The 71,347-nt window shown below is 44.5% G+C and overlaps 2 protein-coding genes across 3 annotated transcripts in view; one reads left to right on the top strand and one right to left on the bottom strand.

The window, feature by feature from the left end:
- The window catches only part of LOC118856729 (galectin-9-like), a 22,698-nt gene extending 19,466 nt beyond the window's left edge, over positions 1-3,232 (top strand). For both annotated transcript variants that reach the window (XM_036767173.1, XM_036767172.1), the window contains 3 exons: positions 572-660; positions 2,075-2,237; positions 2,697-3,232. In XM_036767173.1, coding sequence (XP_036623068.1) covers positions 572-660; positions 2,075-2,237; positions 2,697-2,846 — 402 coding nt within the window. In that variant the 3' untranslated portion in view covers positions 2,847-3,232. The remainder of the gene's footprint in view (positions 1-571; positions 661-2,074; positions 2,238-2,696) is intronic.
- A 13,409-nt stretch (positions 3,233-16,641) lies between these two features.
- Positions 16,642-62,125, bottom strand: NOS2 (nitric oxide synthase 2). The gene is made up of 27 exons (XM_036768151.1): positions 62,016-62,125; positions 59,294-59,560; positions 53,699-53,780; positions 52,867-52,989; positions 51,176-51,324; positions 47,295-47,457; positions 46,365-46,456; positions 43,708-43,849; positions 43,416-43,555; positions 41,428-41,602; positions 40,748-40,849; positions 35,428-35,622; positions 33,538-33,620; positions 32,981-33,125; positions 30,702-30,806; positions 29,453-29,502; positions 29,163-29,337; positions 27,815-27,947; positions 27,127-27,205; positions 26,285-26,466; positions 23,356-23,519; positions 21,879-22,086; positions 21,207-21,294; positions 20,509-20,630; positions 19,348-19,496; positions 17,430-17,624; positions 16,642-16,834 (listed from the first exon to the last, which is right to left on the bottom strand). Exons 1-27 carry the CDS (start codon positions 62,123-62,125, stop codon positions 16,718-16,720), a joined length of 3,735 nt encoding a protein of 1,244 aa, XP_036624046.1. The 3' UTR covers positions 16,642-16,717.
- Positions 62,126-71,347: the final 9,222 nt, after the last annotated feature.

The raw sequence follows: 71,347 nt of genomic DNA, 5'->3' as shown, positions 1-71,347 counted from the left end.
GGGCCTGAGAAAACTCAGAGAGCTGAAGGCAGCTGCGCACTTGGAAATGACTAATAGCTCTCACCTGGGGCCATGTTCCCGCTCCCCTGGGATGGTCCTCAAACCCTACCTTATGCCCTGCCTCAATTCTTCTTGTGGTACATGTGACCAGCTTCCTCTGACTTCTCTTTTCTTTTTATGGAGGTTGTCTTTGTCATCCTTTTCTCTAAAATGAGAAACAGCATGGTGTAGGGGATAGAGAGCTGGCCTTGGAGTCAGGAAGACCTGGTTCAAGTTCAGCCTCTGATATATACTGGTTGTGTGACCCTGGGCAAGTCACGACCCCTTTGGTCTCTTTAAGACTGGTTACAGAAAAGGTACTCACCTGCATTGGTAGAGGGAGTGTCCTCACCTGGGAGTTCCCTATATCAACGAAATTACAGGTTTAGTCCCCATCCTTAGCATTTCTCAAAGGCAACAAACTGTTTCCCAAACCCTCTGTCAATTGCGCATTACACATTTTCAGACTCACCCTTCTTGCCAAACATTTCTGAACATATTTTTTAACCCCTTCTCTGTCATTTCACTGCAGCCCTTACCTTTCCACACATCGATCTTTGGAGGACTCTATCCATCCAGGCAAATCGTTGTATCTGGCACCATCCTTCCTACTGCTAACAAGTGAGCATCAGTCCTAAGTTCACAGGCACAGCAGTTCTCTTTATCTAGCATTCCTCCCCTCTCTGGGCAGCCTCGTCCCTTCCAGCCAATCAATAAGCATTTATTAAACACCTGCAATGTGTCACGCACTGGGCTAAGTGCTGGGTATACAAAGAAAGGCAAAAGACAGTTCCTGCCTTCAAGGAGCTCATAGTCTAATAGGGGAGACAACTGGCAAACCAACAAACAGTATATAGGATAAATTGGAAATGATCACAAGAAGGAAGCCTCTAATGTTAAGGGGGATCTGGAAAAGCTTCCTGTAGAAGGTGGGACTTTAGCCCGCACTTGAAGGAAGCCAGGAAGATGAGGAGGGAGGGCATTCCAGAAGGAGGACCAGGAGATGGTGGTATCACAAAAACCTAGAGAGAAGAGAGTACCAAGGACAAAAGGGCGATTGACAGTGCCAAAGGCTGCAGAGAGCTCGAGAAGGATGAGGATCAGGGAAAAATTGATAGATGGAGCCTTTAAGGGACCATTGGGTTTTACATGATTGCACATGTCTAACCTATATGTGATTACTCACCATCTCAGGGAGAGGGGAAGGATAGAATTTGGAACTAAAAACTTCAAATAAACCCCAAATGTTAAAAAAAATTGTTTTAACATGTAATTGGGGAAAAGTAAAATATTATGTATTTTAAAAAGAGATTGTAGCTTTGGAGAGAGCAGTTTTGTTTGAATGGGGACAGAAGGGAATGACAGAATGATTTTCCAGCTAGATGTCAGGGAAAAAGAAATGGCTTCATCACCCAGGATCACCAACAGAAATAATTAGATAAGACTTAATTTGCTAATTATGCAAAAGGTGTCTGGAACTGGGAAGTACAAAGATAGATATGACCTTTTCTCAGAGAGTGGACAATCTAACGGGGAGAAAAATTTGGGTGCACATAATACTGTTACAAGGGAAAGTGAAAAATGGTGGTTGCATATATTCAAATGTACAGATTTGAAGTTACGGTTATATAAACTGTGGTCATTGACACCAGCTCAATAGAAATATGCATTAGGAATTTGAATAATGTAACTACATAGGATTCCTTATTCCAACTAATCAGGACCTAGCTGTAAGCACAAAGGAGAGATGCAGGCGAAGTGAGAAGTAGGAAGGAGAGGTCACTTTCACCTGGGTTGGGTGGGGGTATATGGAAGGCTTCCTGGAGAAGGGGGTAGCTGAAGAGGGTCTTGAAGGAAAAGGAGCATTTCAATAAACAGAGGTAGGGTGGATGAGAGAGAGAAAAGTTGACTGAATAAATCACTACACAAGTACCAGGCACTGTCCTTGGTGGTAGGGGCACAAAGATAAAAATGAGACAGTGCTTGCCCTCCAGAAGCTTGCACTCTGTCAAAGGAGCTTGTCCCTCTCCTTCAGGTTCACAATCAACCTGAGATGTGGGAATGACATTGCCTTCCATCTGAACCCTCGATTTCAAGAGAATGCTGTGGTCCGGAACACCCAGATTAACCACTCATGGGGATCTGAGGAGCGTGGTCTGCCCAGTTTTATGCCCTTCACCCGAGGCCAGCCCTTCCTGGTAAAGCATGGGGAGGGAGAGAGGGCTTGGTGGGTGGGGAGTAGGTAAACCTTGAACTCCAGAGGTTTCTTCAGAGCACAGTGAACTAGGAAGGAGTTTGATGATCCAAGACACTAGGTAATTAATTTCCCAATCAAAATATAAAATGAAAGAAGCCCTGCCCTCAGGGAGTTTACAGTCTAGCAGGGGAGACTTTATATATCTGTCTAGGTCCATACAAAGTGCATGTGAAGGAGATGTGAGGCACCATCCTTTACAATGCTGCTGCTCATTCATATGGAGGCATTCGTTGCTTCCTTAAGTCTGCTCAGGCCTCAAGGGAAAAAGTTTCTCTGACACAGGGTTCTGAGAGAGTCATTACTAGATTATGACTTTGGATCCCCAGCACTTAATATGGTCCTTGGAACACAGTAGGTGCTTAATAAATGCTTGTTGATTGATTGTCCCCTTGTCTTCCAGGTGCAAATCAAGTGTGAAGTCCACTGCCTCAAGGTGGCTGTCAATGGGAAGCACCAGTTTGACTACAATCACCGCATGAAAAACCTAAGCTCTATCAACCAGCTGGAGGTGTCAGGAGACATCCAGCTGACCCACTTCCAGATATTTTGAAGGGCCTCCATCCCAGGTGTCTCAGCTGGAGGTGTCTGGAGACATTCAGCTGTTAGTGAAGGGCCTCCCACCCGGGTGTCTCAGCCTGAATCTTTTTTCTCTCCCTCCCATCCTCACTTGTCCCTGGCTGATTGGACTCCAAGCACCAAGTTTACCCTCCACCCCCAATCAGGAAGGAGTTGGAGAAAGCTGCTCTCCTCTCTGGGGGAATGTGAAACAGTACCTGCTTATTTTTTTGTACATGCTAACTCTTCATATTTGGATTGTATTTCCTTGTGGCAGGGGCCATGTCTTACCTATACTTGATATCTTTCCACTGCCCAACCCAGTCATACGCACACAGCAGGCACTTAATAAAAGTCTGTTATGTGGTATTGAGCTCAGAACACTTGTGATTTATTAAACTTGTGTTTGGGGGTCAGAGGTTGGTGAGATTCTTGGCTTAGAGTATGAAATAGGGGTAGGTGAGGCGGGGGAAGAATTGGGGCTGTATTTGTTTAGTACTTTAGGTGAAATACTTTATATACATTATCTCCTTTGAGCCTCATCACAGTGCTGGGAGGTAGGTACTATTGCCCTCACCCCGTTTTACAGATGGACAAACTCAGCAAAGTAAAATGACTTACTCTAGGTCTCACAGCTAGTATATGTTTGAAGGAGCATTTGAACCCAGGACTTCCTGACTTTGGTCCTAGCTCTCTAATTTACACCTGTGCTGGAAAAGACCGGAGACATTTGTATTAGTCTCCCAATGCCTTTGTCAGTTGGCAAAGTGATGACATGGATGCTTCATAGATGGAATCAAATCTAGAGAGGCCTTGAGAAAAAGTAGTCACCTGCAGAGCTGAAACTAAGGTATGGTGCCTGGGCCTCCTCAAGAGCCTTACAACATTTATGATTTAGGTAGAAACAACAGAGCTTAGAATAATGAGTTCAAATAGGAAGCTACTTCCCTTGACTGTTGTGCCCCAGGTAAGTTCTTCCTGATCCCTCTTCTTCTTATCTCTGGAAGTACACCCTTCAATTGAATTTGTCTTGGATAACATGCCCTGGAGCATTTTGTGAAACCAGCCTGAGGTGTACAAATATTATTTATGCCAGCTCAACATTAAGGAGGTTAAGGATGAGGGTAAGCACATTCTTGGGCAAGGGCTTCTTGGAAGCGAGGGCCCAAAGCCCAGGGATCACTTCTGTACATCACACAGTAGGGCAGGGGGAACAGAGTTTTTGGGGATAGGAGGAATCAGGAGTGAAACTGGAAAGTTAGATGATGGATAGAGTGACGAACTTGGAGTTTGGAAGAGCTGAGTTCAAATGCTGCCCCTGATACTTTTTAGCTGTGCAACCCTGAGCAAACCATTAACCGCTGTCTGCCTCAGTTTCCTTATCTGTAAAATGGGGATCATGATAATAGCAACTACCTCCCAGGGTTGTTTTGAGGATCAAATGAGAGAATATTCACAAAGGATTTCACAAACTTTAAAGCACTATACAAATCTTAGCCATTATAAGAATGTTATTATTATTAATTATCTCATCTGTAGACAGTCCCTGTTGTGCTACCCTTTTGTTCTTTTCTCCCCACCCCAGACATAGGCTTTTACAAATGAGTCTGAATCCTGGGTTCGAGGTACACTGTGCTTATAATCAGTATAGGCTCAGAAGATATGGCTCGAGCCCCCATCGATGTGTTTCTTTTACCAGAAGTCAATAATTATTAGTTCAAAGTAAAGGACTCTTAAGTAGCACAGTGTGGGTAGCTGAGAAAACTGAAGCAATTCCATTTTGTCTGCAGTTCTTCTATCTTGTCTCTGACTGTGTCTGTATTGCAGCTCCTGCCCCCATCTGCAGTCTTTCTGCTGAAACAGCGAGTTTCCAGAGCAGTCCTGTCTACTAGGGCAGGGTTAGAGAAACAGATAACCCAGACAATTTCCTTTACTGTTACATATCCCCAGACCCCAGTAACAAGCCCTGTCCAATGAAAAATCACCCTGTACTCAACTTACCTCCCACTTAACAGAAATCTGTATAAATCTTACCTGTCTTGGTGGGAAGAGACCCCCTTGCTGGCAAACTCAATATACCATCATCGATTCCTAAACTTGGTTCTGGTTCTGGTTTGTTCTGGCACTGATAATTTTACCCACAAAGCAAGGTAGTGGCAAGAAGACTCCCCCATATACCCAGGGGTACATTCTCCCACAGGTTACCACATCACTGGGGGAGGAGACACACACATGTGACCAGGGAACATATATGGAAGGCCACATACATAAGGAATGCACGTGCCCAAGGCATTTGTGCGGCCAGGAATACTCATTTCTCTGACACTACAGAGCCACTGATGTCTCTGGTGATGTCACTGAGGTAGCTGCTGTCTCTGCCCAGCCGGAGTCCTTTCTTTGGGCTCTTCTGCCACACTTTTCTCTGCTGGGCATCTCCATGGCTGCTGCTACTGATTTTCAGTTAATGTTTGGCCCCTTCCCCCATTGGAAGAAGGGGAGCTACTCTGAATGGGATAGCCCCAAGGATCATCTTTAGTTCTTCTGGGATACAAAAGCTTACCCAATGATCCTCAGCCACATTGTCAGAAGAGCTCTAGGAATTTTTAAATGTGTCTTTTTGCTTTTATTCTCTTGCTTGTTCTGGGTCCCTTTATTTAAACTCTTTGTTTGAGTGATAGTCCATGACTTCTCTTCGATCCTAAGTCTTTCCTTTCTTACTAGTCCAGTTGCTTTTCAAGTTCTCCTTGGGACACTACATGGCAAACTTGCAAAAGAGGGAAGAGATTCTTTCTCTCTTTCTCTCTCTCTCTTTCTCTCTCTCTCTCTCTCTCTCTGCCTCTGTCTCTGTCTCTCTATTTCTGTCTCTGTCTGTCTCTGTCTGTCTCTCTGTCTGTCTGTCTCTCTCTGTCTCTGTCTCTCTGTCTCTCTCTCTCTCTCTCTCTCTCTCTGTCTCTTTCTCTCTGTCTCTCTCTCTCTCTCTCTCTCTCTCCCTCCTCCATAATGCCTAGGGTTGTTATACAAATTGACTTGGGAACGAGATTGAAAAAGCCCAAGATGGAACTGGTGACCTTTGCTAGCAACAACCCAATTTACTAAATTCCCCAATTACTATACCTGGGACTTGTGAGGTCACACTATAGAGATTTCTCTTTTCCCCCCTTTCTCCCCTTGCCCCCAGTTAGGACACTTTCTACCAATAAAGGTCTGCACCTAAATGGGGGGACTTGAACCCATATCTCCTTGACTTCCACCCCAGCACCACGGCCACTGCTGGGTCACACTGACCCACGTGGATTTGGAGTCAGGAAGACCTGGGTTCAAGTCCCTTCTCTGACATCTAGTGGCCATGTGACCCCAAGCAAATCTTTTAACCTCTTTAGGGCTAATTCCTCATCTGTAAAATGAGTGAGTTGGACTCACTGATCTCTAGGGTTTCTTCCAACACTAAATTTGCAATCACACCTTTTACATTTATTGATTTATGTCCATATCATACCCCATGTCTCCATGAATAGGAGGTAAAGTCTTGTGTCCTCCACTGTTCCGTATTCCTCTCCCCAGCTCACAGACAGGTCCCCCATATTTTCTTCCCCTTGAACCACTGCCAGGTTGTGCCTTGATCAGTTCCCAAGGTTTCTGTCTCAGTTTCTGTCTTTCAGTTGAAGCTTCCCTTTGCACAGCTCAGGCTGTTGTGACTGAAGACCTCCAGCAGCAGCAGCAGCAGTAGTAGTAGCAGCAGCAGCAGTAGCATGAACTCTAGGGGTGGTCAGCTCCTCTACCTGAACCCTGTGATTCTACCTGGAGTGAGCACCTTGACGGAGGGGGGCGGGGAGGGCTATTTCCGTGACCCAGGAAGGAGCCAGCTCTGGGGACATGGATCTAGGGATATTAGAATAAACAGCCAGGGGAGAATGCCTTATTTTGTTTGCACTTTGGAGGAAGGGGCAGTCAGTGAAACAGGTAGGATATGGGTACTGGGTCCCATATTTGCTCTCCGTGGTCTACATTCTGACCCCATCCCTGAAACTGTGGCTGCTTGATACCAAAGTTCTTGGAAGCTGAGGGAGGACAGTGGGACAACAGGGATCCTTTGAGCCTTTGGGTCACAGCCTTGGGGTACAAAGAGGTCAAGAAACTTGCTCAAGGTCACACAGGTAATAAGGGACAGAGCTGCCATAGGAGTGAACCCAGGTCCTCTGACTCCCTGTCCATCCTTCTGTCCTTTGCACTACTCTGTATGCAGTGATAAGGGTGCTAGACTTGGGATCCAAAAGATCTGGGTTCAAATTCCACCCCTGACTGTATGTATATTTTGATGTACGTTGACTGTGTGACCCAGGACAAATCCCTTCGCTCACACAGCTCCCCAGAACCTATCTTCTAAGACTTAGGACCTAAGTCATAGATGGGTGACACAAATGGAAAGAGTTCTCATGGATTCTTCCCGTATCCATTTCCCCAAATCAAACCTGTGAGATGGGCAGCATAGAACATAGGATCCTCGTTTCTGAGCTGAAAGGAGTATTTCAAGTTGTCTAGAAAAATGCCATCATTTACTTCTGGAAAAAGAAGCCCAGAGCAGAGACTTGTTCAGGGTCACCTGGCTAATAAGGGTTGGAGCCATTATTGAACGCCAGATCTTCCTTAACCAAGTTCCAGCTTGTTTTTCTCCCCATCATCTCTCTACTCTGGTCCTCCCTTGTCACTCCCCTCTGTGTGTACTCAAGTATGGGAAGAACCCTGATATCAGCTCAGCTTAGGGTAGATCTGTTCACAGCCCTGGGAGGTGGGTGAGATGGATCTCATCACTTGTTTGCAAATGTAGAAACTGAAGGTCTGAAGAAATATGATTTGTCTAAAGCTGTCTAAGTAGAAATGGTAGAATAGGGACTGGAATTCATCTGCAGCAAAAATTCTCCCCTTCCCCTTAAGAGTAACCCTATCTGGATGCCAGGAGTAACTGTAGTATCCATCATTCAAGTCCTTGGCTTCCTTCCATCCCAGCTAAACTCCTACCTTCTATAGGAAACCGTTCCCAATCCCTCTTCATTCTAGAGTCTTTCCTCTCTCAGTTCTTTCCTGTCTGTCCAGTATATACTTTGCTCTGTATATATTTACATGTTGTCTCCCCATTACAGTTGTAAGCTCCTTGAGCGCAGGGACCGTCTTTTACCTTTTTGTATCCTGAATTCTTAGCATAGTGCCTGACACGTCGTAGACACTTCATAAATGCTTATGAACTGACTGATATTAGGCTTTAGAAATGCTGATGCTGAGACTATGATAAGATGAGATGGAACTTACCATTTCTTGGCTGCTATGGTCAGAAGGTCTGGATGTGTGATGCTAGGGGAGGGTATTTATGTGAAGAAATAGTAGATATCTTTTTTTTTCTACTGGGAGGGCAGGGGTTAAATTAAAACATGAAAAGTTTGAAGGGGAAAGAGTGAAATGATTTGGGGTAGACTGCTGAGCTGACTGGCAGTCTTCAGAGAGACTAATCTGCTTCTCATTTAGCATTCATCCTAATTGACCAGAAGCCAATTAGCAACTAAAAAAAAACCAGCTGACTTTCTAGCAGGAAATAGCTGCTTATGAGAATTTCATCCCAGTGGGGGAGAGAGAGTGGAGTTTGCAGAAGGGAGAAGTGATGAACATATGCCCTTTGATCCAGCAACAAGGGCCGCCTGGCGGTTGCAAGAACAAAACTTTCCATCTCTCAGCTCTGGGCATTCTTCGTGGCTGTCCCTCTCGCCATTTGTCTTTTCACTGATTTCTCTTTGTGTCTTTCTGTGTCTGCTCTTTTCTGAATGTTAAATTTTTTTTTGGAATGTTAAACGTAATGAGGTAGTGCCAGCATTGCCCTGTTTGGGGGCTTCTGTTTTGTGTTCTATTGCATTCTGTGAAAATATTTCACTGAACCTTTTTTTTGCATCATTATGATCCCGTACACTTCCCCTTACGTGGCTCTCCTAAATGAAAGCCGTTGTGTAACAAGCAAGAATAGATAAGCAAAATACATTTGTCTTGTCTTAGTTGTGCCTGAAATTGTGCGTCTCATTCTGCACGCACAGTCCATCTCTTCTTCCACGATCAAGATCTTTGTATTGAGAAGAGTTCTTAAGTCTTTCAAAGCTGTTTTCCTTTGTGATGCTGAGTTTATTGTCTATATAGTTCTCTTGTTTCTACTCTGCTCTGCAGCAGTTCATAGGAGCCTTAATGTACCGGACTCCGCTCCAGGCTCCCTACAGTTCAGCTGCACTGGCCTTGTGGCACTTCTACAACTGGATGCCCATCCATCTGTCATTTTGTGCTTCTGTACTTGCTGTCTTGGAATATTGTGTCTGGAATATTCTGTCCCTTCCCTCTACCTCTTTGTGTCCTTACCTTCCTTCAGGCCTCATCTTCTGCACAGGGCCTTTCTGGGTCTCCCTAGTCAGTAGTGCCTTCCTCATTGAGAGTACCTTACTTGTACTCTGTATTTATTGTACGTACCTAATTATTTGCATGTCTCCCCTACTAGAATGCTACTGGGTCCCTATGGGCAAGGACTGTTTTTGTCTCTCTTTGTATCTCTAGTGCTTTAACACCAGGCCTGGCACAAAGTAGTAATGAATGCCTGTTGATTGACTGACCATCAGATTTACATACACCAATTTGTTCAGTCATATCCCCATCAGTGGGTACCCTTTTGACTTCCGGTTTCTACCCACCACAGAAAAATTCTGATATAAATATTTCTATTCTTGGGCTAAGAGGTACATATTGTTTACTAACATTTTTAGGATAATTTCAAATTCTTTTCCAGGGAGCTTTGTTTCTTATTTACTTACATATTGCCACACCCCTAGTTTAAGAAAAAAGGCCAGAGTCTCCCACTGCATCCCAGGCCATCTCCAGTCATCTTGATCTATATCTTGCCCTGTATCTTTCAGTGCTGAGTTTGGGGCTCTAGTCTGGCTAGAGAGAGGTCCCTACCAAGTTTTGTTATTCCAACTCCATCAATTGGCACCATAGCAAACACCGATAGTTTCACTGATGGTTTCATATGCCAGATCTTTTCACAGGCTCATTTCGCTTAACAAATACCTCTAGTCAAAGGAGGAGGGGTTGACACAGCGGGTCATTAACCCAGAGCTGGAGATCACACAGAGGGTTTCCTTTCTGGTTCTTGCTTCATACAGGATTTCTCCTAACATAGTTTATGCCTAAACCAATTCGATTCTACAAGCATTAAACACCTACTGAGTATAGGACACCATTCTGGGCACTGTGGACATAAAGGCAAAACCAAACCATTCTCAGCCCTCCAGGAACTTCTACTGGGAGATACAACATATTCACAGAGAAGTAAATACAAAACAGCTTAGAAAGACAGAAAGTACAAGTAACTGGGAGGGCCAAAGGAGGCTTCCTGTAGAAAATTGCATCTGAATTGAGCTGTTAAGGAAGTTAAGGATTCTAAGGGACAAAAGTGAAGAGAGAACACATTCTAGGCACACAGTCCACATGCCTGTGGGCAAGGGCATAGAGGCCAGTCACTTTAGAAAGGATTGATATAAAATAAGGTTGGAAAGCTATATTAAAGCCAGACTGTGCAGGGCTATAAACAACAGGCTAAGGAATTTACATTTAATCCTAGAAGTGATAAGGAATCACCAATGTTTCTTGAGCGCGATAGTGACAGGCTGAGACCTATGACTTAAGAAAATTATTCTGGTAGCTGTGTGGAGGATGGTTTGAAAAGGGGAGAGGCTGGATGTAGGGAGATTGATCAATTAGTAGAGATAGTCCAAATGCAGGGTGGGTGAAGACAAGGGGACCCATCAGAGAGATATAAAGATAGTACCAACAAGGCTTGCGTAGCAGGTTTTTAGAGATGATTATTACCGCATGTGCAGTCTGTGTGGGGGCTGAATAGCTTGCGTGGTGTGTGACACAGAACCCATTCCCCTTAGCCTGCCATTTGACTCATTACATTGTTAATTTTCGTTCTGCTTTCTAATGTAATCCAAGGCTTATAGCCTTATATTTCCTCTTAAATGAATAGAAATTCCTCATTAGTCAATTAAATTTGAGCTTCCACCCTGGTTTATTGTGTAAACTGGATATTTTTCACTCAGTCTCCAAATTTTAAACTCCCGAGGCTTAAAGGATTAAGTAAACACCAATATTGTTGGCTATACAACTTATTAACAATGTAACACAAAATATATATTTAACAATTTCGACAATGTGAGAAGGATCACAGCCAGGATGTTATCTCTAACTGTCCACTGCAACTGTTGACTTCTCAGTTATGAAAGCACAGTCCCACCGTTCAGCTCTCGTAGGACAGCAAAGTTTCTTAAAAATTCTCTTCAAGAATCTTCTTCACAGGATGAGTTAAATTCACTGTTTCTGAAGAGAAGCTCTCTGAGACTCTTCTTAGACCCTTCTCTCAAATAATCTTTCTCTAACCATGACAGTTAACAGTCTATAAGGATAATGGTTAAGCTGTCTCTCCCAAGATTCTGTTGTTGTTTAGTTGTTTTCGACTCTTCATGTCCCCCTTTGGGGTTTTCTTGGCAAAGATACTGGAGTGGTTTGCCATTTCCTTCTTCAATTCATTTTACAGATGAGGAAACTGAGGCAAACTGGGCTGTCACTTGCCCCAGGTCACCCAACTAGTAAGTGTGTGAGGCTGGATTTAAATGCAGGAAGATGAGTTTTCCTGACTCCAGGCCTGGCACTTAATTCACTGCACCACTCAGCTGCCCAAGATTCTATCCCAGCTGAAAGGTACAGTAACATCATCCATGCCAATTTGGTGAGTAAGAACAGTAAGTCAGATAGGTCTGTTAGAATAAAGAAGTCACTGAGCTGAAGAGAGAGGGCATAGTCAATTGGTTATGTCCTACCTCCAGGGTCTACCTGTGTGACCCTAGACAAGTCATTTTACAGATGAAGACCCTGATGCCCAGGGAAGAGAAGTAATTTGCCAAAAGTCGCTTAGCTTATTGTCAGAGGTGGGATCTGAACCCAGGTCCCTGACTCACATTCTCTGTTCTCTTTGACAGGGATCCTCTTTTCCATCTGAATCATTCCCAGGACAGAGATACATAAGTTATTTCCAGGCATAAGTGTGTGTGTGTGTGTGTGTGTGTGTGTGTGTGTGTGTCTAGGGTAGAGTCTCTGATGACTGGGAGTGTAAACACTCAGAAAGTCAATGACAGGTCCAGAGTTGGAAATGATACAGAGAATTCACAGGGTGGGAGTGGGGTGGGAGTGGGGGTGTGAAGAGTGGGGAGAGCAGCAACCTCCTGCTTCCACTTTCCTGGCCCTAAAGCCCTCCCTCGAGCCCACCATGTGACCATTTTCCTCTGGTCTTTCTTGTTTGGGTCATTTCTCTTTCTGTCATCCTTTCCTGAAAAGTACTGATCTGTTTCCCACCCCCTGGCCTATATCCTGGGCTGCACCTTTTCAAACTGATTTCTCCAGGCAGCAGGAGTTTTCCTTACCACTGCTTAATATTTGGTACCTTTTGTTTTCTTGCAGACCTGACCTTTCCGTGCCTTGATTTGCAGGGGACTCTGTCTAGCCCGATCCATGCTTGGTTTGGTTCTGTCTTGCCTTCTGCTGACTGGTAACTCACAGGTAGACAGAGCCACTGTCCTGAATTCACAGGCTTATAAAGGTCCCACCCCCTTTACGAATCCTAGGCAGAAGGGAACTTCAGGGTTGGCCTTCCAGAGGGATAGCAAAGGGGAAGACAGTCTTGAGTCATCCTGAATTATTCAGCAAAAATCATTCAACACATATTAAACGCCAACTAAGCCCAGGGTGGCGTAATATGATAGAGAGAGCACTGGCCTTGGGATCAGGAAGTCCTGGGTTCGGCTCCTTCTGATACATATTGGCTGTGTGACCCTGAGGGAATCACTACAACGCTCAGCTTCCCAGACATCTCTAAGACAGCAAGTTGCAGAGAAGCTGCTGATCTCCATTTGCAGAGGGACAATGTCTTACTGTCACTGTCCTTCAGGTTTGTAATCAACCTGTGAAATGGGAATGACATCGCCTTCCACCTGAACCCACGATTTCAAGAGAATGTCATAATCCGGAACAGTCAGATCGCTGGCTCACGGGGACCCGAGGAGCGTGGTCTGCTCAGTGGGATGCCCTTCATCAGAGGCCAGACCTTCATGGTAAGGCATGAGAAGGGGGAGGGAGATGGACCTCGAACTTCAGTGGTATCACTGCTGAGCACAGTGAGCCGTGAAAGGGTGATCAATAAGTCAGGGGTTCTTCATTTTCTAGTCCTTCCCTGGAGAGACCCTTTGAGGGATGAGGAAAATTCCCTCCAGGGCCTCTGTGAAAGCGATGGGAAAGTGATGATTTCATTAAGATCAGGCCTTGGTTTGTGGAGAAAATACTGAGAAGTGATCTAATTTATACCCAGAGTGACATAGAATGACCCTAGCATGACTTCAATACTACAATGTTCAGGGATTTCGTCTGCTTGGACTCCTCTCCACCGACACAGATCATCTAATCAGTGGTCTCTAATTGGTGCTGAAGTATTGTTATCCTGAGCTCATGTTTACAGAGCATTTTAAAGTTAAGAATGTGCTCTCCTGTCCCCATCTGTGGGAGGCAGGCCTTGAAACATTACTGAAGAGAGCCATTGTGGCCAAGGGGGAAGGGCGCTGTACTCCAAACCAGGGAAAGTTCTATTCAGATCCTATCTCTGCCATTTACCAGCTGCATCACTGTAGGTAAATCATGTGATATCTCTGAACTTCAAGAACTCTCTCTATAAAAAGGAGCTGATAATCATGCCTGTGTTGCCCTCTTATAAGGAGTCAAGGGAAACTCAGATGGGAGAATGTATCTAGGAACTTCACCCACTTTAAAGCATGGTTTGCCAGTTAGCTATTATTATCTGGAGAGGAGGTGTGTCCATAGTGGGTAGGGGGCCAGCCTCAGAGTCGGGAAGAGCTGGGTTCAAGTCCTGCTGGGAAGCCCTGGGGAAGTCATTCAGCCTCACAGTGGTGCCCCTGGCAAGTGTCCCTGACTTCATAGCAGAACAGCACTGGTACAAAGGAGTTCCCTTTATAAGTGAAATCACAGGTTCATTTTCCATCTCCTCTTTTCAAAAGTATTAGTCCATTTGATGGACGAGGAGACTGAAGATCAGAAAAGTGAGCCCACGCCAATCTCCATCTCTCTTTTTCTGAGCCCTGCCCAGAGGGTGGCTTCAATGGCTTGTCTCCTTGTCTTCCAGGTGTGGATCGCCTGTGAAGCCCACTGCTTCGAGGTGACTGCCAGCGGGCAGCACCTGTTCAGTTACAACTACTGAGTGAATAACCTGCCATCTATCAATGAGCTGGAGGTGGCTGGAGACATCCATCTGATCCACATCCAGATCCAATGAAGCATCTTCCACCCACTGAGTCCAAATCTGTCCATTTTCCCCACCACCCTTCACTCCCCCAGGCACATGCCCATGTACCCTAAGGATCAGGGGTTCTTGCACTGGCATCTTTCCCACTGGATGCTCATGAAGGAGTTGTAGTAAAGTGCACCCCTTGTTCTAAGGGAAAGTGGGTCAGGGACATATCTTTATTTCTCCCCAAAGGCTTAGTAAAGGACCTGGTACATAGTAAGTGCTTAATAAATGCTTAATAAATTCTGGTAGAATGGAAGTTCTATGAGGACAGGGGTAGCTTAATTTTTCTTTGTATCTCCAATGCCTAGCACAGTGCCTAACATGTAGTAGTGCTTAATAAGTGCTTGTTGATTGAGGGTTGCTCCCATTCAAGTAGACAGGGGAACACATTGCCTAGTATGTAGTAGGTGCTTAGTAAGTGCTTGTTGATTGATTGAGGGTTGCTCCCATTCAGGTAGACAGGGGAACACATTGCCTAGTATGCAGTAGGTGTTTGATAAATGCTTGTTGATTGAAGATTGCTCCCATTCAAATAGATAGGGGAACACATTGCATGAGATGCAGTAGGTGCTTAATAAATGCTTATCAATGGTTAGATGTATGGATATGCCTTCCTCACAGGTAGGCTAGTGTATATAAATTGCTTTTCAAACTTTCATTAACTTTCATTCATTTCAAACAAGCGTTAATATAAAGAAAACTCAGTTATTATTGGGAGATGAAGGCCCACCCACCCACCTCCAGGACATCACCACACAGACCTTTGGCTCTTTTTCTAAGTGCAAAGTCATTTATTGGTAAATGTGGAATCCAATGGAATCCAAGCTGACTCCTAAAGAAAGTGCACAGCTGAGAGCCCAGTCCATTTTGTTCCAGCCTCCAACTTTAGTGTTGGTATCATAACAGAAAAGAAACCCCACTCTTAAAAAATAATAGAAGACACTGTCCATTGAGAGATGAAGCCCATTTCCCAACCACACCCCAAAGGAAAGCTTATGCTTCTTCTGTCCCACCCATCCCCCTCCTGCATCATCTTGTTCCCATTACACAGACGCTTTGTCTTCTGTCTCATTTCTGCTTCCATATGTAGATATGTAGTAGCTGCTTCTGCATTCTAGACAGGACATTGGCCCTGAAGTCAGAGGACCTGTGTTCAAAGGCTCATTCTGTCCATGTGATCTTTGGTTCTCGAGTCTCAAAATCCTCTTCTCTAAAATGAGGGGGTTGCACCGGATGACCTTCAAGCTTCCTTCCCACTCTAAATAGACAATCCCATGATGCCAAGCAGCACAGGCTTCAAGAATGAGATCTCTGTCATCAGTGAACCTGGTGGGGTTGTGCCTCCACCCAGCATCAGCTATCAGTTCATTCATTGCCTCCAGATGTGTTTGTCACTCCCGGGTCTGAATATCCACACAGATCATAATTATCTGGGGCTTGAAGTTAAGTGACTTACTTTTCCCAGGGCCACACAGCTGGAAGTGTCAGAGATGGGATTTGAACTCAGGTCTAACAGCCTCCAAGTCCCCTGTGCCTCCCTTGCTTCTCTATATGTGTCTGAGGGACAGTGATAGGGAATGAACCTAGGATTTCATTGATAGAGACAGCTTTTGGTGAGTAAGCTCCATCCACCAATGCAGGCTAGCACCTTCTCTACAGCTCAGTCTGAGAGAGTTGCCCAGAGCAGCGAGAGGTTAAGTTACCTGTCTGGTATCACACAGCCCATGTGGGTCAGAGATGGGACTTGTCTGAGTATCCAAAATTCATTTTTTAAAAATCATCTTTAGGGACCATTCTGGGTAAGTCCAAAGGTACTTGGGAGCAGAGTTTCTCCCAGGTGGGGTTAGGGGGGTTTAAATAAAGACAATATAAATAACTGTACATACTAAACAGCCTGCCCTCAGTCCCTTACAATAGCACGACTCTTGGCAAGCCTGAGAATTACAGTACGACACACCCATTGTAAACAGAATAACCATATGTTGGCCCTTGCCACAATTACAGAAAAAAAGTCTACCTCCCTTTTTCATCTTCTGACCTATGTGGTCACTTAGTCTAAAAGGATCCAAATGTGCCTGCCCGGTCTTTGCCCAAAGGTACAATTGGGTCCTTTTGGGATGAGTACAGCCACGTGTCCATTATCTGGGGTTGGGGGAGGAGGTGAGTAGTGGACCTGGTTTGGGGGATGGTGTTGTGAGATCCCAGCACAGCTCTTTCTCCTCTCCATTCCCACCTTCACTGGCAAGTTAGTAGCGACCACAGGTGGCAGGTGGGGCAGGAAGAGGAGATGGAGAGGGAGCCAATCTCACTTTGTTCCCAGGCAGAGGTCAGTGGGGGCAGAAGTCAGGGGTGGGGGAAAGGTGGGGGAGGAGGTCTTCTCCTTCCTTCTGTGGCCACAGATAATGAAGAAGTGGCTTCATCCTTCTGAAGCAGCTCTAGCTGAATCCTGCCTTAGGGATCTTGGCTTCCTCAGGTTTTGATGCTGTTGGGTCCGTTTTCACCTCATAGGGAAAGACAGCCCCAAAGATGTCTTCATGGTATCGCTTCTGGCTCTTAAAGAAAGAGAGACCAAGAGTAAATGAACCCCATGGGTCAGCTGCATTAATAGGGGTGGTATTGGTAGGGACAGCAAAAGTACCATAAACCCCAATAATAAGAGAGCCTTTTGATATAACAAATTTCAGTTTATAGAACAAGGGCCCAAGAAGGAGGAAGCACAAGGCTTTTTATGGCAAGACCTGGGTGAGAGTCAGAGGACCTGGGTTCAGATCCAGCCTCTGCCATTTACTAACACTATGGCTTTGGGCCTCTCCAATGACAAGGGAGCTGGATGAGAAGGCCTCCAAGGTTCCTTCCAGTTTGAAATCTATGATCTATCCCATTCCCTTGTATTTCTATAGCAGTTCTCTTTGAGGGAGCCCTCAAAACATTTTGTTTCCTCTCTGAAATGAGGGAGGGGCGGGATGGTAGAGGATGGAAATTTCTCTTCCTGTTTTATAGCTGAGGAAGTAAAAGTGCTTCATCGCAGGTCACAAAGTGAGCTAGTAACACAGTTAATCTAAGCCCTTCCTCGTATCTCTTTCTACCCTTCTTCCCAAGTTGCTGGGGACAGCATCATTTGCCCTGCATTCTTGGCACAGGCCCTACCTTGAGTTGGAAGAAATAGTTCTCAGTTTGCTCTTCATTCATCTTCAGTCTGGTGGCAAAGAGATCCTTCAGAGTTTGGGCTACATCCCGGGCCATCCTCACATCTCCACAGACATACAAGTGCCCCTTGTCTTCATGCAGTACCCGGATCACCTCATCTGCCAATCGCTGCCTCAGGATATCCTGAACATAGACCTGGGAAGGAATAGTAATATAGAGAATGCTTTACTGCCAGGAGAGGTCCCACCTGGATTTGACCTTGCCCTTCCTAGACACCCTTTCAGCTAGAGTCTGTTTCCCTAGTGTGGCTTCCACATCTCCAAACAGATGCTGCAGAAGGACGTAGTGCCAATCTTGGACTTGATGGTAAGCTCCCTAGGGGTAAGGACTGAGTGTTGACTCTTCTTATATACAGGGTATTCCAAAAGTCTTGGTGCAGTTTCAAGCTTACTACAACTTAAGCTTTAACGAATTAAAGTTTAAGCTTTAATAAACTTGGGACAGCTAGGTGGCGTAGTGGATAGAGCACTGGACTTGGAATCAGGAAGACTGATCTTCATGAGTTCAAGTATAGACAGACATTTACTAGCCATGTGACTCTGGGCAAGTCACTTCACCCTGTTTGCCTCAGTTTCCATATCTGTAAAAGCTAGAAAAGAAAATGGCAAACTGCTTCAGTATAGGTTTTGCCAAGAAAGCTCCCAATGCAGTCATGAAGAGTCAGACCTGTCTGAAACTGAGCAGCCACAACCACAAACTTAAACCTACACCAAGATCTTTTTGGGAGGATGCCTTGTGTTTCCAGCTTCTGTTATCTACAGGGTTCAGTTTGTGGTCTGAGATAGTGGAAACGGCACTAAGCTCATACAGAAAGCTTGTATTTGAGTCCTGGCTAGGATACTTCCCAGCCTTGTGACTGAGTAAGTCATGTTAATCTTTTTGAGCCCCTTCCCTCATCTGTAAAATGGGGACACCCACTGCCTCCCTCAAGGTTTATTGTGAGGGAAGTATCATATGCATCTTTTTCAAGGGAATTCAGATAGAAACAATTCTGAGATAAGCTTTTAAACTGCTATTATGCTTTTATATTTACTTGAACCCAATCCTCCAGATGTATCCCGGTTCTCTTGACCACGCCTGGTCAGATCATCATTTTCAAAGAGCTTTCCCGGAAGACTGATAAGGCATGAATGTCCATGCCCATTTTACAGAGAGGGAAACTAGGGCCCCAAGAGGGGAAGGGAGGTGACTTGTCCAACTTTACTCAACCGATCAGAGTCGAAGTCAGAACCTGAACCGTGTCTCCTGACCACATTTCCTTGGAGGGGAGGGTTGGAAGAACTCCCTCCTGTTTTTCCTTTATCCAGCTCTCCAGCACAGGTGTTCTGAATCTGGGCTCTGTGAACTTGGCTTTTAAAAAGATTTTAATGACTATATTTCAATATGATTAACCTCCTCTGTATCCCATGTATTTTATTTGATCGATTTAAAAACATGATTCTGAGGAGGGGTCCCTAGGCTTCACCAGACTGCTGTCCAGGAAGTACAGGACACAGAAAAGATGAAGCCCCTTGGGCTAGTGGCCAATGCACCTTTGCTCACAGACACATGGATGACTGGAACTTTGAGGTCAGGTTCATGCCAGGCTAAGGAAGCCTGTCTAATAGCAGCAGGGCTGGAGGGGGTGGGGATGAAGTGAGAGTGTTGCTGGTCTGCAAGCTCAGAGATCTGGCATGGGAAGGGATCTCAGAGGCCATCTAATGCAACCTTTCATTTTAAAGAGGAGAAAACAGAGGCTCAGGGACATTGAGTGGATCTCCCAGAGTCACAGAAGCAGGTTCTCTGGCTATTTCTTCCGGCGTATCATGCCCTGGGATGTAAGGGCAACCCTTGGACATTCATAGAAAACCCAGCTTACTTTGGGCTGGCCAGGTTGGCGGGAGTAGGCTGTGTAGACATCCCGGAGCACCCCCTTCTGTGTCATCTCCCCCGTCTCCTCTCGATACAGGTGGTCCATGTCGGGATGTCGGCATCCAAACACCAAAGTCATGCTAGCCGTCTTGATACCTAGGGGAGGCAACAGGCTGCAGTTACCAAGGCAGGCACAAGAGGGTGCTGTGCCCTAAGAAAGACTGTCTGAGGTCTAGAGGTCTAGAAGTTTGGATATAGAGAAATAATAAAAGTCTGGTAGAGGGAGAGGAGGGAGTGTGGGGAGGGTTGCAATGTTGAAATACAGTTTTATACATTCTCTCTCTCTCTCTCTCTCTCTCTCTTTCTCTCTCTCTCTCTCTTTTCCTCTGTCTCCTCTGGAGGGGGTCTCAGAGGCATTCTAGTCATAGATAAGGGACCTTGAAGACCATCTAATCCCCTTTCTCTCATTCTACAAGTGAGGAAACGGAGGCACAGAGAGGGTCAGTGATTTGCCCAAGGTCACACAGGTATTACATAGTAGAAGTAGGATTTGAATCCAGCTCCTTTCAGCTTAGTCTAATGCCATTGTTCTTAGGAGTCTAGGAGGTAGAGAAGGAAGTGGTGATGTGTGTGTGTGTGTGGTGGGGGGGGGGGGGCTGGGCATGAGCAAGGCCAGGAGTCATAACTCTGAAAGGGGGACAGAAGGAGATGGGAGCTAAATGGTACGGCTAATGGAAATCCCTGGGAGTATTCAGATTCCAGAGTGTTTATCTCCACATGGGCCTGACCCAACGCCCTGAACACAGCAGGTGTATCATGATTGCTGCCACCCTGGTTGATGGCGATAACCTAATTCTGCTTCTTCTCTCAAGGGCTCCTTGGAAATTGGTATAGTGGAGAGAACCAGAGAGGAAGTGTGGCATAGGGGTTAGAGAGCTGTCTTTAGGATCGGGAAACTCCTCTTCTAGTCCTGGTTCTGACTCTTAGAAGCTGTGCTGCCATGGACAAATCAGCTCACCTCTCTGGGCCTCAATCGTCTCCTCTGTGAAATGGGGATGATCATCCTCCCTCTTCCCCCGCAGGGCTGCTGTGAGGAGAGCCCTTTGTCTTCTGTAGAGCACCCAATAAATGGGAGCTGCCACTAGGAAAAGGGGCTTGGGACGTTTACCTTTCTTCTCTCTGTCCACCAGTCGCTGTTGCCAGAAACTCCTGAAGGGGGCGATCCCGGTACCTGGCCCCACCAGAATGCAGGGGTGGCTGGGGTTCTCTGGCAGCTGGAAGCCACTGGCACTAAAGTGCAGGAAAATAAACTAGAGATTATGAGCCTCTCAAGGTCCATGTGCCCCAGCCCCATCCCTGCTATCCTTCCCTCCATGCCTGGTTCTCCACCTCATTAAAGTAAGAGAAGGGTGAAGAAACTTGAGCTAATGGCATTGTTCTGTGACAGACAGGGGCCAAGGTCTGTCCTATAAAAAATCCTAGCAAAAGGGACTAAGAAGGAGGGAGGGAGAGAGTAAGGGAGGGAGGGGGAGAGCAAGACAGAGACAGAGATAGACACAGAGAGGTACAGAGAGACAGAGAGAGAGAAAGAGACAGAGAAACAGAGACAGAGACAGACAGACAGAGATAGAGACAGAGACAGACAGACAGAGACAGAGGTAGACAGAGACAGAGAGAGACAGAGATAGAGACAGAGACAGACAGAGAGAGAGAGACAGAGAGACAGAGATAGAGACAGAAAGACAGAGACAGAGAGCAAGCGCACTGTGTCCATTCTTCCAGACCTGACTTCTTTGGAGGCCCTGGAGAGCTAGCACCAACCCAGATATCCTTCATCATGTCCTCAGCCCATGTCAGGGGCCTCACCTTCGTACAAAACAGGGCACAGTCTCCTGAGGGTTCAGGTTGTTGAGCCATGTGCTGCAGACCCCATGGTGGAGAGGGCCCTGACCATCTAGGAGAAAAGGGAGAAAATGACCAGTGAGGCGGTGCAGTCCTTTAGCCCTTCCCACAAGGTCCAGGAGTCCAGAAGGGACTAATGGGTGCTTACACACTGTTTCTGACCCTTCAAAGACCACCTCTTTTATTTGCAAGCCTTCCTACTCAGAGTGATGTTGCTGACTTGCCAGAGGGAGAGTGCATCACATAGTGCAAAGAACACTTGACTGCCCAGGAAGTCAGGAGAACTGGATCTAAGTCCTGCTGCTGCTACTTGAGCAAATCCTTCCCCATTTCCAGCCTCAGTTTCCTTGTCTATACTATGAGGGAGTTGGACAAGATGATCTCCAGAAGTTCCTTCTAGCTCTAACATTCTCTGTTCTAACATTCTAAGTTCCAAGGTCATTTCTAGCTCTAACATTCTGTTCTAGGTCCCCTCTCTCTTTGGCATTCTCCATTCTAACATTCTGTGTTCTAGGTCTCTTCTTGCTTTGGCATTCTCCACTCTGCCTCTGGATCCGATAAAATCCCCCCATGACCCTCAGTGCTTATTTTTGTCTCTACTTGGGCTGCCTTTGTCTCAGTCCTTGGGGCCCTTACCCCTGGTTCGGTAAGAGACCACTGCCACAGTCAGGTGGATCTCCTTGGGGGTGAGGTCCCGAGATGAGCTTATGGAATAGTAGCGGGGCTTCAGCAGCGGCAATTGTGTGAGCAGGAAAGTAGCTGAGATCTGGATGGAGGGAAACTCTTCCAGCACCTCCAGGAAGGTGGGACTGTTGGTGAACTTCCATTTGTTGTACTCAGAAGTCTGAAATCCAAACGTGGTGTTAGAGACTCATTGGAATTCCCCTTGGTATTGAGCAACTATTGGTCCGGGGTCATTTGGAACTTTAACTAAGCCAGATGAGAGCTTTACCTCAGGGTGCTGAAATTTAGAGGGTGCTAACAGCACCCAGATTCCACTAGTCTAGGAGGCCTACGTCTTACCCTAAACTTTACATCTCTCCTAGGACACAACTCTGCATACAGTGGGCATTTAATAAATTCTCAATAGTTGAATTAAAATACTCCATTCTCCTCCCGTGATTCCTGTTAACATCACAAATCCAGAAGCATTTATTATGAGTCTACTGTGTGCCAAGCGCTTGTGCTAGGTGCTGGAGATAAATACAGAGGCAAAGGGCTTATGTTTTGCCAACACCTGTTTCAAAAATCCCCCTGTCCTCATCCCCACCCCCTTAAGCACTACATAAATTCAGGCCAGGCATGAAACCACTTTTGTTCCTTTTCTTCCCCTAAGAATATCAGTATTCCCCATAGAATGTTTTAACTTCCTTCCTTCCTGTCCTTTCCACAAAAAACAGGACTATAGTCCACCCAGGTTTTGTTTCCTGTATCTGTCTTGTCTGCAGTCTCGAACTGGATCGCTCCTGGTAAGCAGGAACTGGGTCCTCGTACCGCAGCTTTACATAAAGCCTTGTGCTCAGGCAGACACTGTAGTGCCCTGAGCTCCTTGGTCATCTTCAAAAGACAAAACCGTGGAACAGTGAGTCCCCCTTGGTCTCAGACCATGACTTCTCCCTCTTGTCCCCTTGGCAAAATGGTCAAGCAGGAGAGCATTCTGGGTAGTTGGACCTTTGCCTTGTGTCCAGTTGCTCCCTGCAGGGAACCCCACGATATTTACCTCCTATCGATACAGAGCCCAGGTCGACATTAATTGAGGAATCCAAAAATTATGGGTAAGAAAATACACTTAATTTTCCACAGCCTCTCTACCAAGCTTCCCTCTTCTAAAGACATTTAAGGGGTACCCTAGTGCAGGGGTCTGCACTTGAATTGGAAAAAAAAAACCATTGCATCTTTATTTTCACAAATCCCTAACTGAAATTAAACATTTCCTTCCGTTATTTAAAACCATTATTCTGAGAAGGGTTCACCAGCCTGCCAAAGGGTCCAGAACCCAAAGAAGGTTAAGTATTTATGCCCTGGTGGAACTAAAGCCTTAAAGACCAGCCCTGGGGGGTCGGGGTTATTCTTTCCCCCTTGCTATCATTCCTGTCCCCAATCGCATCAGCACCTGGCACAGTGCCTCCAGCCGCCTCTTCTCTTCCTCTGAAGTGGTCAGCTGAGCCAACTTTCGGAGCAGCAGCTGGGTTGGGGGGGTAGTGACATCCAGGAAATACGTCAGGGCCTGGCTGATCGAGCAGGGGGGAAGCTTCTTATCTCTTATCCAGTAATCACCTGAGCAGGGGAGGAAGGAAACCTTCAGAGATGGCCAATATATGACTCACCAGAGAGCTTCTGGAGACCCCACAGAGAGGGATGGGGTTGCTGTGGTGGGGCCATCCTGAGAGGTGGGAACTAACCCACACACTTATTAAGAGCAAGGGAAGGAAAGCTGTTTTCTGCCAGAGCTTAAGCCCATCACCCGGATGGATCTGGCTTATTTCAGTTGATCGTTGTTGAGTTGTTCGTCATGTCCAACGCTCCACGACCCCATTTGGGGTTTTCTTGGCAAACATATGGGAGTGGTTTGCATTTCCTTCCCCAGCTCGTTCAACAGATGAGGAAACTGAAGCAAACAGGTTTGAGTGACTTAACCAGGGTCATACAGTTAGTAAATGTCTGGGGCTGGATTTGAACTTAGGTCTTCCTAACTCCAGGCCTGGCACTCTATCCACTATGTCATGAAGCAGGTCCAATGTCATAAGCCTCCAGCATATCCCCATGGTGTTAGGAACCTTATTTAATACTAGTTTGAAAAGAAGGAATTTGCCAGCCTGTACTCCTATAAGGGTTTTCTATAAAGAAAGATTGTCCTTTGGATGACAAGGGGATGCTACCGACCCATCACAGAATATTGTGTTCAAGCTGGTTTTTTCCCTTAGTGGGCGAATCATAGGGCAATTGATGTAGAACCGGGAGGGACCTCAGAGGGTATCTCAGTCAACACTTTCATTTTATAGATGAAGATCTGGAGGTCTGGGGAAGTTGGGTGGCTTAGCTTAGGTCATGCAGGTTGCAGGCACTGGAAGCAAGATTCAAACCCAGGTCATCCTCTCTCTTCTCCTACACTATGCTGTATCCCGGTTGGGGGTGAACTAGCCACACTCTAATTCAGTCTTCCTTTTGACAAATGGCCCACGTTTATAGGACCAGGGTCGGGGTGAAGCCCCAGACTTAAATAAAACAAAATGGTTTCCCCCTCTGTAAAGGGGAAGAATTGTCCCTTCTCTTACCTATGTCATATGCAAGGTAAGAAGATAACATGAGATGATATGTTGGGAAAGCAATTGAAACCTCAAGTACTATATTAAAGACGTGTATAAACCCATAATTTTATCACTGTAAGGAGCCTGCAGTAAGGAAAGCCCCTCTATTGATGCAGTTTAAATTAAAAATAAAATAAATATTTATTAAAATAAAACAAAATTTAAAAAACCAAATATAATGAAATGCTATAAATTACAAATTCAAAAAAGGAGAAAGAAATGGCTCTGCAATTTAGCCTTAGAAAGTTGTCTGGGTCCTGACAGGTTACTTGACCTGTCCAGGGTCATACAGGCAGCAGATTGAACACAAACCCTGGACTTCCTAATGCCAAAGCCAGCTCTCTATCCACTAGGTCAGATAGCCTCTCTTTGTTAGATATCATAACCAGTTGAACGGAAAAGGAATTTAATCTTTGTGCTCCCTCCAAAAATCCTCGTGAGGACCCCAGTGACTACTGAGATATGGGGCTTTGTAACTATGAAGTATTGGATGAGTATAATCTACTTGGAAAATTATGTGGTTGGTTCAATTTAAGAGACACAGGGTCTAGTGGATGGAGTACTGGATTTAGAGCCAAGAATACTTGGGTGCCAATTGCATTTCTGGTAGTTATTACCTGTATGCCTGTGGGTAAGTCATTTAACATCTATATACCTTGGACAACTTCCTAGCCCTAGATGAGTTGCCCTGACAGAGAGAGATCGCACATCAGGAGTACCCCCATGCTCAAAGATCCTTTCCATAATTGCATTCAATCAGTCCATTCCTCTACTTCTCCCTGAGTCTGTTTTAAAAGCAACATGGCACCATGGAAAGAGAGTTGAATTTGGGGTCAGGATCTAGGTTCAAATTGTGGCTCTGTGTGACCTTGAAATAATGAATTTTAAGTTGCTTTCCCATTTAACATCTCATGCTATCTATCCCCCAAGAGGCAGGGGAAGGCAAGATTCCTTCCATTCTACAGATGGGGAAACCATTTTGTTTAATTCCACAGTTATAGGCTACACCTCTAAGCCCTGGACAAATGTGTTACAAATGTAGAATGCCAGTCAGCAGGCTCACAGAGTAGGAGTGTGTGACTAGCTCAGTCCAAAATGGGACCCATCATGGTGCAGTGCAAAGGCTGAGGATTCTGGACTGAAAAGCACCCCTGCACAGACCCCACCTCTGATGCTTTCTATATTTAAGATACCTTATTACCTTTAGCCCTTAGCTTCATCCTATATGAAATGAGGGAGTTGGACCCCATGACCTATAAGGTCATGAGCTCTATATCTATGATCTATGGTCTCTATAGCTATGAGTTTATAGATCTATATCTATATCTATGATCTCTAGATCTATGATCTATATCTTATGATCTTATAGAGATCTTATGATCTCTATAGCTAAGATCTATGATCTTTAACTCTGTATCTATGATACCAGAGAGACAGGTATCTCTTCCCCAGCTCTCCCTGCCAAGGCAGGGTGGTTCAAAAGGGATACTCTTTCTTGTTGGCCTTCTAGGCATTTTTGCTAGAATTTTACTAGGTGGTTATTTCCAGGGCTGGTCTACCTGCCCCAGCCTGGGGAAGAGTTGCTCCTTAACTCACCTATGGCAAATGCCCAATGAAGCCTTTGGGCTGAAGAACCAGTTTAGATATCAGAGTGACAGCCTAGAACTCTTGGACAGGGAAGGGAGCTTAGGAAGGGGCTGGTGTCTTAGATTTACTCTTTGGGAAAGAACTTACCATTTTCATCGCGGGTTTCAAGGCGGATGGATTGGTGAGGTGATGGGCCATCCTTAATTCGATCTATAATACCCTGAACGAGAGTAGGCTGGTTGCCAGGAAAAACCCCAAGATGCTCTCCTGGTATATAATTCAGATGCTCGTTTCCTTCACAGGAAAGTTTAATGAGGAGGGTTGCCCGACTAGGAGAGAAACAAGAAAGCCACAGTGACATCAGTAGGATTTCCTTTATGGCCTGGGGATGGGTGGACCCCCCTGGTTCCAGTTTCCCCAGGAAACGTGCCTATCCTTTCACCCATCAACCTGACCCCCCTAGTCTAGTAAAGTCAAGGAGCTACTTCCAAATGCCTGGTAGTTAAAGGAGTGGCTGAGTCTTGGGGGTTCAGGGGGTTGCTTCCAGAAGGTGGGTGCTGCTTGGGCAGGTTTTGGGATTCCCAGAAAGAGCCCAAGTCCATTTACTGGACATTTTTCCCAAATGAGTAGCCCTGGCTCACAAGTTCTAGGAACAGATTACCCCATCCCTACCCAGTAGAGATCTCTTCCTGCTTCTTGATTGATCCTATTTATTAATATCTATTCTCTTTATATTTATTCTGTATATATTCCTATATGTACCTGTTGCCTTTAAAGTATAAGCTTCCTGAGAGTAAGGATTGTTTTGTTAATTTTCTTTATAGCCCTAGGACCTAGCCCGGTGCCTTCCACATAGCAGGCTCTTAATAAATGCCTGTTGATTGATCAACTAGCTTCATTTCTCTTTGCTTTTGTTCATTAAAAAGTTAAAGTCCTTGAACATCCCTTTGGAAATCCTGTTCTGTATCGGAGAGTGCTGTTCACCGTACCTGGATTTGAGACTCTGCAGATTCTGTCTTGATTTGAGCCGCATAGAAAACACATTCTTGGCGTGCATACTACTAAGGGCTGTGGTGGAAAATAGAATGAATCAGGATTTGCTTACATGTTGCATGGGAGGAAGGACAGGGGCTTCATTGTGTTTTGCCTGACTCTATTTTCTAAGGCTACTCTCAAATGAGGGATCTTGGTGGTCCCTGGGAGAAAAAGGCAGGGGAGAGAGAAGCTCATTAATCAACCCGGCTCAAGAGCTGATTGTTAAAATTTTCAGTGCGAGCATTTACACCTCAGAAACCAATAGATGCTACAAATTTGGGTTCAACTGTTTTGTTGATTGTCTTGACCTAAGAAAGTGATGGAGAAAATGCCAGTGATGCAGGTTAAACTTCAAAGTGTGTCATGTGAATATTCCCCCCCCCCCCCGCCCCGAGCCGATTGTTACACATTTATCAGAATACCTATGGTATGGTTCTCTCCTTTCATGCCAACTCCATCACTTTTCTCCTAGCCTCACTTAGGGATGAACAGTGAAAGTGTCTTGAAATATTACTTAATATGCTCCTCTGGACCATTGGCTCTTCTCACCAACATTATGCCAGGTAACCTCAAAGCTGACTGGCACACCTTGGGTAGTACAGGGAAGGATGGGAACTCCTTGGATACAGAGAAGCCAGATACCTTTGTTGAGATCCAGGGGCTGGAGATCCTGTACAAGGCGATAATTTTCAGGGTTCCAGGTTTCATTGGTAGTATACAACTTGGGGATCTGAATTGTTTGCCTGGCTTGGATGTCGAAAGTCTCACAGGCCACCTAGGATAAGAGAGGGAGAAATATTGGCAACCTTTCCTAGTTCAGTGACAATTCCCTGACACAGTGGTGCTGGTGGAGGGGTCAACAAACATTCATTGAGCACCTACTATGCACTAGACACAATGAAGGAAAATAGGATTTATGTAGGTGAGGAGAGAGATGGAGGATGATCTTTCCTGGAAAAGAGAAGGCCAGAGAGGGGAAGAATGATAAGAGTGCCACGACAAGGATCAAGAGAGATTCCAGGCTTTGGGGAGAGAATGGTGGAGCTGTATTATACATATCTGAAAAATTAAATATTAGTAAGGAATGACAGAAGAGATGTCACGTGTCAGGACGGGATAAAACTAAGCGAATAGAATCAGATTGGTCCTACAGGAATTCAGAGGGAGGGAGCTCAGCCACTTGGGGTTGTCAGGGAAAGTTTCCCAGATCAATCAGTAGGTGTTTATTAAGTACCTACTATGTGCCTGGCACTGTGCTCCAGCACTGGGGATTCAAAGATAAAAAAAGAACAATCCCTGCCTTCGATAAGCTTATTTCACAGATTCAAGCGAGGCCTTAAAGAATGAGAAAGGGAGCCTTTTCCAAGAAGGGAAACAGTATCAGCAAAGGCGTGAAACTGGAAACCGTGAGGTATGCCTGGTGGGTGCTATGATTCTGACTTCTGGTCCAAGTACAGGATATAATTAGGAGGACTAGATTATTTGTATTTAAATTTAGGTACATTTATGGCTCAATTTAAGGGGGAAAACCTCCAAGCTATCTAATGTTGAATAGATTACTTCAAAAGAGAGTGGATTTCCCATTACTGGAGGCCTTCAAGTAGAAGTGGGCTGGCCACTTGCTGAGGATGGTGATGAGAGATCTTATTCCCGTAGGGGATGTCAGTTGAAATCCCTGATATCTTTTCCATGTCTGTATCCCTTTTTAAAATGAAAGTGGATTTTAGAGCCTTATATTTTGTCATGAGCATAGTTATTCCCCAAGCTCCTCAAACTTTGCTCAGGATGGAACTTTCCAAAAAAGCAATGGGGTAATGCCCAGAGACTTGTCCTCCTCTAGATGGGAGATGGAAGACCCCAGTTGCCCTAGCCTGATCACAGCTAGGTATGACGGCAATGTGCCCAGGCAACAGTAGTGCCAACGTGCCACTCTGGGCATCTCCTACAAATGCAGTTTACTCTTTTCTCCAGACTCCAGCTAGGAAACTACCTTGAAGGTATTCAGTGCCCAGCTGCGGTATGCCTCATCTTGGCCACTGAGTTCATCTCCTTCTCCAGTGGGTGCAAGTTGAGAGGCTCCTAGTTGCAAAAACTTCTGGTCGATATCGTGGGCGAAGGCACAGAACTGGGGGTACATGCTGGAGCCGAGACCAAACACAGCATATCTGCCCACAGAAGAGACAAACATGGGGGAGGTAAGCAGGAAGTGAGAATTTGGGGGGATTCACCGAGGGACTTGGCCTGATATCAGGCAGCAGGGGGAGCGGGGAAAAGACCCACCTGAATTTATTTTTTAACTTCTTCAGGAGAAACAGGGCCTTCTTCAGTTTCTAGAAAAAGGGAGCATCACAGAATTTTCAGGCTCCAAAGTCAAATAGTGCTTCACAATACGTCTTAAACTCACCACGTCCAAACCTACCCCCAAATCTACTTCTCTTCTGATTTCTCCATTTCTGGCCAGGGTGCTGTCATCCTTTCAGATACTCCAGTCTACCACCTTGGAGTTATCCTTAGCCTTTCATTTTCCCAATGGGTCTACACTGTAGCCAAGTTTACCTCTACAAATAAGTTCTAGAGACCATCCTGTCCAGCCCCTTCATCTTACAGATGTGGAAACTAAGGCAAACAGGGTGAAGTGACTTGCCCAGGGTCCCACAGCTAGGAAGTGTCTGAAGTCGGATTTGAACTCAGGAAGATGAGTCTTCCTGACTCCAGGCTCAGCACTTTACGCACTATGGCACCACCTAGCGGCCCCACAGGTCAGCCCAAAGGGATCCTTATGTATGGTTTAGTGGCCCCTGTTTCTATGTGAATTTGATGACACCGCTCTAAGCTTTCACCTCTGCTTACCGGTTTCTCTCACTTCTATTAACACTCAGTCCTATCTTCTGCAAGAGGCCCTTCCTAGTCCTTCCAGCTGTCCTCTCTGATTGTCTTCCATTTACACTAACTATATCTTACATGTACCCAGTTATTTACGTATTATTGTCTTTTCCCTTAGAATATATACTTCTTGAAGGCAGGACTTTTTTGCCCTTTCTTTGTGGCCCCAATGCTTAGTACAAAGCCTGACATGTAGTAAACACACAGTAAATATTTGTTGACTGACTGCTGTTTGGACAGCTCTCAAACCCTCTCTGGCTACTGCCATAGCCAGGAGTCAGTCCCCTGAGAATTATCCTCCAGTATAATCAGGGGCTTTGTAATGGACCTCCTAGAGGAAAGATACATCTACAAAGAAGGCTGTTTCTGGCTTTCTTACCAGTGGAATATTGCCCAGTACTAGGACTGCTTTAAAACAAACAAATCATTAACAAATCAGAGGCACTGTGGCCCAGAGGAGAGAAAACTGGCTTCAAATTAAGAAAGACAGAGGCTCAAGTCCCATCTATGATGCATACTGACTGTGTGACCTTGGGAAAGTCATTTAACCTTCTAGACAGTTCTTGGATTCTAATGCTTTCTGGTTGTATCCCATAATCCTAGCGGAATGGAAGAATTCTATAGTTTTCATTTTGGTGAAACTTACCTCCCCATTCCCAGGAGAATCTCCATTTCCAAAAGTGCTGGTAACCACCAGAAGTAGCTGCTCTTTTTCTAGGTCACTCAGTTTGTATTCATCCATGCAGAGAATCTAAAAGAAACAATGGCCCTAAATTTAGCCTTCAAGGGGCCAACTTTACCAGAGTCTTGCTTTTTAACATGGAGCAAGGCACGAGAGAGGAGCAGGGGATGGATCCAGTAAATGGTTTGGGGCCGAGTTGGGCCTACTATGGAATCTGGTGAGATAAAGCAAAGAAGAGTCTGGAGGGTAGCGGGGCACTAGGGAAGGCTGAATAGCGGCCAGGCAGGGATTCCAAGAGACGTTGATCTGGGTCTATACCAAATCATCTTAGCTCTCTGCTTGATATGAATATTCAAGGAAAAGTAGAGTTTGCCCCATCATATCTATGAATGACATCCTAGATACTGGTGCCATGGCAAGACAGTCAGAGATGAAGATCCCATGGTCCCGGAATCTCCTTGTTGGAAGTGACCCAAGAGGTCACCTAGAATATCCTGTACCTGAATGGGAGTCATTTGGCATCTTTAGATCTCTAACATTTGGCCTAAAGACAATAATGTGTCATTTACCCAAAGTTTCTGAGTCCTGATCTAACCAGTGAGGAGTGACTTCCCTGCTATTCTTCAGACAGCATAGACACTTGAAAGCATAAGATGTCATGGAAAGATTCCTGGATTTGGGCACAGGAGGACTTGAATTCAAACACTATCTCTACCATTTGCTACCTGTGCAACCTTAGGCAAGTCATTTAGCTTTTCTGGGCCTCAGTCTCCTCATTTGTAAAATGAAAGAACTGGACTATATGACCTCTAGGGCCCTCACAGCTTGAAATCCTGTGACTTTTCTCCAGACATTGCCAGAGAATCTGGAAGGAACCTCAGAGGTTATCAGATGAGGAAACTGAGGACCAGGGAGGTCAACTTGCCCAAGGCCACACAGGTAATAAGCGTCTAAGGTAGAGTTTGAATTCAAGTCCTTTGATTCCAGAGCCAATGCTCTTTCCCCTAAACCATTCCTCACAGTGTATTAAGAGACATAGTAATAGTCCCCTGAGAACAATGTGTCCATGAGAAATGGTTCCCACTCATAGTAAAGATTCCCAAAGAATGATGCTTCATGAGAAATGGTCCTTGGCCATAGTAATGGTGCCCAAAGAACAATGCATCCAAAAGAAATGGTTCCCATCCGTAGTAATGGTCCCCAAAGAACAATGTATCCACAAGAAAAGTCCATCTCTTCCTCTCTCACTTGTATGATGTAGTCCATAATTAAGACTTTAAAATGAAATAGCTTTTCCATTGGTTTGACTATGTCTCTCACAAAACTCATGACTTTGGAAGCTTTTCTGATCCAAGCTTAAAGTATCAACATCTGTCACCATTGAGGTGTTTCACGAGAAAGCATCAGAGGCCCTGAAGGCCACTGCCAGAGAGGCGTTCCAAAAATACTTTGGAGCATTGCCCTTGGCTAAGTTATGGAGCATATGTTTAAAAATCTTAAAAATCAGATTCATTATTTGATAATTGTATCTCATTCTAGCTGGGTCTTCATTCACTTGCTCATCCTGGATCCAGAAGACAGAACTAGGCTCAGAGGGCAAAGGCTAGTGGAAGGCACATTTCAGTTCAACATAAGGGAACATTCAACAACTGGAGCTGTCCAGAAATGGTTTTCTCTAGATGTGGCAAGTTGCCCATCAGTAGAGGTCTTTAAGCAGAGGCTAGTGACCACTTGGGGATGTTGCCGACTGGATTCATGATTTGGGCGGAGGATGGATTCAGAGGTGTCCAAATCAAGGCCAGTTGGCCAAGAGGCCTGCAAAACTCCTGGTGCAGCCCAAGCCAGATTAAATGAAATTGGCAAATGCTTAACCATATGAATGAAAATAAAATACAGTAGAGATAATGATAATTTGTGGTTTTCTAAATCGAGATACAACCCACAAGGATCCTTTTCTACTTGAGTTTGATGTCACTGGATTAGATGATTTCTAAGATCCCCTGCAACTATGAATTCTATGATTCTGTTTGCAGAATGACTTAACTCCTGTATGCATTCCATGAAGTTTGATAGACTCCATATTGACCTTCTAGAAAATGAATAATGTAAATTATCCCCCAAATATCACATCTTCCCACCCCATACATCTTCTATTTACTTAGTACAGATAATCTGACAGGTTGATAGGCACCCAGGTTAAAAGGAACAGCCCTTTGTGGGTCTGACAGGAACTAAAAATTTACCTTGGTATTGAAAGCACAGCTGAACAACTCTCCCAAATCCCTGGCCAGAGTTTCTGATTTTCCTGTCTCTGTTGCAAAGACCACTGTTGCTTTGATCCGGGCTGCCATGGTCTTGCGCATCAGGACAGAGGCAAAGAACACTGCTCTGTGGGGATGGACAGAAGGATTACCCAGGTGAGGTGTCACACACAAAACAGGGAGGGGTTAGGGATGGGAAGGGTTGATGGAGGGAGGTGAGGCTTGAGGTCATAGGAGTTAGTAACTCAAATGACTGCCCACCCACCAACCTTGACCATTATTCCCCTCTTCTCTTACTCCCTTCCTAGCCATTTTGGGGAAGAGGAGAAGAGAGGAAGACAGACCAGATGGTGACTCCAAAGGTGAATTGTACCCAATAAAGTTGAATTTAGTAGATAGTGTCAAAAGATAACCGTTCTTCCTTGATTCTTCCCACCCCAAGGCTTGAGGAATGGAAAGAGGTGAGAGAAGAGGCCGGTAGGAATTGATTGGAAGGAAATACTGCCATTCTGATTTTAAAATACTGATCTCATACTTACTTGACCAAGACCTTTAATTTGATCTCTCTCTTCTTGGGCCTCTTCTTCTCATCATGCCAAACATGGGTTTTCCAGGCCTCAACCTGGGGGAAAAAAAGTGACACAATGGAGAAAATGCCCATTAATCTGGGTTTACTCAGAGAATCGAAAGGCTTGGCGAGAAAGCTTAGGAATGGACTTAATTTGAAACATTAGTTCAAGGCAGTTTTCAGAAGAAGAAATCAAAACTATCAATAGTCACATGAAAAATTGCTTCAAATCACTATTGATTAGAGAAATACAAATTAAAATAACTCTGACATACCACCTCACACCTATCAGATTGGCTAACATGACAGATAAGGAAAATGGCATATATTGGAGGGATGTGGAAAAATTGGGTCATTAATGCATTCTTGGTGGAGTTGTGAACTGATCCAACCATTCTGGAGAACAATTTGGAACTATGCCCAAAGGGCTATAAAACTGTTTATAACCTTTGACCCAGCAATACTACTGCTAGGTCTGTATCCCAAAGAGATCAAAGAAAAGGCGAAAGGACCTATACACAGCAAAATATGCATAGCAGCACTTTTTGTGATGACAAAGAATTGGAAATCAAGGGGATACCCATCAATTGGGGAATGGCTGAAAAAGTTGTGGCATATGATTGTGATGGAATATTATTGTGCTATAAGAGATGACAAGCAGGATGCTCTCAGAAAAACCTGGAAAGAGTTATATGAACTGATGCAAAGTAAAGTGAGCAGAACCAGAACATTGTGCACAGTGACGACAATGTTGTATGATGATCAACTGTGAAAGACTTAGCTACTCTGATCAATACAATGATCCAAGATAATTCCAAAGGACTTAAGAGGAAAAATGCTCTCCACCTCCAGAGAAAGAACTGATGGAGTCTGAGTGCATATTGAAACATCGTTTTTCACTTTCTTTTATTTCTCTTCAATTTTTTTTGCAATATGGTTAACATGCAAATATGTTTTACATAACTTCATATATATTGATATCAAATTGCTTGCCTTCTCAAATAAGTGGGGGATGGGTGGGAGGGAGGGAAAGAATTTGGAACTCAAAAATTTTTAAAAATGGATGCTAAAAATGATAAATAATGATTTAAAAAAGAAATACTAGTTCAGCTGTAACACAAATTCACTAAAGAAATTTAGATTTCAGTGATATGGGGAACTCCAAGGATGGGAACTCCTCTACCATCTCAGACCCACAACCCATCTACAACATGGAAAATTGCCTGAGGCTCAGAAAAGTTAAGGTTAAGGGTCACACGTTACCTAACAAGTGTCAAAGTGTCAAAGATTCTATCTGAACCTAGGTCTCCCTGATTCTAAGCCTGGTCCTTTATCCACTATGATGAGATGCCTTTGTTTAGTTATTTTGAGGTCATTAAACAATATGCAGAAGACAGCCAGGTAAACAAAAAACTTCCATATAGGAGAGATCGTTGAATACAATGTGGCATTGACTCTGCTACCTAATAATAGTCTTTCCTGTTGTGGGCACAGTTTGGGGTGAGAGGGAACCAGGGAAGTTCTTGTCCTTTTCAATAATTTAAAATCATAGATTCACTGTTTCATTTTTGTCTTTTGATATTCATCGTCGACTACACTGCCTGGCACACAGTAGGTGCTTAATAAATGCCTGCTACTTGATTATCATTCTTCCCCAATAGGATGTAAGCCTCTTGAGGTCAGGAACTATTCCATTTTGGGTTTTGTAGCCCCAGAATGTAGTTCAGTGGCTGGCACATAGTAGGTGCTTAATAAATGCTTGTTGGACAAATGACCCTCTGCTGACCTCTTTGAGGCTTAGGGAAAGGGGAGGCCAGAAGTGAACGAAGCACTGGACGATACTCTCGAGACTGGAGCTCACCTGATAGTAGTAGAAAGGAGAAAGAATGTAGTTTAGCATCTCCTGATGAAACACAGGGGTGATGCTCCCAGAGATGGGTGGGACCAGCCAGACCCAATCTGCTGGGCAGCCGCCTCGAGACTTCTGTTCATTCTGCATGTATTTCATGAAGGATTCCGCTGCGGAGTGGTGATCCATGATGGTGACGTTTTGTTTCTGAAACAGAAGGAAGCGCAAGGGGGTACGGTGAGGTGGCAAGGGGCAAAGAGTGTAGGCAGGCCTTGTTTTTCACTGCCTGTAAAATGGGAGTGATAATAATCCTTGGTCCTATTCCGTACTATTCTGCAACTAAATGAAACCAGCAAGAGACAATTCACAACAGGTGGAATAAACGGGAAAACAATGGAAAACGCTTCCTTGGGAGGAAAAACATCTCCAGAAATATCCCTGCCAATATCTGGCCGTATTACAGACATGCAAAGGAGCTGGGACTATGTCAGCATAGGGAACTCCCAGTGTGAGAATTCCTTCTACTAAAGGCATAAGGTCCAGTGGAAAGTGTCCTGGCTCTGGAGTCAGCAAAAGGAGCTCAGTCTAATCCTTGGACAAATTGCTTTATAACCCTCTCTGCCCTCAGTTTACCCATCTGCAAAATGAGGGGGTTATAAGAAATAAACTAACAATAATAATAACTAGAATTTACAAAGTGCTTTACCTATGTTGTCTCATTTGATCCTCACAACAGCCCTGTTGTTATCCTCATTCTACAGATGAGAAAACAGAGTCTCAGAGAGGCCAAGTGATTTCCCCAGGATCAAGCAGTTGGTAAGTGTCTGGAGCTAGATTTGAACTTCTTGATTCCAAGTTGAGCACTCTAGACACCTAGGAGCCTACAGGTGGCCTCTGAGGTGCCTCCCGGTGGTCTGCTGTTTACTGAGATATGAGGCAGAAAGCCATGAGCGAGTCACTTCAACTTTCTGGTCAGCAAAGAGCCAGGTGGCATGGGAGGCAGAGTGGACTTGGAATCAGGGAGACCTGAGTTCAAATCCTGCCTCAGACACTTACTAACTGTGAGAGTCTAGGAAAGTCACTCGACCTCTCTCAGACTCAGTTTCCTCATCTGTAAAATAAAGGAATTAGACTTGGTTCCCTCCAGAAGGTGTCTTCTAGCTATAAATCCTATTGACGACACTAAGTTTCAGATTAAGTCAATACTTTGGTATGCCCATAGCCATTTCAGCTAAGAGGCATCCAGAGGTCATAGAGGATAGAGCCTGGAGTCAGGAAGATGGGAGACTGAATCCTGCTTCAGACATTTACTAGCCGCTTATCCTCTATGGGCCTCAGTTTCCTCATCTGTGCAATGTGGAAGTTAGATTCTAAGGTCCCTTCCAGATCTAGATCTATGATCCTTTTTGATCCTAACTTATATCTTGAAGTCTTGGGGACACTTTTGTGGAAGGATGTCAAGAACTAGGACCTCACTAGACCTGGAAGAACAGAAGCCTGGGAAGTTGTCTCATTGAATTCCAGTTGAATTCAGTTGGATTTAATTAAGTGAGTATAGGGGCATAGCCTCAGCATCTCAGTATGAAGCAGAGCTGGTAGAACATTTTCCCATCCTTATCCCAAATCTGCCTGTTTCACTTGGGAATAGGCTTGGGATTCCCCGGGATAGGAATCCTGCTGACACAGCTCTTCCTGAACTAGGTCAGATACCAGATGGCCTTTTTTTTCCTGTTTGCACCCAGGTTCTTACTCCTGCTAAAACCAAACAGAACCCCCTAGGGAGTTCACAGAAACACAGTCCTAGGATGCCATGATTATAACTAGGGAAGGGATAGCACTCACAGTCCTTCAGCAGCATAGAGAAGAGGGAGCTTAATTAGAAAGATTAGTTAAATGACTAACATGGCAATATGTTTTGCTTGATTGAACATGTATATCCTATATCAAATTGCTTACAGTCACAGGGAGGGAGGGAGAGAGAAAATTTAGAACTCAAAAATAACAAAAAATGAATGTTAAAATTCATCTTTACATATAACTGAGGAAAATAAAATATTATTTATAAAAAGAAAGATTAGTTAAAATAAGAAACTGTGAGGCTCCACCCCAAGTGAGTGCCTGATTGATAATCCCACAGTTTCTATCACTGAGATTGAAGACCATTTTGCACTATTTGCCCTAAAGACAAAAAAAAAATCTCTAGTCATGCCTTTAATGGAAGGGACCCTAGAAGTCATCTGAAAAAAAAAAACAAAACCTGGTACTTTACAGAGGTGGAAACTGAGAACCAGGGAGGTGAAGCTCAGCTCAGATATGTCTGGTTTGACTCTTTGATGCCAACCTCTCATCGCCAGCTGCCATCAGCACCCTGGAGAGAAGCCGTTTGATGGGGAGCTGGGCTTGGCACTTGTTTTTTCCCTCTCTGTCAGGATGTCTCAGCATCTTTGGCTGTTATTTGTTGCCCCAGCCATGGAGAGCTGGTGTGAGAAATGTCTCTAATTTGTTTTAAACACACTTCTCGCTCAATCTGCTGCTGTTTCAAGAAGTGTGATCAGTGGCAGAGCTGCTAATGAAACATCTGAAGGGGCTCGTTAACTGTTAGCGATTCACTTCTTGAATAGGGTCCAATGGGACTTGTCGATGGCACTGCTCCCCCTAGAAACAAATGGCTCCATCTACAAACATTCCAGCCAAAGCAGAAACATTGAACCTGACCTCATTTTACAGAAGACAAAACTGAGGCTCAGAAAAAGGAGGAGATTTCTTTTTTGTCTGTTTAGGAGTAAAAAATCTTTCCCCAGGAAGATTCTAAACACTTTGATCTTTTCTCTTCAAAAGTCTATGGATGATATTTTATCTTTTCAAAATGAAGGGCCAGAGCCTTTGTCTCTGTGGTCTAGGCTTCTGGAATCAGAAGGTAATATAGTAATGGAGACACTAGAAACCACTTCCTTATGGGGGCTACTGTCTAGTCATTGACCCAGAGGATCATAACCCTCAAGCTAGAAGTGTCCTGAAAGGCCATTGAATCCAACCCTCTCATTTAATCAATAAGGAAACAGAGGCACAGACAGGCTAGGAGACATGCCCATGTCACACGAGTGCTATGAAGAACAGGGTCATAGAGTTGGGAGGGACCTCAGAGATCACTGCATCCCACATCTTACAGAGGAGGACACAGACACCTAGGCAGGCCAAATGACTTACCAACAACTACAGAGCTACTATGCTTCTGAGGCAGGCTTTGAACCCAGATCTTCCTGACTCTCAAAGTACATGGCTTCCCCCACTACACGTAATTGCTGTTGGAGGATAGGGGAGGGGCAAGATAATGAGCAGGGCTTTAAGGTGTCACCACTCCATATGGACTGAAGGAAGAGGGAATATTTAGAGAAGACTGAAGGAGGGAACAATGACTGCCTTCAAGCATTTGAAGGGCTGTCACATGGAAGAGGAATTTGACATTTTCTACTTAGTCTAAGGAGAAAAAACCAGGACCTCTGGGTGGAAGTTGCAGAGGTCAATTTAGATTAATGTAAGGAAACATTTCCTAGCAAGGAAAGCAGATTGGGAGGTATGTCTTGGCAGGGAGTGGCTTGCCTTCAGTGGAAGACCTTAATCAAAGGCTAGATGACCACTTGCTGGGCATTTCCTACAGGGAATTCTTGGCCTCTATGGTCCCTTCTAACTCTGAGATTCTGTGACTCTATGATATGACCTCTTTCTGGAAGAAAAAGATAGTTCCATAGACTGGTAGAATCATAGAAATCCAAAGCTGGAAGGACAACTCAACTCCTTTCATCTTACGAGAGAGGAAACTGGGGCTCACAGAGGTTATGGGACTTGTCCATAGCTTGAGCTTCTCAACTGAGCTGGCTTCCAGCTTTGGTATGAGACAATATCTCTATTACAAGATGAAAAAAGAATTTGAATTATTCTTATCTGTAGCTGTTGATTCTCTCGAGGATGTGAAAGCTCTTTGAAAGCAAAAGTATTAGGGGAAAAGAAGGTGTTTTTTTAAAATTTTTTTTTATCATTATCTTATTAAAAAACAGAATAGGCAGAAAGAATTAGCTGCTCCATAGCCTCATTTCTTACCTAGCCTTAAGCACTGAATGGGTATTGCCTCAGACCAACTGAGACCTGGGAAAGATCTTAGCTTAAAAAGGCCAAGGTCTCCTGTTGCATCCGGGGCCATCTCCAGTAGTCCTGATCTATGTCTTGCCACTGGACCCAGGTGGCACCTGAGGGGCACAGCCCTACCTCACTTAAACTCAATTCACTTGCAAGTCATGATATCACCTTCATGATGTCATGGTCCTCTTTGATAACAAAGGATAAACAGCTACAACAACAACAACTAAACACTGATCTAGGAATCTGCAGTCCAACTCTGGTCCTAATTGGCTGGATAACCTTGGCCAGCTCATCCAGACTTTCTGGGTCTTAGTTTTCTTATCTGTAAAACAAAGGAAGAAATCTTTCCTCTAAAGTGATCTCATGGCAAGTCAATCAGTCAGTTGATAAGTATTTATTTAAAGCCTACTCTGTGCCAGACACTGTGCTAAGTGCTGGGCATGCAAAGAAAGGAAAAAACAGACCCTGTCCTCCAGAAATCCCCAGTCTAATAATATCAGAACCTTTCAGTTCATTTCTCAACCTGGCATGGTGCATGGATTGCTGATCTTGCAGCCAAGAAGGCCCTGGTTCAAATCCTGCCACAGAGTCTTGCTACCTGTGTGATCAAGTTATTCAGTCTCCCTGCTACTCAGTTGGGGTTGGCCTAGATGGGCTTCAGGATCCCTTCCAGCTCTGGATCTATGACCCAAGGAAGCATACCTCCTTGGCAATGGGGAGCAAACTGTACTGTTTCTTCCCGGGGAGGATGAAGCCACAGTGACCCAAGCCCCTGGGATCCCTGCCCAGAGGCCTCTGCTTCTGAAAATAGGTGTTTGATCCAAGGGTGGGGCTGGGATGAGGAATAGGTCCAGAATGCTTTATCCTGGAGGTCCTCCAACACGTTTTCAACAGCCCATTATGTGTATTCATAAGCCCTCACTCAAGACAAAGTCCTAGGGCAGGACTTATTCCTGACAACTGCTAGAGTCTTTCCCTCTCTGGTTATGTTCCACTTACTCCATCCATATGTCCCATGTCCTTACTTACAAAGGAGCCATCTTCCCCATGAGAACATAAACTCCTTCAGGGCAAGGGCTGTGTTTCTGCCTTTCTTTGTGCCCAGAACATAGTAAGTACTTAATAAATACTGAAAAAGGAAGGGGAATATTTCCCTTAGCAGGGACAGAGAATACTCCATAAATGCTTGACTTACTTGGAAACTATGCAGCACAGCCACGTTGATCTCAATCACTGCCCTGTCCTTCCAGAGGGAAGCCAACTTGTGGGTTTCCAGACCCATCCTCCTTCCAACTTCCTGCAGGGAAACAAGAGGACAGGGGCCAGTTAATCCCTTTACAGCAAAGAGATCAAAGAAAGAGGAAAATGTCTGTGTATACACAAAAAATTACCAACACCTCTTTTTTTATGGTGCCAATGGACTGGAAAGTAAGGGACTATCCATCAGTTTGGGAATGACCAAACAAATCATGGTATATGAATGTAATAGAGCATCATTGTTCCATAAGAAATGTTAAAAGGGACAGATTCAGAGAAACCTGGGAAGATTGGCATGAGCTGAGGCAAAGTGAAGTGAGCAGACCCCAGAGTACAACTTAGACAATAACAATGTTATAAAAATGAACAGTCCTGGAAGACTTAAGAACTCTGCAACACAATAATCAACCATGATTCCAAAGGACCAATGATGAAGAACACTGTCCATCTCTAGACAGGGAAAAGAGAGATTCGTCATGCAGAATGAGATATGTATTTTTGGTCATGGCCAATGTTGGGATTTGTTTGGTTGGCTGTGCATGTTTGTTGTAAGGGTTTTGTTTTTTATTTTGCTCTTCCCTTTTCTTTCTATCAGGTGTATAGTTGTCTTTCTCTTACCTCTAGGATATTGTACCTCTGGACGTCACAGAAATCTCGGACACCAATCTCAGTCCCCATGTACCAGCCATTGAATGGGCACCCAGTGAACTCTAGGCCACCTACTTCCAGGAGCATGTTGGCCACAGCAGGCAGAGCATACCACTTCAGATCCAGCTCCCTGAACCACTCATACCTGTTGAGGAATGAAGTGATGACCTGGCTTCAAACACTGCTTATTCTCAGTGCAGACCCAGGTAAATTGCTTCTTTCTCCCTCCTCTGGGCCTCAAAGTCTTCATCGGTAAAATAAGGAGGTGGGACTAGAGGATCTGGGGAGGCAATGTGGAGTAGTGGGAAGAGTCTTGGTTTGGGATCCTGAGTTCAAATTTCAGCACTGCCATGTGTTTCTTACATGAGCAAAACATTTAACCTTTCCATGCCTCAGTTTCCTCATCTGTAAAATGAGGGGATTTGATCTATGATCTCTAAGTTTCCTATGATCTTATATCATTCCTCTTTGGTCAAAGATCCTTTCAAAAGGACACCACCAATCAAACTCTCTCTCTGCCTTGGGACCAGAGGAGAGAGATGCTGTGGTGGCCAGAGCTCTGGACCAGTGGTCAGGAAGACGTAAATTGGAATCCTGCTCTCCGACATCCTCTTAAGAGTGTGAGCAGGGATCATTTGTGTCTTTCTTTCTACCCTAGTGTTTAGTACAGTGGCTGGCACAAAACAAGTGCTTAATAAATGCTAGGTGATCTGACTATTACTTAGTTCTGTGACTTTAAGCAAGTACCCGAGCCTCAACTTCCTCATCTATAAAATGGGGGCAAAAATACTAGAAACAGACAATACAGAATAAGGGAAGAGCACAGGGTACAATGTTATTTCATTATAAAGCTTTTTTTTTCCAAAGGGAGGTGGGAAGTGGAAAGAAGATAGAATAAATGTTTCTTTTATGTGTGTGTGTGTGTGCGCGCGCTCACGCATATCACTACAGTGTTTGGGGTCAGAGGAACTGGATTCAAATCCTGGCTTTCCTGTGTGACTCTGGTAGAGTCACTTAACAACCTCCCTGGGTTTCAGGCTCTTCGTCTGTAACATGAGGGGATTGGACCAGATGTCCTTTGATAACGTTTCCAGCTCTAACTCTTTGATCATATGACCTTTTAACCTCTAAATCTATGATGTTCTCATCATATGCTTTGGAGTACCCACCTCCAGTGGGATGAGATACATAAAACCCTTGGTCAGTCTTAAAGCACTATCTAAATGTTGGCTGTTACTAAGATCTGGCCAGGAGATTTTAGCTTCCTGAGGGGAGCTGAGATCACTTCTCTTTCTTTCCTTTTTAAAACCCTTTACTTTCTTTGTATATCCCCTTGGTGCCCAGGATAAGACTGTGCACATGGTCGCTCAAGCAAGGGCATTGATGGGATAATGAATAGGGTTTTAAAAAACTGATCCCTGAGGTTGGATCGTCATGGTGCTGCAAGGGCCAGGGAGGGTAGGCAGTGACTAGGGAGACATGCCCCCCATAATTGGTATCCTGGGGAAAAATCCCAGTCACCCTGACCCTGGTTACAGCTCTAAGAGGACCTGACAAAAAGGTGCAGTCCCCGATTTGGGTTCCTGGAGAGCTAAGTGTGAATGAAAGTGCCTCCAAGGGATGCTTGGAGAGGGGATCCAGGAGGGGGTAGCAGGTGGAGCAATAGAAGCCTCTCTCTAGTCTTTCTCATCTTCCACTCCTCCCTCATACATCAACACTCTCTCATATGTCTTCACTCCAAGATGAAAGCACATAGTTGCTAGAGAAGGTAACTGAGATGTGGCAGGCTATTAAAGGAATTCCCTCCTGGCTTTAATTGGGCATCATTTCAGCTTTAGGTGAAAATCATTGCAAGATGCTTTGGGGGCAGAGACTCAAAGCATTATAAAAGTGTGCTGGTGGGGGATGGGGCGTGCAGTTAAGACCAGACTTCCAATCCCTCTGTCCAATCCACTTACTTGGGATGTTCTATAGGCACCTCAAGGATAAGGTCTTTCGGGATGTCAAAGACCTCTGGGTCCTGGCCATTGGCTTGTAACACGAGAGGCAAGATATCAAAGCGGCCATATTTGGGCGCCCATCCCAAGTCTATACACAGCTGGAGAGGGAGAGAACAACATAGTGATTAACACTGGCGGTGTTTGGGCATTGAGACTCCTTTGGGGCCCTCTTGCTACTTGCCCTGGGACCTCCCACCCCTGGCCCCTGTCCATTGGATTTCCCACCTAGAGTTGGAGAGCATGGACACACCTGAGTGAACTCAATGCTGGCAGCATCTCCTACAATGGAGCCATCTGGCATCTGATAGCCAGCATATCGAAGGAGCTGAGCATTCCAGACTCGGAAGTCATGCTTCCCATCACTCCGCTGGGGGAAGACGGTAATAGCTGACCTGCCCAGGAAAAAGAGAGAATGTTTGTTTGGCAAATAATATTGGCCTCCAGTCAGATCTTCTGGAAACTGACATAACTAAGGAGGGTCCAAGAAGATAGACTACTCAAGGGGGTGATGGTTCCTCTTGTCCTTCACAAGGAAAGTTGGACTCAATGACAAGAAAGGAAATGAGTTCTACTTTGGGTTGAGTTTTGGGGAGGATGCAGAAAAAGAGGAAGCAGTAGCAACTTGAGACCCTGGAAACTCAACCTCATGGGCTGCCTTCCTCTGCTTTTGTCCTCTCGTGATGCTTGTCCTACTCTGGTTTTCAAGAGGGATCCTAGATAGATGTGGTGCTGAAGGGGGTGTCAGAGGTCATCCAGTCTTACCAGGAGAGGCCCAGGGAGGCTGTGACATCTACATCACTTAAAACATGCAGTAAGCTTCAGAGGTGGAACCTGAACTGAGATCCTCTCCTTCCTTAGCCAACACTCCTTCCTCCATGTTATTTAATTAATCACTAACCATTTATTAAATAATTGCTATGTGCCAGCCACTGAGCTAGGCTCTGGGCAGATGAAGGCAAAAATGAAATGGTCCCTACCCTTAGGGAGCTTAAATCCTATGAGGAAGACAACATGTACAGACAAAAGTATATGCTGAAAAAAATAGAAAACAGATGCAAGATAGATGAGGGCAGGCAGGCTCTTGCTGTTGGGGAGAGCCACAGAATGAGAAGATTGTATGAGATAACCTCATCTGTTCACAGGGTCACAGATTCAGAGCTGGAAGTGGCCTCAGCACTCATCTAGTTCACTAGTTTCTTTTTACAAGTAAGGGAACTGAGTCTCACATAAATGAATTGACTTGCTATGGTCAGTAACAGAACCAGGATTTGAATCTATGTCTCCTGACTCAAAAGCCTTTGGTTATTCCATTTTATCATGTTGCTTCTGCCTCTGTTTCAGTATGACCTCTGGCTCCTTGGATTTGTGGTGCGAGGAATCAGGGGATGGCATTAACCATTGTCTCCAGGATAGCACAACCATGTCAGTTCTGGATTCATGAAGGGGCAGAATTTCAGCTGGTAACCAACCCTAGGCAAAAAGTGCCCAAAGGTCACTGCATCTGCCTCTCTGCCTTCACCAGCTGCCAAAATGATCATCCTGAAACACAGCTTGGACCAAGTCACCTCCTGCTCCCTAGGTACCAAGGGCTCTCACATCTGGCTTCAACTATGAAATGCTGTTTACTTTTTAAAGCTCTTCAGAGCCTGGCCCCTCTTCCCTTCCCAGTCTGCTTACATTTACTGCCCTGCCCACCCCGCCCCCACACTCTACCATCCAGTGAAACTGGCCTGGCTGTTCCTTAAGATGCTCTTTCTCCAGGCTGTGTTTTCACTGGCTGTTCTCATGTGTTTGGGATTCTCTCCCTCCTGGCTTCTTCAAGTTTAACTAAAATTCCACCCTCTCCACCACCTTTCCTGGTTCCCCTTCATGTTAGTGCCTTCCCTCTGAGAATACCTGGCATCTACCCTGTGCATATGCTACAGGTACTTAGCTGCATGTGAGCGCCCTCCTTAGATTGTCAGCTCCTTGAGGGCAGGGACTGTTTTTATTTTCTTTGTATCCCCAGCACTAAGTGCCTGGTACACAGTAGGTACACAGTACACAGTAGGTGCTTAACAAATGTTTATTGACCAAGAGACAGGACTTCATGCAGGAAGCAATTCACCCTTAGCTTACAAATCCACTTCATAGCCACCTCCAAATGAATACATTGGGGCAGCAAGGCACAATGGATAGAGGAGTAGATTTGGTGTCAGAGAACTCAAGGTCAAATCTTGGCATTGCCATTTAGTGCCTCGGGCCAGTCATGTGACTTTCCTCAGTTTCCTCTTCTGTAAAAAACAAGAGGGTTGGACTAGATAACCTTGACATTTCCTTCCAGCTCTAAATCTATGACAATTCTATGTTTAAGCACCCTCAGAGCCTTCTAATCTAGAAGTTACTAAATAAAAGTCCAAACTATAAGTTTTCTTTTCCTTCCTTCCTTCCTTCATTTTTCTTTCTTTCTTTCCTCTATCCTTTTCCTTCTTTTCTTCCCTCCCTCCCTCCCCTCTCTCTCCTTCCTATCTTCCTTATTTCTTTCTTTCCTTCCCTCCCTCCCTCCCCTTCCTTCCTTCCCTTCTTCATTCCTTTTTCTCTTTCTTCTCTCCTTTTCTTTCTTGCCTTTCCTCCCTCCCTTTCTCCTTCCTTTCTCCTCTTTCTTTCTTTCTTTTTTTCCTTCCTTCCTTCCTTCCTTCCTTCCTTCCTTCCTTCCCTCCCTCAAAGTGACTCCAAGCTAGAGAGAGAGGCAAAGAAAACAGATGATGAAAACAGAGATGGTGAATGCCAGGGCAGGGCTAAGCATCCAACTTGTCAGGCAATCTTATGTTTTTTTCTTTGTAGCTTCATTTCCCAGATAACCCTGGGCTGCATCCCTGGGATGCCTTTCCCATAAAAGTTGGAGGCTACCAGGGGTTTATGCCTCACCTGATGTTTCCATTGTTGGTTGCATAGCGGATATGCTGACAGATGTGCTCAAACATCTCCTTGGCTGTTGTGCAGTTCCGAGCATCAAACACCTACAAGACCCCGCCAAACCCCAAGACCAAGGTCGTCACTGACAGTATAAATTTGGGTCCTCATCCAGTATTGTCAGAATCTAACAAGTCACCCAGGGCAACTTCAACTTCTGTATATTTGTATCAAATCATAGCACCAATAGATCCCAAAGCAGCATTTTAAACATCTGGGAAAATGAAAACCCTGTCCTCCCAGCGCATCCCATCTCATTCCTGCTCATTGTCATTCTTTTCTATAGCTCCTCCTAAATAGAGAAATAGACACTGTGATTTCATTGGTATCCGGAACTTCCAGATGAGGAAACGCTTCCAAATGCAGGTCAGTAGCTTCTCTTAGAGAGTTGCCTGGGACACTGAGGGTTTAAGTGACTTGCCCAGGGTCACACAACCAGTATATGTCAGAGGCAGAATTTAAACTCAGATCTTTATGACTTCCAGACCAACTCTCCACTACGTACTATCGTCTCTCACCTTCTACATAGTGAGCACTTAATGAATGTTTGACTAACAGACAGATGCTGTAGGGATGGTAGTATTAGTATTATATAATATTTTAAATCAATTACAGTATTGATGCATCTACATGAACAAACAGCCAATGACCCACATCCAGCCAGATGTGCTGGATGGCATAAGAAAGCCAGAATGGGCAGATGCTCCTTGGGAGCTGATATTTAAAACTCAGCGTCGGGACTTTTGACCAACAATTTGTGTGGCTCTGCTATAAGCCACCAACCAACTAGTGTGTTCTGGGGGAGCTGTCCCAGGGTAGCTGAGTGCCTCCTTTCCTCTTCCCACTGAGATCACAGCCCTCTCATCTCATTCCCAGGAAGTTCACCTGCAGGTTTGACCACTGGATCCTCCCAATGCACCGAGGGGCATTTCTCCAGGCCTGCTTGGTTGCATAGATGAGCTCATCTTCCGTCAGCTGGTAGGTTCCTGTTGTTTCTATCTCCTTTGTTACTGCTTCCACTCTGGCCAAATGCTGCTCTATTTTTGCCCTACAGAACAGGAAAAGATCAGGAATAGAAACAATAGGAACTGACTTATTCTCCCCCCTGGAGATCTGTGATTTCAACCTTATGGGAGAGGTCCCTGTGTGGAAACTCCCTTCACCAACGCAGGTGTGCAACTTGCCTGTAAGATAGGTCATAGAGTCAACAGGGGCCCTGAGAAATTTAGTGACCAGCCTGTGATCACCAAGGTAGTGGGTGTTAGAAGCAGGATGGTCCCCATGCTCTCAGACTCAAAATCTGTCCACCACACTGTGCTGCCCCTCACTAAGGGAATTACCTTTAATTTCAAACCAATTCAATCCAAAAAATTGGAAACCAAAGTATGATTTCTAGAATTGGAACCCAAATGTAACTTACAGAGAATTAGCTGTCACTGGGCAGCCCTTGCTAGTCAGTCAATAAATATTTATTGTTGTTGTTCAGTCATGTCTGAATCTTCATGACCACATCTGGGGTGTTAGCTAGAATGGTTTGCCGTTTCCTTCTCCAGCTCATTTTACAGATGAGGAAACTGAGGCAAACAAGGTTAAATGACTTGCCCAGGGTTACATAGCTAGTAAATGTTTGAGGCTGGGTTTAAACTCAGGTCTTCCTGACTCTAAACCTAGCACCCTATCCGCTGTGCCACCTAGCTACTCCAAATATTTATTTCGTACCTACTATGTGCCGGGCACTGTGCTAAGCGCTGGGGATGCAAAGAAAGGCAAAAAACATTCCTCACACTTGAGGAGCTCATAGTCTAATGAATCCCATCAGCTCCAAACCTAGCCTATTCACCAGGCAATTTCCATAAAAACCAAAGTCTATTTTTCTTCAACTAGCATACAAAATCGGTGTCTCAGGTGTAGCTTCAGGACGAGTAGGCATTTGTCAGAGCTAGTGGAAAGGGAGGTAAGGGATCAGCTCATCCAAGTCTTCCGTTTAAAGTCTGGGATACTGAGAATCAGAGATGGATAACGGATGGCCCAAGGTCACACAGCTAGGAGGCTGCAGAGCCAACATTTGAACCCAGAGACGCAGATTCCAAATTCAACTTCATTTCCATTCCACCCTAAATTGCTGCTCATTGAAACTTCTCTTTAGAACAGTAGAGAGCAACATCTCCTCCCCACCCCCATTCCTCCCTTTGCCCCCATCACTCAGGATCATAGATATTGAGTTAGAAAGGGCCTCAAGGGCCATCTGGTTCAACCCCATATTTTTATATTTAGGGAAACTGAGGCTCAAGGGAATGAACTGACTTGCCCAAGGTCACATAGGTAGTAAAATATCAGAGTTAGAATTTGAACTCCGGTTCTCTGACTAGACAGTCAGTGCAGATTTCATAGGATTTTGAGCAGAAAGATACCTTAGACATTGAACCCAACTCCCACATTTTACAGATGAAGAAACTGAGGCCCCGGGGAAGGTAAATGGCTTGTCTTTGGTCGCACAGGCAAAAAGGAGCAGAGCCAAGTAACTGAGTTCCTCCGAATCCGAGCCCAGAGCTCTTGGTACTGACCTATACTTCCTCTTCCTCCAAATTCCCAATCCTAGGGACTCGACTTTAAACTGCAAATATGAATCGTAAGCTTCTTGAGATGAGGGGCTGCCTCACCTCTCTGTGCCATCTCTCAACAAGATGCAGGACATTCATCTGCCAATGCCTGTTGCTTGTACAGTGCAGTGGGGAAGGGGCTGGATTTGGAGTCAGAGGGTCTGCCCTGAACTCTGTCCCATACCAGCTCTGTGAGTTTGGGCAAGTTCCCTCCCCCAAACTTGCTCTCAATTTCTTCATCTTAGGGACTGGACCAGCTAATTTCTAAGCTCCTTTTCAGCCCTAAATCTATGGCCAACTGACTCTGAGAAATATCTATTGGTATTGAATCTTGACCTGGAATAACTTGACCCAATAACTTTGAAAGCCAGGTAAAGAAGTTTGGGGTCAGAGGACCTGAGTTCAAATATTGACTTTACCATTTAGTGCTTCTCTGACACTGAGTAAGTCAAATTTCCTGGGTCTCAGTTTCCTCATTTGTAAAATGATAAAGGGTGTGTGTGTGTGTGTGTGTGTGTGTGTGTGTGTGTGTGTGTGTGTGTGTGTGTTGGTGGGGGGGTAGGTCGACTGCATGGTCTTTGAGGTCCCTTCCAGTTCTAGTGCTGTGACCCTAAAAGTCATTTAACTCCTCTGGGGCTCAGTTTCCTCTTTGGTAAAAGAGAGAATTAGATGCACTGGCCTTTGACATCCTTTCCAGCTCTAAAGCTATAGAACTCCCTCCCCGCCCCCCACCTCACTGTCTTCATCTCTAAATGAGAGGGTTGAATTAGATGACCTCCCAGGCCCCTTTTATTGATCAATCTATGATGCCAAGTCTACAGTTTGGACTATGGTGTCCCTTAGTTTCAACATGTGCTTAGAAAACGAATTGTTTCAGTTACTTCCTTGCTTCAGACATTAGTATCATGAAAGAAGGGATTAAGAACTGAAATGCTTCAAAACACACACACACACACACACACACACACACACACACACACACACACTCCATCACAGCCACCTTGAAGTTTCCAGTCCTCACACCAAGACACTTGAAATGGCAACAAGGAAAAGTATTTCAAGAACAAAGTCAGTCTTGATTACGGAGAGGATGGACGAGTCAGAACAAAATGGCCTTTTAGTCAATGAAGACGGTCTTGACAACCTGCCTTTTCCTCGATAAAGAGGAGGCCAGAGACAAAACACTTGAAAATATCCCCAAGGACACAACTGGAACACAGGCTCACAAGAGCATACAACAGGAAATCAACTCCAAAACAGGACTCTTGGAGGACTAATAATATCTCTTCTTGCCTCCCATCCCCCCTTACCCCATACACAAACACCCAGACCCAAGTCAGACCCATTTGATGATGGGAATGATACTGAAGGTTGACTATTAATCACCCAAACCTGGGATAGATGGATGAATGAGTAAAAAATTATTTATTAAACACTTTCTATGCGCCAAACACAAAGCAAAGTTCTGGGAATATCCTCCCCCCTACATCCCCCAGAAAAAGGCAAGATAGTCAATGTTCCCAAGTGACTCACTCTAAAAACAGGATCTAGGCTATAGACCTGGAAGAGAGCTCAGAGCTGAGGCCTATCATCCAGCTCCTTCATTTTAGAGATGAGGAAATGGAGGCCTTTGAGCTGAAAACCTATAGAATATTCCAGAAAATTCTCAGGGAGGTGGGGTGGGACAGTGGAAAGAGCATTGAGCCTTCTGTCTGATTCCAGCTCTGCCCTTTACTTCCTGGGTGACCTTGGGCAACAAATCACTTCATTTGGGCCTCCGTTTCCTCATCTGTCACATAAGGAGAGGGTCAAACTCAATGATTTCTAAGGTTTCTTCCAATTCTAAGTCGGTAATCCCATGACCTTGTAATTCTTCCCTCTAGCAGTCCTAACTTAGCCCAGGTTCATTCACTCTTAGCATTAGATAAGCTTTGTGAGTTTTGAGGAGAAATGCAGTCTTGTCTGGGCTGAGGAGCTCCTTGAGCATCTTCTGTGTTAAGCACATGCTGGGTACTGGATAGTAAATAACCTGGTGAATTATCTCTCCTGTACCCACCCCCACATACTCCCACCCCCACTGAGTGAGAGAGAGAGAGAGAGAGAGAGAGAGAGAGAGAGAGAGGGAAGGAAGCGGGGTGGGGGCACTGGAAAGGGAAATGATCTTACTCTTTGAAGGAGCCGTAATACTGGTTGACGAAGTCAATGGCTTGAGGTAGAAGCTCTTCTGGAGGGATTGGGCTGTCTCTAGTCCCTCTTGTCATACTCTTGGGGGTCATGAGTGACCCCCGGCAAGTCTTGGACTGGCAATCAATAGCCTGAAAAAAGAGGGGACGGAAGATCATGGATGTAGAGCTGGGAGGGACCTTTCTACCCCTCCCATCCAGTATTCCCAGAATTTATAGATGAGGAAAATGAAGTACACAGAAGTGATCCCATAGCTAAGAAGGGTCTGATTGATCAATCAATAAATGTTTATTAAGCACCTACTATATGCCAGAGACACAAAAATCCCGATTCCAGGTCCAGTGCTCTAACCACTATACCTTGAGTTGAGAGGACGTCAGGGAAATGACCCGAAGGTGTCTATGCTCTGCTTGAGTCTGCACCAGGCATCTTCTGGATGCCACCTTTCCCACCATGCACATCTCCCTGCTTATTCACTCCACTTTGCCTGTACCAGACTCTCTGCTCCTTCCCCTTCATATCCAGGTTTTCTCCTTTGTTGCCTCCAGGGACACCTCTCCACCCACCTAGGTCAACAGCCTCCTGCCCACCTTGCGAATATCCTCCCTCCTCCATTACAGGCTGTCCCCAACTGGTCCTAACAACAACCGTAACCGTAGATAGCATTTCTACAGCATTTGAAGGTTTGCAATGCACTTTACAAATATTATCTCATTTTAATCTTCCCAACAATCCTGGGAGGGAGGCACTATTATTGTCCTCATTTTAAAGAGGAGGAAACTGAGGCAGACTGTGGTTAAGTGACTTGTTTATAGTCTCACACAGCTAGGAAATGTCTTAGGCTGGATTTGAACTCAGGTCCAGAACTCTACCCACTGCAGCCTAGCTACTATAACTAAAAGGACTCAAGGTACCGTCACCTCTATCCACTCTGGGCCCTTGAGATGCACCATGATAGGGTAGAAAGGGTGCTGGTTTTGGAGCCAGAGAACCCAGGTTCAAATCCCAGCTCTTCCACTTGCTACCTGTGTGACCTTGGGCAAATCATTTAACTTATCTGAGCCTCGGTTTCCTCATTTGTAAAATAAGGGGGTTGTACTAGGGGATCTCTGAAATTCCCTTGGGTTTTAGGGCTCAGATCCTTGTATGGTCACCCAGTCTGTCCTCCTGTACCTCCCCAGGCTCAGAGGAGACATGAACCCACTCCTTGTTTAGTGACTACAATGAACCACTTTCTCATTTTCAAATAATCATGTTGAAGCCTCCACAATCTCCTTCTTGCTCACCAGCATGTTTGTATATGTGGGATCCAGAGGACCCCAAAGAGTAGTTTAAAGTAAACCTCAACAGGAGTGAAAATATACTGGGAAGAAAAAAATATTTGAATACAATTCAACAACCTGGAGACTATGTCAAGTTCTGGATCGTTCATCCTCCTTCAGTACGGTTCCTTAAGGTATGCTAATTAACATTGGTTTCATCCTCTAACTGGTTATGGGGTGTACTTCTCCACTGATATTCTGGTTGTTTGCAACAGGTTAAATGGCATGAAGCATAGGCTCCCAAAGGTCAGGGACCATATCTGTTTTTCTGCCTTTGGGGGATAGCAAGCACTGGGTAGGGGATCCTCCTCGAGTCCTTTTTGAGAAGAATGGTTTGGACTATGCACTCACCGATTTGGCTTTGTGGTGCAGAGTGTCTTGAAATGTCATTCCATTGCCCCAGTTTTTAATCCTCACATGTCTTGGACAGCCTGATATCGCATGGGTCCCCTTGACTTGGGGCTCAGGAAACTTCTAGATAGGAGGAAACAAGGTAACAGGTCAGTCAGGGTTTGCCAGGTGTATTCTCTCTAATGATAAGGTCCAAGTCTCCCATACTTGTGGGATCAGTTGACACCTAATATGAGGCTTTGAACACAGAAGACGGTCAATGATTATTAATCAAGCTAATGAACGAATTTCAAGAAACTCCTCTCCCTTACTGATAGGTCTTGATAGGAATAGGAGTAAAGGAAGCACATAGAGTGCAGTCAAGTTTCATGTGTCATCTTCTCTTCCCTTGAAACGTTAGACCACCCGTACTAAGCCCCAATTAAGAGCTCCAGGTCCTTGGGACCCAGAGTGGCCATATCAAATGCTTCTTCATTAGATGATCTGTAGTAGCAGAGATTAAAGAGATTAACCTAACAGTCAATGTGGCTTAGCACTGAAACTGCAGTTGAGGAAGACACTCTAAGATCCTTCCCTGGAGTCCTTAAAGGACTGTTTCCCTATACCCTACACCACGTTTTGGGAGTGTCAAGATCAAACGCACTTAGGGGGATGTTTTTACCAAAAGAGATGGACGTGGATGGCTACCATCAAATGCGGAGATGTTCTGTCTAGCATCCCAAAGGGCTTGTTATTATGGCCCATGAGTCCCTACAGGAAAGGATCAGGTGTGGGCGGTTGATCTATACCCTGGACCAGCAATGGGTTAAGGGTTGTGATCCCTTCCACTGACCTTCGCCTCCACCACGGGTGGTTGTTGCTGCTCATTCCAGGGTTTGCTCAGGCAAACCTTAACATCATCCTCCGTCAGTGGACTGTGAAAGCAATGATAGTAAATAATGGTGATGACTACAACAACAACAATTATGATAACAATAATCATTGGAGCTGGCATTTACATGGTGCTTCACAGTTTACAAAGTATCATCACAACCTGCTAAGAGCAAGAATTAGCACCATCACTTTACCAATGAGGAAAGTGAAATTTAGTGAGATGGTGACTCGAACAATGTCACCACCAGGACACTGAACAATCCAGGCAGCCAGATGGCACAGTGGCCAAAGTGTTGGAGACAGGAAAACTTGAGTTCAAATCCTGCCTCAGTCACTTACTAGCTGTGTGACTTTGATCAAGTCACTTAACCTCTGTCTGCCTTTACTTCCTCAGCTGTAAAATGCCTGTTTTCTCATCTGTAAAATGAATGGGTTGAACTGGCAGGTCTCCTTCATCGCTAAATAGAATCCAGCTCTCTCACATTCTGGGTCCAGCATTTCCTACTGTAACAGGCAGGATAATCTAAGAATCCCAGTCTGTCAGAACTGGAAAGGAATTTGGAGGTCATTGAGTCCAATCTCTTATCTCACAAGGGAGGAGACAGATCCAGAGAGGAAAAGTGACTTACATGCCCTAGTAGCTTAGATGGAGAGCTAGTCAGGATCTTTGAGGGGCTGGTGTAGATGACTGTGGAGGTCCCTTCCCTTCTAAGTCTGTGATCCTGAGGTCTGGTCTAACCCTTTCACGTTACAGACAGGGAAACTGAGCCCCAGAGAGATTAGGCAATTTGCCCAGCTGCTAGCTTGTGGTAGAGGAGAGACTAAGGACTCAGTCAGTAGTAAATAAATATTTATTAAATTTCTACTATGTGCCCAGCACTGTGCTAAGTACTGGGGGTACAAATACTAAAAAAAGATAGTCCCTGCCCTCGAGAAGCTTACACTCTAATGTGATTTCATTCTCCTCTGCTACAAAACTCCAGCTATACATCGATATATAAAAGGGGCAAAGGAGAAAAAGGAGGAGAGAACCAAATCCAGTGGACAAAAGTGGTAACCACAGAGTGCCAAGTGGTACAGTAGGAAAAAAAATATGCAACACCAACTCTAAAGTGGAACACCATGGTTCAGATTCTACCTCTGATTCTCACTTCACAGGTGACCTTAAGTGAGTCCCTTCATTTCCCCTGGGTCTCAGTTTCCTCATCTGTAAAATGGGTGGATTGACATAGATGGTCTCTGGAGCCTTTTCCAGACCTTAAAGTCTATAATCCTATGAGGTCTAGACTTTTGGAATAGTCCATTCTCCATTATTGTAGTTAGTTAAGAGCTGCCTCTATTTGCCCAATTGGTTGTGGAAGAGAATTCTGGATTTGTCTGTTCAGTTGACTATTTGATGAGACTCACCTTAAAAATTTCAAAATCTCAAGCTCCAACCAAGAGTTGAGTTTGACAAGGGATGGCACACGTAAGAACACATTTCTTATTAATTAAAATGACAACAGTAGTGATAACACTCCAATGACGTCCTACGATGCCTCATCATGGTATGGAGATGCCCTTGACTTCTCAAAGGCTATAATAGTAATATTGCACACCCATCATCTCACACCTGGGCAATAAAGGGAGGGAGGCAGGTAGGCGGGGAGGTGTGTTTTCTCATCTCTCCTGGGCCCAGCTTGGTCCTCACCATTCTACTGCACTCAGATCCACTTGGGCATTCTTTTTTGTTATGTTGCTGTAATCCTTTATCCCCTGTTCTGGTCTTGCTTCCTTCCCTTCAAATCCCTTCACCTACGCCTGCTCGTGTTCCTCGGGATTCTTCACAGACACTAACCTGTTTTTTCGACAGGATTTTGAGAGGTCCTGAGGCTGGAAATGTTAACACATTTGAATTTTTAAATGGAAGCCTTCCTTTTGAGAAGGGAGAGGAAAGTCAGTGCTATCTGAAATCTTTGTGGATGTGAATAGCTTGGGTTTGGGGTTTCAGGTTAGCTTTCTAAGCAAAAGGAAGCAGCAATGATGTAGGGCAGGGCTGTTCAAACTTAGGCTTTTATTGAAACAATAGACAATATGTTTTGATTTGTCATTTTAGTGAGAGCTCTGTGGTAGCTCAGCTTCATTTACTAAAGCATTTATGTAAATTTCTATGCTTGTAGGCGGGCTGCATAAATCACACACAGGTCGCAGGCCAGGCCGCATTTTGGACAGCCCTGATAGGGAATAAAGAAAACCTGGGTTTAAATCTTGCTTCTGATACTTAGTAGCTGTGAGACTGTGTTTCAGGTAAGTCGAGGCAGTGAATTATACACTTGTTGCAATCAGTGTTAGCAGAGATGAATTCTTGCCACTGGTCGTACCATGGCCAACCCAACAAGAGTCTGGCATACTACTGTAACCTCCTCATAGGTGTTACCATATTACATGTGTGAATATCAAAGACTTAGGTAATAAGCTCCATTGGGCATTTAAAGTCCTTCATGACCTGGCCCCAACCTACCGTTCCAACTTGACACTAAATGACTTTCTTCATGTGCTGTATGGTCCAGCCAAAGTGGCCTAATTCTTGCTGTTCCTCATACAGAGCATTCCATCTCCCATCTCCAGGCTCTGATCAGGGTGTGTCCCATACCTGGAATGCCCTCCTTCCTTACCTCTGCCTCTTAGAATTTCTGGCTTGCTTCATCAGGCTCTCAGTAACGTACAAGAGATCAATTGGGACACAGCCTGGCACAATGAATATCTACTGTCTGAGGACTTGGATTCGAATCCCACCTCAGACATTGACTGCCTGTGTGTCATCCTTCAGTAGGATCCAAGTGTGCTCCCACAGGAGGAAAAGCCAGGACAGGAAAATCCAGCCAAAGATCAGGTAGATGCATTGGGAGATGATTCATCATTGATTAGAGTATTCTTTTCTTTAATAACGACCCATTTCCAAACTGCTTTAGGGTTTGCAAAGTGTCTATCTTATAACAACTCAGAGGTGAGATGGGTACCCCCATTATACGGATGTGGAAAATGAGGCTCAAAGAAATAGATTTGCCCAGTCACACTAGTCTGGGGTAGGATTTGAACCCAGGCCTCTAAGGATAACCCTCTGTTTCTTATACTATGTATCCCAAAGGAGTAGGAGTGGGGGAAGAACATAAATAAAGCTTTTAGGTGGCACAGTACATAGATCACTGGACTTGGAGTCAGGAAGATAAGAATTCGAATCCAACCTCAGATGTTTATTAGCTAGGTGACCCTTCTACCTCAGTTTCCTTATCTGTAAAATGGGGATAATAATATCGCCTACCTCTTAGGGTTGTTGTAAGGGTCATGGAAGGGGAGGATTAACAGGAGGACTGTGAGTCTGGAGTAAGCACTGCTCCCTAAACACAGAAGAAAGAAAGGTACCCATAGAAACCCTCAGGCTATTTTTCATTTCCCTTCTTACTACGATCAGAGGTGGTTGACCCATTCTTGATGGAGGCCTTTGATGAGGTCAGAGTTGGGAGAGCTGGTTCATCAGATGTGAAGAATTCACTTAGACCTTCTCTGCAGCCATTGGGAGCTTTATTGACGCAAAAGCAGCGGACCTGAGATTTAGCAAGGAGCTGAACAAAGGCACGGATGTAGGGAAGGGACCAGACTTACATAGACGAAAAGCTATACAGCCTGTAAGATGATTTTGGGGTTTCTTATGGGGGTCAGAAATTTAGGGATGGGATAAGTCTTACAAGATGATGACACAGGTAGAGGGCAACGAATGACACAAGATAAGGGAGATCAGAATTTTTATGATCCCGGATGGGGGAAGAGAAAGAATTCCATGGCCCAGGGTAACGGTAAGTTAGGTGGCATTTCAAGATAAGGGGAGGAGACTTAGGGGCACCAGGGAGAGAGAAACTCATCCCTTAGGGCACCTTTGTATCAAGAGACTTTAAGGCATCTCCAAGTTGGAGGACAAACCAGGGAAAAGGCAATTTAGTCCTTAGGGCACTGTTTTCATCCACATCACTTTGACTATCTTTTGTTGTTGTTGTTCAGTTGTTTCAGACTCTCCATGACCCCATTTGGGGTTTTCTTGGGGAAGATACTCGAGTGGTTTACTATTTCCTTCTCCAGCTCATTTTGTAGCTGAGGAAACTGAGGCAAACAGGGTTAAGTGACTTGTGCAGGGTCACAACAGCTAGTAAGTGTCTGAGGTCAGATTTGAACTCAGGTCCTCCTGTCTAGGGCTGGTGCTCTATTCACTGTACTACCTACCTAGAAAACTAACTACTGAGAAGTCAACTGTCCATTTTACTCAAGCCTAGGAACCCAATCTGAACCCTAAGAAGCGGAGTCTGCTACCAGCCCAAGTAGTTTCTCTCATCTCTCCAATAATTAATCTTTTTTTTCAGGTTTGCTACTTGAACCCCAGGCTCCCCACCCCTGCTGGACCCTCCAGGAACCCCGGATGAGAAAACTCCCACAACAGCAACAAAAGAGGTAATATTTGTATACAAACCCTAGCTATTAACAATAATCAAATGGGCAGAAGACAACAAAGCATTCAGAGACAGATATAAACAAGGCAATGTTGCTGCTACCTTGGGAAGTGTGACATAGCCTGGGAAAGCGTGCCACATAGAGCACATGTTCTGTCCAGTACTGGGGATGGATTTGCTCAGAGCCATCCATAGACTCCTGACTAGCCCTTTTGTGACTCAGAAACAGCTGGCCTCAGGGATATTGCCTGTGGTCTTGAAAGCAGTAATATGCAGACCAGATCAATGATCTTGACTTTATTAACATCTGGCACCAAGAAGTGCATGAAATGGGCCACAAGCATTAACTACCACCCATCTATAGATGGATATGAAACATTTCCATGGATAAAAAGCACCTAATTTTGCAGTCAACACTCTCCTTTGCTTTGTGGACTGCACCTCACCTAGTTTGCTTTTCACCAAGCTAAAAAAGCTTCAGAATGCTGAAATGACTTCATTTGTGATCAAACTTGTATTCATAACCACACACATGTGTGACGAAGCCCTGTGTGACTACCACAATAGACTTAATCTTGAAAAAAGGAAGCATGTAAACTCTTGGGTTCAAATCCTATTTCAGACACTACCTCTGTGACTCTAGGCAAATCACTCAATCTCTCTGGGCCTCATGTTTTAAGATTCATAAATTTATAGGATTATAAATGAAATAAATTATTTTGCAATAAAGATGTAATTTTTCCTATCTAAGTTGATAGAGTCTAAGTCCAGAACCCTGCCCTAAAGGTAGCCCACACTATTATTATTGGAGTTTCAACCTGATCAATTGATTAAACTGTGTTACTTTGGATAAGTCACTGTCCTTTTTCTGAGCTTCAGCTTTTGTTCCTAAAAGTGGATGGCTTGGGCTGGGTGATCTCTAAGCTTCCTTCCAGCTTTAACAATCTCAGGTCGTTTTCTAGGATACCGATGCCAGCGCATGCCCTCTTCCCTGTCCATTCCAGACCTGAGACTCTGAGCAACCCAGTGGTAGCTGATGGGCTCCCCAGAGACTGACCCCGGAGTCTGGAAAGTACCTGGATCCATTTGGACAGCAACAGCACACAGGATGGCTCCCAAAGATCCTTTTAATCAGCAGGAACATCCTTGGCAGGGCACAGGCAGAACTGACCCCTTCCCTCATGGTCGCCTGTGACTGCAGGAAGCAGGGCTGGAGCAGAGCAGCTAAACTTGGCTTGGGAACACACTGGTTCACTCTCGTTCTGGGGAGCCCCTCCTTTTCTCTGGTTTTATATCCCTCCCTGTAGGCCCCCTCCTCTTTCCTGGGGGAGCGAGGGGCGTGGCTGGAGGAGGAGTGGACAGAGACCGAGGGACTGCCTGATTTAACTCGACATTACCCTGGAGGGAGGAGAATGAAGCTGTGTGGGGCTGACATTTGCACCCTCAGCTGCCCTGGAAAATCTCATTAGTGCCAGTGTTCCTTGGCAATCCAAGGAGAAAAGTTTATCTGAGAGGAGGCTAGATTGACCTGGGCAAGGGCCCAGAACTTCTCATTCATTCCCCACTCTGAATAGAATATAGGGGTGGGGTGGGGGGGGATAAGAGATCTAGTGCTGGGAGGGAGGCTGGGGGGTTGGAGATCTAGAGCTGAAAAGGAGGCGGGGAATTCCTGGATCTAGAGCTCAAAAGGAAGCACAGGATCATTGACCTAGAGATGGGAGGAAGACAGGAAGATCAAAGATGCAGAGGCAAGAGGAAGGCAGTGGGATTAGGAATCCAGACTAGGATGAGAGTCAGGAAGATCATGGTTCTAGAACCCAGAGGAAGGCAGAGGGTTATAGATCCAGAGCTTGAGAGGGAGGCAGGGAGATTGTGGTTCTAGAGTTAGGGGGGCCTTATCTTAAAATCAACCTGGTCCAACTCTTCCCCCCTCCCATTTAACAGATGACTAAATCGAGGCCTGGAGATCCTCAGGGACTTGGCCACTGACTTATAGGTAGCAAGGGACAGAGTAAAGATTTGAAACCAGGTCCTCTGACTCCAGAGTCAGAATTTTGCATACACTAGGTGTTTGTTGAAGTTTTAGGAAAGCAAATCTTCCAAAAAGGTTTGCATTAGAAAGGGAAGTGATCTGGGTTATCAATAACAGAATTTTGTTTCAAATCCCACTTCTGCTCTATTTAATCTTGGGCAAGTCACTGACCTCTCTGGCCCATGAAATGTGGGAGCTCAACTCAATCTAACATCTCTTCCAGTCCTCAATCCGTGATCCTGTGACTGTAAGGGTTACCCAGTCAAACCCTCCATTCCCCACTTTACAGATAAGGAAACTGAGGCCCAGAAAAGTTAAGTGACTTCCATAAGCCTAGACTAGAACTCAGGAAGGTCTTCTGACTCCAAATCCATTAGCTTTTCCACCACAGCAAGTTGTCTTTCCCCAACGTGAAACCTTGTAATGCTTCGTTCTCTCTCTTTAGATACAAACTATCCCAGGAAGGAAATCTGGTGTCTGGGAAGGACCACAGACTACCTGAAGTACACTATGGAGAGACCCCTAAGGGTTTAAGCCAAACATGTGATAGTGTAAAGGGCACCAACCTGGGAGTCAGAGGGCTGGGAGTCTGATCTCAGCTTTGCCGTGAACTCACCTTTGGGCATAACTCTCGTTCTCTGTGAGATGAGTGTGTTTGGACTAGCTGATATCCAAGATCTTTTTTTAAAAGCGCCAACGTTCTAGGGTTCTGTTTATTCATGGGCTACTCCAGAGAGGATGGATAAGTTCGGAAACAAACTGCCTTTTCTTAGAGCAGTCACTCAGACTTCCTACTCACAGGGACTCTCCCAGGAGGTGAATGGATAATATTTCCTGTTCACCCTCTACCAGGGGGCCAAAGAGCATCAAAGAGACACTGGAGCCCCTCAAATTTTCTTTCTTCCATCTCCAAAATCTCTCCAGTCAGCTTTGTGGAGGCCACCCTACCCAGCCTTCTGCCTTACTCCCCTTCCATCATTCCACTACACGTAAGGAGACAGCCCTAACCAAGGGAAGGAGTGGGGAAGAGTCAAGAGCATTTGAAGTCAGGAGACTCACTTTGGAAAATGTGACCCTGATGCTGATTGGCCAAGACATTAGACCTTGGGCAAGTCACCTCACTGCTCTGAGCCTCTGTTTTCTCATCTATAAAATGGGCATACCTCACAGAGTTGATGGAAAGAAAGAGCTTTCCGAACCTTCAATCACTGTGCTGATCAATGACCCTGCTTTGTTTAAGCATATTAAGTCAGCTAGGTGGCACAGTGGATAGAGTCCTGGGTCTGGTGTCAGGAAAACCTGAGTTCAAACCCAGGCTCAGACAGTCACTAGCTAGGTGACTCTAAGCAAATCACTTCTGTCTGCCTCAGTTTCCTGAACTGTAAAATGGGGATAATAGCATCTCTACTTCCTGAGGTGGTTGCCTCAAATGAGATCACATTTGTTAAGCATCTGGTCCTTAATAAATACTTGTTTCCTTCCTTCCATCCTTCCATCCTTCCTTCCTAGAAGATAAGTATAAAGTCAGGCAATGGAGGAGGGGATGAACTTGAATACTGTGGAATTTTGGGGAAATATCTTCTTCCCGGAAAGTCCATGATAGGCACTGAGAAGCTGAAGTAGAAATGCCCTTTGGCTGATAGAAGTAGATGTCTAGAGTCCAAGGCAAAGATCAGGGCTGGAGACATAATGCTGAATCATCAGCAAATACGTGACAATTTCAGACTAACCAGGAAACCAGGAAGAAAACAAAGGGCAAATCTTACCTGACAGACTTGATGCTGGCTTTCCCCACGTTGTTATTGATATCTTTGTCCTTCTCCAAGATGTATTGAGCGCTTTTGGCTCGGAACATGAAAGCCCAGGGGCAGGCCATTTTTGAGGCTGGAGCAAAAGCTGACAAGCTGACAAGCTTCTCAAGTCTTCCCCTTGGCTCTCTACGCCCAGGTAGGAGATGGCAAAGCTGAGAACGGGAAAGGAGACTTAAGCACAAGGTGGAGGAAGGGTTCATGGATGGTTCCAATTCTTCCTAGGACTAGGAGGTTAGAGCAAGAAAGGAGAGGAAGAGCTAACATTTGTTTATCATTACTTAGTATTGTAAGGTTTACAATGTGTATTACCTCATTTGATCCTCAAAACAACCTTGTGAGATGGGCCCTATCATCATCCTTGTTGCACAAACTTTGGCTGAGACACACCAAGTGACTAGCCCAGAGTCACACAGCTAGGCAGAATTTGAATTCAGGTCTTCCTGTCTCCATGCCCAACACCCTATCCATTGAAGTCCCTTGCTGCCTAGAAACGCCCTTAGAAGGAATTCAGGCAAACTCTTTATTTTATAGATGAGGAAATTGAGGTCCAGGGTGGGAAAGTAATTTACTCAGGGTCACAAAGGCAGTAAGTGACAGAGTCAGGGTTCAAATCCAGATCCTCTGGCTCTAACTCTGGCAATGCTTTGATAATACCACTGTTTGTAAAATATGACCCCCTCCTCCCAAACGCCTAAGGAAGTCGTATTGTGACTAAGAAAAATTTTTTTTTCTTAAGCTTTTGTCAAATAGTCACTTAAGAACATCCAAAACAAATGACTGTCCGGAATCTTCTTGAAGATCTCCTCTGAGGGTAAACTCACTACCAACTGAGGTATTTTATTTCTCTTTTGGTTAACTCTAATGGTTAGAGAGTCTTGAGGTGAAGGCAGATGACCTGGGCTTGAATTCCAGCTCTGGTCCTTCCTCTCTGTCTGATCTTGGGCAAATCTCTTGACCTCAGTTTCCCCATCTGAACAATCATAGTGTTGTGTTCAATGGCCTCTAAGGTCCCTTCCAGCTCTGGGTCTGTAACCCTAAAGTAGTAGTCCCCTGTTTTCAGCTACCTCTTATCAATACCACAATGATCCATTAGGCTTGTTAGCTAACATCAGTTTTGATCTTCCTTCCTTTCAGGAATTTTCATCTTTCGGTCAACTGGTAATCACTACCTTCTGTTTCCATTTAAATTTATGCAGGCTGGAGGGGAGGAGGAGATCCTTTGGAAGAGCAAGTAGTGAAAAGAGAGCTAGATTTAGACTTGGAAATAAAGGACCCCAGTTCAAATCTCAGCTCTGTTACTTTCTACCAGAGAGACCTTAGGCAAGTTACTAGATCTGTAGAATGAAAAGGTTAGATTGCATTAGATGAACTTAAAGGTCCCTTCCACCTCTTAGATGCTGGTTCTAAGGTCCCATGAAACTCATGAACTCTCAGAATCATGTCTTTAAAAAAGAATCAAATAAAATGAACTTATGCAGAGTGAAGTGAGCAGAAACAGGAAAACATTGTACACAACAGCAATATTGTATGACGAACAATTGTGAATGACGTAGATATTCTTAGCAATACAATGATCCAAGATGATTGCAAAGGAGTCATGATGAAAAATGCTACCCACCTCCAGAGAACTGATGGCATCTGGATACAGACTGAAGCATACTATTTTCTTTTTCTTTCTTTCTTTCTTTCTTTCTTTCTTTCTTTCTTTCTTTCTTTCTTTCTTTCTTTCTTTCTTTCTTTTCTTCCTTCCTTCCTTTCTCTTTTCTTCCTTCCTTCCTCCTTCCTTCCTTCCTTCCTTCTCTCTCTCTCTTTCTCTTTCTCTTTCTTTCTTTCTTCTCGAGTTTTCCACAAAATGACTAATATGGAAATGTTTTACATGATTACACATGTATAATCTATATCAGATTGCTTATCTTCTCAGGGAGGGGGGAAGGATAGAATTTGGAATTCAAAATTAAAAAACCAAACAAAGAATATTAAAATTGTTTTACATGTAATTGGAGAAAATAAAATATTATTAAAAAATTAAAAACAAATGAAAACAAAACAAAAAAGAAGAGAATTTTAAAAAGAGCCAAGAAGGAGAACCAATTAACACTTAGATAATACTCTGGAAGGTCTGCAGAGCGCCCCCTGGCACTTTTCTGTGAGTTGGAATCTCCAAGAACATCTCAAAATAAGTATGGCAACTCCAGCAAACGATCTGACATTGAAACAAATCTGAGCAAAAAGTCCTGATTGTTACTTAATTTCTCAACCATTAAGCCTAGAGCTGTTAATTTCTGTTCTTAGGTTTTCCTATTAGCTTTAAGGCTAACAGCAGACTATTTCCACTGCCTACTCAAGCTACCAAGCATCAGCCTTTCTCAAAGAGAGTGGAGTCTGGCTTCACTGCTAATGTGGATCGCATGCCTTTGCAGGTTCCCTGGCAGGACCTTGCAGGTAAGAGGAGGAAAGAAGAAAAGCACCCAAGAGCCTGAGCTGTGAGAAGTCAGGTCAGAAGCAGCTAGCTTCCATGTGCCCTTACCTTGGTCAGATAGCAGGGCTCAGATGGGTCAAGGCAGAGTCTGTGAATGACAAGGTCTCAACCCTTCCAGGTCCTATAGCACTGTGCCCTGATCAAAAGCTAAAAGGGCATTTATACTTTACCCAGGGAAAGGAGTTTTGCATACAGTCATAATATTTCCCCTTTTTCATTTCAAAAGGAAGTGTCTCAGCTAGTGAACTGTTAGCCAATTCATGATGATGACTACTGCCAGTCAGTCAATAACCTGGTCTTTGCTATTACATCAACACCATAGCCTGGGAGCATCTTGAGGAGGTCCACGCCTTCCTGGTCTAGGTTCTAGAGAAAGATGAGCTTCTTGACCAAGGACACAAGGTCATGCTGAAGAGTCATGATGCCATCATTTGGGAATATATCCATACCCTCTTACCTCATTTTCAGGAGCTAGGAAATTCTCATTCTTTCTACATCTCTCATTCTCTCTCTCCCTTTCCCTTCTTTTCCTCTCCCCTTCTTCCACTCCCTCCCCTTCCTCCAACCTCTGTATGGAATACTCAGGATGTATCCCCCCCTTAACCCTGTTTTCAATTTCTCAAGCTGAGGCAGAATTTTCAGAAGCCGTGACTTATTCCCATTTTCCCAACTTAGAGGAAAGTGTTCAGGTTACAAGGTTGTCAACCTTCAGAACAGGCTTCAGACATAGTCTGTGAGGTCTTTGGGGAAGGATGGAAAGCAAGCCAAATGGGAAGGGGAAAAAAAACAGGAGCAGAGACACTTCTCCCAATTGTATCAAGATCCTGACCACACTTTGATTCCCAGAGAGAATTTGCCTGGAAATAAAATGTTGTTTTTTTTTTTTTACTTAGAAAAGGGAGCTATCTTTGATTTTCTTGAAAGAATAGAACTTGTGGCTTTAGGGTCTAGGTCCTAGGTGGTGAAATTTGACTCCTCAGAGTTTAAATATAGCATGTAGGTGTTAATGAATTGATTCTGACCTTATGTGACTGCAGTATCCTGAAGCTGGAAGGGGGCCCCAAAGGTCCCTCTCCATCTTTTAGCTGCAAGCCTGTCCATGCTTGTACAATGCATGCCAACACAAGTCTCAACACTTACAACTCATCCTGGCTAGCCAACCAACAAGTTGATTAGACTATACAATCTTATCTTGGAGATCATCTAGCCCATATCCCAGAGAAGAGTTCTAGAGAGGGGAGGATGTACCTTAGGATGTGTTTCAAGGTTCTCTCTCTCTCGGTGCAAACCCCACCTTTGGCTCTGGCTCCCACTCTCTGGTTGAACCAGACAATCTGACTCCCTGTGGTTTCATTTCTCCTATCTCTTGCCTTCCTCTATATTGTTTCTACCAGCTAGATTGTCCTTCCTCCTATTTCTTTCCCTATAGCCAAATCCTGCCCAGAGCTGACTCCCTTCCCACCTCTTCCACACCCATCTTCCTCTCTCCTTTCAAGGAAGTCTTGCCCCCAAATGATCACACCTACTTCCAATCAAATCAACTATAATTGCCCAATCTTCCCAGCTTCCAGTAGTTATGATTTATTTTTGTTTTTTGCACTTTGGACTTCAGTGATGTTTAAAGCTTGTATATGTTCTTGGGCTCTGTAATACGTGATTTTTCTAACTTAGGCCCTTAATTGACCATTAACTCTAGGGGAGTGATTTGATAAGGCCCATGCATGAAAAAAGAGCATTACATTTGGAATCAAGGACCTGGATTTAAATTCTAGCTCTGCTATTTCTGGCTGTGTGACCTTAGGTGAGTCATAGCATCAGAACTTTACAAGAGAGGACATTAAAAGATGGTTTCAGAGGGATAGTGGGAGAAATTCTGGTGATGTAAAAAAACCCCAAGACATTAACAAAATTTTGTTAGAACTAAATATAATTTTCTTCTCCAGATACCCCCACCCTAATTCTTTATAGAGATGGAAGGTATACAGCATTGCATATATTTTTCCATTGGTTTCATGTATTTTTCTTCTCTAGAGATATACCAAAAATCTTGTTGGAAAGTAGTTTGGTGTTTCTGGACTATTTCAATTGGTTAATATAGTTGTTTGCCATATATTCCTTGTACTCCCTATACATAGTCACTGATCAGTTTGAGAACCATGTCATAAGATGTCAGAGGTGGAATCGATATTAAGAGGCAGGTCTCAGGGCAGCTAGGTGGTGCAGTGAGTAGAGCACTGGCCCTGGAGTCAGGAGGACCTGAGTTCAAATCCAGCCTCAGACACTTACTAGCTATGTGACCTTGGGCAAGTCACTATCCAATTGCCTCCAATTCTCCCCTGCCAAAAAAAAAATTTAAAAAAATTGAGAGGCAGGTCTTCTAATCCATTTTCAGAACAGAGAGGTTAAGAGCCTTCATTCATCACCTCAAGGGAGATTGCTTTGTGGTTCTTAAAGTACTTTATAAATGCTGGCTATTATTATTATTTAAAGAATGAAGTCATTTAAGGGGAATGAGCTCCTGAATTTCACACTGAATCCTTGGCAGTCTTCTGGGCAGACCAGAAGTCATAGCCTAAGAAATGTCTAAGATGTGGCGTATAATTCCATTATGCTCTGCCTGATCTGACCTCACTCACAATACTGGGTTCAGTTTGGGGATTCCCATTTTGGGAAGGACATAGGCCAATGGGGCCACGTCCAGAAGAGGGCAGTCTGTCTGGCAAGAAGACCAGAAATAGAGGATGCCTGGAAAGGATGGCAGTGCTTGTTCTGGAGAAGAAGAGACTGAATGGGGCCCCAATGGCAGTCTTCAGGTACTGGAGGGACGTCATGTAATAGAATAATCAGACTTGTTTTCCTTGGGTGAAGAGAGTAAAACTCGGAGCCAAAGGTGGAAGATTCAGAGAGGCAGATTTAGGCTCAATGTAAAGGAAAATTCCCTACTAGTTAGGGTAGTCAAACAAGCTAGAGGGTTGCCTTGGGAGGTAGAGGGGTCTCCCTCACCTAGATGCTCATCTTCAGGTATGGTGTAGAAGGGATCCTCGCTTAGGTGTGGGTTAGTCCCAATGGCCTCTGAGTTGCTCCCGAGTCCAAGATTCTGTGGTCCTTCGAACATTGGTTAGGAGAAGCAAAGGCACACCATAGCTCTGGAGCTGGAAGGGACCTCGAAGGCCAGGAATCCATTGGTCAGTTAGAGAATCATGGAATATCTGATCTGGAAGGGATGCCAGAGGCCATCTTGTCAAGCTCCATCGTTTTACAGATGAAGAAACTGAGGCAAAGGGAGATTAAGTGACTTGCTTAGGGTTGCAAAGGTAATATGTTGTCAGAAATAGGATTGGAACCAAAGGCCTTTTTGATTCAACAGAAAGACAAACTTCTTAATGATGGGAGCTGTCCCAAAGCGGAATGGACTGTCTCAGGAGGTGGGGTGTCCTCCCTTACCAGATGTTATCAAGTCAAGGCAAAATGACTCTGTTGGGAATGTTGTTTAGGTGTGGCTTAGACTAGTTGGCTCAGTCTGCCCAGTATTGATTAGTTTGAAATAGCTTTTGAAAATTATTTAATTGAATCCATTCTTTATTCCCTCAACAAACATTTTTAAATCACCAATCAGGTACCTTTGAATCTGCTAGACCATGAAACAGATACAAAGATGGGCAAGAACACAGTCTCTGCTCTTGAGGAATTTCAAATACTGGCATATTTTCAAGATCATAGAGTTAGAGCTATAAGGTGCCTTGAAAAGTGAGGCAAGTGACTTACCTAAGGTCACACAGGTAGTAAGCAACAGGGGTGAGATATGAACCTGTGCCCTCTGTCTCCAGAGCCAGGAGGTGGGGAGTGGGGCTCTCTCCAGTACTTTATTCTACTCTCTATGTTTTCTGAGGCTTATAAAGTGCTGGAAGATCAGATACAGGAGAAAGAGCTTCCAGGATTTACAAAAAAAAAAAGAACAACAAACAATTCAGAGCTGCCATAATAACTTCTACAGCCTCCTTATTTTTAAAAAATTTTAATTTTTTTAATTTTTAGTTTACAACGTTCAGTTCCCCAAGTTTCTGAGTTCCAAATTTTCTCCCTCTCCCTCTCCTCCCCCACCAAGACAGCATGTAATATGATACAGGTTCTACGTATACCTTCACATTAAACTTATTTTCACAATAGTCAAGTTGTAAAGAAGAATTAGAACCAATGGAATGAACCACGAGAAAGAAGAAACAAAACAAAGCAAAAAAGAGAGAGAGCGAATAGTTTGCTTCAATCTGCATTCAGACTCTGTAATTCTTTCTCTGGTTGTCCATAGCTTTTTCCATCATGAGTCTTTTGGAGCTGTCTTAGAACCTTGCATTGCTGAGAAGAGCCATGTCTATCAAGGTTAGTCATCACAGAACATTTTTATTTAATGCTTTGAGTTCCAAATTCTATCCCACCCTTATTCACCCCCCCCACCCCATGATGGTAAGCAATCAGATATAGGTTATACATTTGCAATTATGTAAACCATTTCCATGTTAGTTATTTTGTACAAGAAGACTCAAACAAAAGAAAACCACGAAAGAAAAAATGAAAAAGAGCATGCTTCAGTCTGTATTCAGTCAGTATCAGTTCTTTTTCTGGAGGAGGATAGCATGCTTCATCATTAGTCCTTTGGGATTATATTAGATCATTGTATTGCTGAGAATAGCTAAATCAAAGTTCTTCATTGAGCAATATTGCTTACCGTGTACAACATTCTCCTGATTCTGTTCACTTCACTTTGCATCAGTTAATGTAAGTCTTCCCAGATTTTTCTGAACTCATCCTGCTTGTCATTTCTTATAGCACAATAATATTCCATCACAATCATATACCACAGCTTGTTTAGCCATTCTGCAATTGATGGGCATCCCTTCGATTTCTAATTCTTAGCTAACACAAAAAAGCTGCTATAAATATTTTTGTACACATAGGTCTTTTCCCCTTTTTTGGGATGTCTTTAGGATATAGACCTAGCAGTGGTATTGCTGGATAAAAGGGAATGCACAGTTTCATAGCTCGTTGGGCATAGTTCCAAATTGTACAGCCTCCTTATTTGGAAAGGATTCAGAAGCACATTTGAACTCAATGGAGTTCATGATAACTCTGGGAGAGGAAAAGCCATTGGAGTTAGAGGAAAGTAATTAGTGATAGGGATTCCTGAAGAGCCAAAAAACAGAGGTTAATGAAAGCCACATGAAATCTACAGCAGAGCCAGGAAGAAAGCCATAAGGTTTTGACTACAAGTTCAAAATCCCTTTCCTCCAGACTCCACTGTTCCTCACCCAGCCCTGTAACTAGGGAAAGGCAAGGTAGGCACCTTCATAAGGGTGCAATGCACATATAGCCAGGAGTGGGCTCAGAGAGTCATAGTTGTTCATATATTACTTTGTATGCACATACTTTTAGAAATGCTATGAATATCTTTGGTTTTTACATCATCTTCCACTCTCCATATGTTCTTTCTCTCTCTGGCACCCAGGGAGCCCACTGTTGAAACAAAGAATAAAAAAGAAAGCAAAAACAATCCAGTAAAACAAAACGATGAATCAATCAAAATGGACAGTGCATGCAGTGTTCCATCCTCGGAAATTCTACCTTCAGTGGCCTTCAGACACAGGGCCATCTCCAGTCATCCTGATCTGTATCTGGCCACTGGCCCCAAATGGCTCTGGAGGAGAGAGTGAGGCTGGTGACTTCACACAGCCCTGTTTCACTCAAATCCAATTCACTTGCAAGTCATGGCATCACCTCCCTGATGTCATCGTCCTCTTTAAGAATTTAAGATAAACAACAACAACAACAACAACGACTTATTCTGAGAGAAAGGAGGGTGTGTGTGTGTGTGTGTGTGTGTGTGTGTGTGTGTGTGTGTGTGAGAGAGAGAGAGAGAGAGAGAAACAGAGAGAGAGACAGAGACAGAAAGACACAGAGACAGAGAGACAAAGAGACAGAGAAAAAGAGAGAGAGAGAGAGAGAGAGAGAGAGAGAGAGTTCCATGTGTCCATCAAAGTTCTCAAGTTTCATGTGTTCATCAAAGGTCTGAAGCCTCCATCGAGGCTTCAACATTTAGTTGGTAGGGAGGAAGGGGATGGCTTTCGAATCTTGCCTGGGGCCTCCAATGCCCTGTCCCAAGCTTGCTCTCATCCTCACTCATGGCAGTTAGAATGTGCTCACCCCGATGGGGTCCAGTTCAATGGAATACTGAAGGAGCCCTGGATTTAGCCTCAAAAGACAGGAGTTTGAATCTTGCCTCTGGGTAAGTCAGTTTCTCAGGGCCTGTTTCCTCATAGAGATAAACTACTGGAGTTTGGCTTCATTCTTTAGATCCCCCTCAGCTCTAAATCCTATAATCCTGGGAATAAATCGATTCAATTCAATTGCCTTGCATTTATTTCAGTTAAAGTCATTTGTGTACAGCTTCTAGAATGGAATGGCACCTGCTTGAAGATAAGGATTGGTTCACCTTTGTCTCTGTATCTCCACAAGCTAGTCCGCTGCCTGGCGCCTGATTTCGTAGGACCAGATCTATGATTTTACTGGTACAACGATCTCATGGCCAGGAACTCTCTCTACCAATGTGGATTGCAATTTATAGTCTTAGCAAGTTGTCTGGGTGCTAAGAGGACTTGCCCAGGCTCATACGCACATCTAGAAATGGCGTCTGATACTGGACTTGAACCCAGGTCTTCCTAATTTGGAGGCTGGTTTTCTAGCCCCTCCACTGAGCTGTGTATATAGATGAGTTATGAATGACTGATTGATTGGTTGGTTCAACATTTATTAAGTA

Source organism: Trichosurus vulpecula, chromosome 7, assembly GCF_011100635.1.
Source record: "Trichosurus vulpecula isolate mTriVul1 chromosome 7, mTriVul1.pri, whole genome shotgun sequence".
In the NCBI taxonomy this organism is placed as follows: Eukaryota; Metazoa; Chordata; class Mammalia; order Diprotodontia; family Phalangeridae; genus Trichosurus; species Trichosurus vulpecula.
The sequence above is the reverse complement of the archived record's forward strand: the minus strand, read 5'-3'. Positions and strand labels throughout refer to the sequence as shown.

Coding starts and splice junctions, on each gene's coding strand:
- NOS2 (XM_036768151.1), bottom strand. CDS start 62,125: ATGGCCTGCCCCTGGGCTTTCATGTTCCGAGCCAAAAGCGCTCAATAC. Junction 35,623..40,747: donor CTGTGCTGCATAGTTTCCAA/GTAAGTCAAGCA, acceptor CTTCTGTTTCAG/AAACAAAACGTCACCATCAT. Junction 33,621..35,427: donor CTCCTTTCTACTACTATCAG/GTGAGCTCCAGT, acceptor TTTTTCCCCCAG/GTTGAGGCCTGGAAAACCCA.